Source organism: Chiloscyllium punctatum, chromosome 18 (genome assembly GCF_047496795.1).
Source record: "Chiloscyllium punctatum isolate Juve2018m chromosome 18, sChiPun1.3, whole genome shotgun sequence".
NCBI lineage: Eukaryota > Metazoa > Chordata > Chondrichthyes > Orectolobiformes > Hemiscylliidae > Chiloscyllium > Chiloscyllium punctatum.
This window is the reverse complement of record NC_092756.1, coordinates 76,697,334-76,749,833: the sequence shown is the minus strand read 5'-3', so window position 1 is coordinate 76,749,833 and position 52,500 is coordinate 76,697,334. Positions and strand designations below refer to the sequence as shown.

General features: G+C 45.2%; 2 non-coding genes across 2 annotated transcripts; both read right to left on the bottom strand.

Moving 5' to 3' along the window:
* Positions 1-9,705: 9,705 nt before the first annotated feature.
* Positions 9,706-9,778, bottom strand: trnar-ucu (transfer RNA arginine (anticodon UCU)). Its single transcript has one exon. It is a non-coding gene; the product is annotated as a tRNA-Arg (tRNA).
* Positions 9,779-29,560: 19,782 nt separating this feature from the next.
* On the bottom strand, positions 29,561-29,633 carry trnar-ucu (transfer RNA arginine (anticodon UCU)). Its single transcript has one exon. It is a non-coding gene; the product is annotated as a tRNA-Arg (tRNA).
* Positions 29,634-52,500: the final 22,867 nt, after the last annotated feature.

Below are 52,500 nucleotides of genomic sequence, written 5' to 3'. Positions count from 1 at the left end.
TGTATGTGTGTGTGTGTGTATGTGTGTGTGTATGTGTGTATGTGTGTGTGTGTGTGTGAAGTTGAATGGGGTCACCTGTAATGTCCCAGTTGAGGCCATTTTCCATTGTTACCAAACTTGGTGATCAGCCTCTGCTCGGCCACTTTTCATTGTTGCCTGTCCCGAAGTCCCCCTTGGAGGAAGGTCCGAGGTCGAATGTCCCGAATTGCTGAAGTGTTCTCTGACTGGGAGGGAACACTGCTGTCTGTTGACACTCAGAACAGCACCACACCCCCCACCCCATACACACACATGCACGCGCGCGCACACACACGCACATACACATGCACAAACACACGCACACACGCACACACGCACGCACGCACACACACACACGCACACACACACACGCACACATACACGCACGCGCACACACACGCACACACACAGACGCGCACACACACATATATACACTCACACACACACACGCACGCACGCGTGCACATGCACGCACCCGCGCACACACACACACACACACACACACACACAAGCACATATAAATTTGTGGGGTGAATTTGTATTTGCAGAACTACATTTTACTTTGCTCAAAAACTGCATGAACTACAGAGCTAAGGAGAGAATTGTGGCAGCTCCCAGAATCAGGTGACTCAGTGGTTAGCACTGCGACCTCACAATACCACGGTCCCAGGTTCGATTCCAGCCTTAGATAACTGCCTGTGTGGAGTTTGCACATTGCTCTGGTTTCCTCCCACAGTACAAAGGTGAATTGACCATGTTAAATTGCCCATAGTGTTACCTGTTTCCACACTGTCGGTAGTCTAATCCAGGGGAAGGATCTGAAGGCCCTAATTTACGAGGGCTCTAAGCTCATGCCTTTCCAGGACTTCTCAGCGGTGGTAAACCAGAAAAGAAAACCTTACGATGATGAGCCTAAGACATAGGAATGGAAGTAAGGCCATTCAGCCCATCGGGTCCACCCCTCCATTCAATCGTGAATGATGGGCATTTCAACGCCACTTGGTGGCACTCTCATCGTTCACCCTTAATTCCTTGCGCAATCAAGAATTTATCAATCTCTGCCCTGAAGACAATTAACGTCCTGGCCTCTGCTGTGCTCCACGGCAATGAATTCCACAGGCCCACCACTCTCTGCCTGAAGAAATGTCTCCTCATTTCCGTTCTAAATTGACCCCCCTCTAATTCTCAGGCTGTGCCCATGGGTCCTGATGGAAACACATTCCCAGCATCCACCCTTTCTAAGCCATGCATTATCTAGTAAATTTGCATTAGATCTCCCCTCAACCTTCTAAACTCTAATCAATACAATCCCAGGATCCTCAGCTGTTCATTGTATGTTAAGCCTCCCATTCCAGGGATCATCTGTGTGAATCTCCGCTGGACATGCTCCAGTGCCAGTATGTCCCTCCTGAGGTGTGGAGCCCAAAATTGGATACAGTATTTCAAATGGGGCCTAACCAGAGCTTTATAAAGTCTCAGAAGGACATCGCTGCTTTTACATTCCAACCCTCTTGAGATAAATTGTAACATTACATTTGTTTTCTTAACCACGGACTCAACCTGCAAGTCAACCTTTAGAGATTCCTGGACTATCATTCCCAGATCCCTTTGTACTTTGGCTTTATGAATTTTCTCACTGTTTAAAAAATAGTCCATGCCTGTATTCCTTTTTCCAAAGTGCAAGTCCGAGCATTTGCTCAGGTTGAATTTCATCAGCCATTTCCTGGACCACTCTTCTAAACTGTCTAAATCTTTCTGCAGCCTCCCCACCTCCTCAGAACGACCTGCTTGTCTGCTGAACTTTGCATCATCGGTGAACTTCGCCAGAATGTCCCCCAGTCCCTTCATCCAGATCATTAATATATAAAGTGAACAGCTGTTGCCCCAACACTGAACCCTACGGGACACCACTTGTCACCAGCTGCCATTCCAAGAAAGAACCCTTTATCCCAACTCTCTGCCTTCTGTCAGATAGCCAATTCCCAATCCATGCCTGTAGCTCACATCGAACACCATGGACCCTCACCTTACTCAGCAGTCTCCCATGAGGCACATTATCAAAGGCCTTTTGGAAATCTAGGTAGATTACATCCACTGGGTTTCCCTGGTCTAACCTACTTGTTACCTCTTCAAACAATTCTAACAGGTTTGTCAGGCATGACCTCCCCTTACTAAATCCATGCTGACATTTTCTAATCCAACCCTGCACTTCCAAGAATTTAGAAATCTCATCCTTAATGATGGATCCTAGAATTTAACCTACAACCGAGGTTAGGCTAACCAGCCTATAATTTTTCATCATTTATCTTGATCTTTCCTTGAACAAGGGGTTTACAACAGTGATTTTCCAATCATCTGGGAATTTCCCTGACTACAGTGATTTTTGAAAGATTAAAGATAGCCTCTACTATTTCCTCAGCCACCTCCCACAGAACTCTAGGATGGAGACCATTGGGGCCGGGAGATTTATCAATTTTTAGACCTTTTAACTTTTCTAGCACTTCCTCTTTTGTAATGGCTACCGTACTCAAATCTGCCCCCTGACTCTCCTTAATTGTTAGGATAATGCTCATGTCTTCCACTGTGAAGACTGACACAAAGTATTTACCAAGTTCTTCAGCCATTTCCTTATCTCCCTTCACGAACCTTCCTGCATCAATTTGGAATGGCCCAATTTCTACTTTTGCCTCTCATTTGTTTCTTATGTATTGAAAGAAACTTTAACAATCATTTCTAATATTACTGGCTAGCTTACCTTCATATTTGATCCTCTCCTTCCTATTTCTATGTCTTTGTTATCCTCTGTTTGTTTTTGTCGTCTTCCCAATCTTCTGATTTCCCAGTGCTCTTGGCCACTTTGTAGACTCTCTCTTTCCCTATGATACATTTCCTGACTTCCTTTGTCAGCCCTGGCTGTTTAATTCCCACCCCCTGACGGATAATGTTTCTGCCAAGAGAAGACTGAGGGAGTTTGGGATCCAGTACTCTCTGAGGTATCCGGCGGTGCTCCGATAACCTTACATGGATCCGTACATCTCTTTGATACATCGGAGAAGGCAAGAGACTTTGTGGACAAATTAACCGAATCTGAACAATTTAGTATCTACAAATAGTGTTGTTTGTTTATGTCTTTGTTGTTTTTTAAAAAAATCGAAGAAGTCCAGTTGGAGCTTTCTTTTCCTTGTTTTCCCGATTGGTAATAATCTGGTTTAAACTGTGTTTGGTGGCGGTTGAGATGTGTACTTTCAATTTCTAAGTGAAGTTATACCAGAGGATGGGTGGGGTATTTACCCCATCGATCTTAAATGGTTTTTTACATATTCTTATAGCCTTGATAAATGGGGAAGAATATGGTGTTTTAAATGTTTATTGCCCTCCAGCTCATCCCTCAACATTTTCCTCGATGTGTTTTCTAAATTGATCAGTCTGGAGTCCTGGCATATCATTGAAAGGGGAGATTTTAACTGTCTCATGGATCCCACAGTACTGAGGTTCCCCAAAGCCCCCACCCCCGATATCCTCTGTACAAACTAAACAATGAGTGGATCTGTGTGTGGAGTGAGAGTTGGTGGACATCTGGAGGTGTCTCCACCCTACAGGCAGGGATTTTACGGTTTTCTTTTCCAATCCACACAGATGTCACACCAGGATTGATTTTTTTCCAATCCACACAGATGTCACACCAGGATTGATTTTTTTCCAATCCCCGTGGCAACCCTGGACTTGGTGGCACCTTGTACGATCGGAAATATTACCATCTCTGATCACACTCCAGTGTACCTGTTGGTTAAGATTAAGGACGTTACAGTGGGTCCAAGGCACTGGCAAATGGATCCCTTTATCCTCAAGGATAATACGTTTGTGGAGCATTTCTCTCGGGAATTTTGGGCTTTCCTAGACATTAACTCACACTCGGTTAGTAGCCAATCCTTCCTTTCGGAAATTGCCAAAGCCTATGACAGTGGGTCAGTTATTTCCTACACTGCCAGTAGGAGGCGGCAGAAGGGTGAGCAGCAACGTCTCCTCAAAGCACGGTTGAAGGCAGCTGAGAAGGCCTACTTTGACAGGCCCTCGTTGGTCAAGTTACAGAGGATTACGGCGCTGCGGTCTGCATTGAATTCCGTGCTCACTCAGACAGCAAAGAACAAGCTTTCTTTTGCAAAGCAGAGGTTATATGATCATGGTGACAGGTCTGGCAAATACTTAGCATATCTCGCTAGGAAAAGGAGCACCCCTCAAGCCATTACGGTGATTAGGAAAGCGTCTGGGAACCGAACGGGTGACTCCAAAAAGATTAATGTGTCATTCCAGAGATTTTACACTAAGTTACACGAATCTGAGGTTTGTGAGGAGGGTCGGGCCAAAATGGAGGCTTTATTCAAGGATCTGGAGCTCCTGGGTGTGACCCCCGAACAAGAGTCTTTTCTCAATGTCCCCTTATCAGAGCAAGAGGTGCAGGAGGCTGTGAAGCAGCTTCAGAGTGGAAAGGCACCCGGTCCTGATGGACTTCCCAGTGAATTCTAGAAGGAGTTTATAAACATATTGTCAGGCCCGATGTTCAACATGTTTAATGACTCATACAGCCATGTTTGTCTCCCGCCATCTCTGAGAGAGGCCAATATTTCGCTTATTCTTAAAAAAGGGAAGGTCCCGGGGGACTGTGCTTTGTACAGGCCAATTTCACTCTTAAATGTGGACTTTAAAATCCTCGCTAATACTCTTGTGTTAAGGCTGGAGACTGTGTTACCTTCTATTGTTAAAGAGGACCAGACGGGCTTCATAAAGGGCCGCAGATCCTCCAATAATGTTAGGAGGCTGCTTAATGTAATTCAAGTGTGTCAACAACAGTCAATATAGGGATTGGTGATTTCTCCAGATACAGAGAAGGCGCTTGACCGAGTTGAGAGGCCGTACCTTTTCTATACTCTGGAGCGGTTTGTTTTGGGCGAAGTTTTTATAAATGGGTAAAGGTTCTCCACAATGACCCTCTCACTGCAATCATCACCAACAGGGTGTGATCAAGCAATTTTAACATTTTTTGGGTCATTCATAGGGATCCCAATATATCAGCTCCAGACGTGGGGTCAAATTTACATCAGAGTTTATTGTATGTGGACGATGACCTAATTCTTTCGTCAAATCCAGCAGTTTCAGTACCTCACCTATTCGCATGCATCTGTGTGTTTGGCACCTTTTTGGGGGACAAGATTAATCTTGCAAAATCAGAGACTATGCCTATGGGTGGTCTTATGAAAGTGTTAAGTCTTGAGGGTGAATATCGATTCCCATTTAAATGGTCACAGGGGGGTTTTGTGTATTTGAGCATGTTCTTTACTCCAGTTCTGAATCGGCTGTTCAAAGCCAATTTTGTTCAATTATTTGACAAAATCAAACAAGACCTTCAAAGATGGAGGTGCTTCTGGTCTCGTGGTTGGGTCGGATAGTGTTTATTAAGATGAATATTCTCCCTCGTTTACTATCCCCTATATGGATGCTCCCCCTGATTTTCGATAAGCAAACATTCAGGAGACTGAACGGCTGGTTCAGCCCCTTTATTTGACATCATCAGTGGCCCCTCATTAAATGAGCTAAACTGTGATTGTCTCACAGACTGGGGGGAGTGGATCACCCAGACGTTAAAAGCTACCAACGAAGCTCACTTTTATCCTACATGAGTGACTGGGCTTGTGTGGACCCTCTTTCAATATGGTTAGATATTGAAACCTCCCAGACTAAGGTGACCCCTTACTCACTTGCTGTGTTTGGACAAAATGAGGACAGTTAGGGAATATTGCCTTAACCCAATAGTTATCGATACAGTTAAAGCACGGAGGGCAATTCGGCAGAGGGAAGGCAATATTGGCAAGACATCGTTTCTTACACCGGGTATGCCGGGCTTTCAACCGGGGATGATAGATTCAGGATCCAAACATTGGGCAGTTAGGGGTGTGTCTTGCGTGGGTGATTTGTTTGAGGGAGACACAATGATGTCCTTCGATCAGATAGCACAGAAACACAAGCTACCGAACAGGGACCTATATGGTTTATTTCAAGTTAGAGATTTTATTCAAAAAAAGACGACACTTTTGACTGATCCCTCCAAATCCGACATAGAGAGAGGGGTGATTTAGCCCCATATCCTTCAGACTATACATAGTTCTGTATTTTTCTGACACAACATCCCAGCAAACCCAACACAGACCTGGGGACGTTTCCAGGGGAGATGAGAAATCGATCTGACATCAGACAAAGAAGATCAGTCGTGAAGACAAGGCTTAAACGTTAGCCATCCCAGAGGGGACTTGAACCCACAATTCCAAGCTGAGGAGGCCAGTGCCTTATCCATTTGACCAATAGGGCCTCATGTGCATAGTTAAAATGGCAGCCTGTGAACACTGCACCCTGAAGCTCTCACATTGTGTTCCTCTCTGAGTTTTATAAGAGTTGTTCCCCCTTCCATCTCACGCTAAATCATTGGCTGCTTGATAAAATTGATCTTACCTCCCATTTCTCCCCATACGGACAGACCAGAAATCCACCAAACTCCAACTTTGCACAACTCAAGTCTGAGAAAAATGGAGCAGACAGGAAAATAGCAAAGGGCTCAATGTTATTTTGTGCAGCACTTTCAAGATATTTGCAGTTAGTGGGGAAGGAGGAAGTGGAGATGTTGCAAAAAGCTGCATTGAGGACAAATCAACAGGATCTTAGCAGGCATTCAGCCCATTGTGGCTGTGCTGTCTCTTTCAGACAATTCACCCCAAGATCTCCCAAACCCTGGAATTACCTTGTGCAAGTTTCTACTAAAGAGCATTTTCCATAATCTCGAAGCAGGCAAGTGATTTTTAACGGAGTGGTTGAAAAATCCAGTCAATTTGGATTGAGATGGAGTTGATATGGGATGAAAATCAGCCACCACAAAGACCAGGCTTTAAAAGTCAACACCCCAAAAGGGATGTGAACCACCAATCCACTACATCAGAAGCTACAGTCTTACCCATTAAGCCACAAAAGCTCAGGGACAATACGCTGCTGGGAATAGTTGATCTTAAATGAGTGCTACAGCCGAGCAGATTCCAAGATCTGTCACGACACACTGAGGGATGCACTAAAGTTTCGGGCAGATGCTGCCAAGGTGTAACAGGGAAACAACACAGTCTCAGGTCTTTCTGACAAATGATCACATCGTCCTTTCAGTTCTCAGACTCTCTTGGTGCCTGACAATGAACAGAGATCGGTTCCTGCCCAAGTACAAAATGCCGTTTTTTTTTCACGACACTGAACTTTGAGAAATGTCAAAATTCCAGTGTTTTGTTGGTTCTTTTCTCTCTGCATAGTCTATACACAAATGACTTAGAACCTTTGAATGCATTTCTATTTGATTTTTTATGGATAAAGTATATTTAAAAAAGAAGCAAAATCTGGAGAGAGAGAAGATCTGCCCGAACTTGCGAGACCCCCCTTTGTGGAAGAGAGCCAGCCCTATATCGGGACAGGAAGGAGATTCCAATGGCCCAACATGGATTGTTCCAGTTAATACCCTCGCCTCCTTGACCACAAAGTGGGGAGGGAAGAGGGGGTTGGCACGGGGCAGGGTGACACTAGGTACACGGACACACAAGATGGCTGCTGAGCCATAGGTTGGCCACTTGGCACACAAGATGGCCGCCAGACCACAATATGGAGAGAGACAGCAGAGCAAACACAGACACTGCCTGGGGCCACCAGAATGCCAGCACAATGCACTCACAACCGAGTTGATTAGTTTAAGACGGATGGGAGAGACAATACACATGAAGAACATACACTGCCCGCCGAAGGGTCTGGGTCAGACAACACCTTTGATAGAAATGCTAACTGTTAGATACAGCCTCAATACAGAGTGATAATAGCCAGGGCTGCAGTAATCGGCCTTCTCAGGAAGAGCGATTACCGCCCATTACTACAGCAATGGACTTCCGCGCAGACGCTGAAACTGACAACAACTGCACTGAAATTAACAAAGGCCACACTGGAACTGACAATAACTGCACCGAAACGATCAAGGATTCTGCAATGTTTACAATAAACAAGCCATGTTACAGAGACAATAACCTCATCACTGACCTATTATATCACAAAATGTATAACAGTATCTTGACCATGTGCTCCGGGTTGAGAGAAGAATCACAGCTGACCACTGTGCTGTTGGTGCTGCTCTCTCCCCGGAGCTCCGGGATTTCCTTGGACAATAAACTCTGTTGGTGAACCCCGACTCTGACTCAGGGGCTGGTGATTTTCAGCAGTTGCCTTCCCACAAATGTTTGTCCAATCTGTGGATGTGACACTCCAAGTTCTCCAACGATGGCCTAACTACCTCACATCTCCATCATAGCCTCCTTGCAATTGTATTCAATACCTTGACTAAGAAAGGTAAGGACCCAAATGCATAGTCACAGCCCCATCAGTTCCAACCTTGAACCCCCAGATTTCAATCATTTCCATTGACATATTGGACATCGTCATAAATACCAAACATGCAGGTAATCTGGGGTTCAGCTGGTAATGTTGACAGAATATAGCTTAGACTGACACCAACACAACCAAAACAGAAGTTACTTTGTCCATCAGTTGGTAGCGCTATCTGTTGGAGCCCCAGTGATCTCATGGGTAAGGCACTAACTTCCTAAACCAGAGATTATGGGCTCACATCTTATTTGGGGTTTTGATTTTGTTGAAACCTTCACTGTGCAGGTGATCTCAATCCTGTGTGGTCACGTGTCCATGGCAACAAAATCAGGCATTTTCAATTGATCCTCAGCAGGAGAAATTTGACCTGATAGAAAATTGGCCAAACTAAATTAAAGAGCAGCTATCAGCTCCAGAGAACAGTGCAACTAAGATCAAAGAGCTACAAAGATTCAAGAAGAACCAGTTCCAACCAGACTGAGGGTTGTATATTGGAGAAGTGTCAGCCTGAGACAATCCACTTTATAGCTCCTGGCATGACAACAGTTAAGTGTATTGGTGTGACCCCATTGGATGTTGTGAACCCTGCTGATTATTGTACTGGCCAAAGCCACAGAAGATTCTGGAAGATCAGAGAAATGTAGGGTAGGAACACACACCTGGATGCCAGTCCCTTTGCGAAGCCTTGACTGGGCCTTGCAGTGGAGCTCTGACGATCTGCTCCAAACCTGTTCAGAGAAGCCCTAGAGTGGGGTGGGAGGAGGCCATTCAGACCATCACATCCACACTGACCCTCTGAAGAGCATCCCATCCAGGCCCAACCCCTATCCTCTCACCCTGCATTCCCCAAAGCCAATCCACCGAACCTGCACATCTTTGGGCTGTGGGAGGAAACCAAAGCACCCGGAGTACCCCATGGAGAGAATGTGCAAACTCGACACAAACAGACACCCAAGGGAGGAATCAAAGCCAGGTCCCTGACGCTGTGAGGCAGCAGTGCTACCCACTGAGCTGCCATGCCATCCTCAGGAGAATCTCAGCAGGTTTTCAGCCATTGTGACTGTGCGGTCTCTTTCTGACGGTTTACCCCACTATCCTGCATATCCTCAACATTCTGTATTTTTCTGACACAAGGTACCACCAACCCAATTCAGACCTAGGGACTTATCCAGATGACATGAAAAATTGACTTGACCTCAGACAAAGATCAGCCATGAAGACAAGGGTTAAAATGTCAGACACCCCAGATGGGACTTGAACCCACAATCCCTGGCTTAGAAGGCCAGTGCCTTATCCATTAGGCCACTGAGGCCACACGTGTGATGTTAAAATGGCAGCTTTTAAGTTTTGTTTTGCAAGAACACACTGTCTGTGGCTCAGCCAGCACAGAGTCAGTGCCCTGGACTGAGGGGATTCTAAATCTCCTGGTTAGATATGGTTTTCTCTTTACCCCCGCACTGCTGCCTAACTGTGGTAGTGCTTATGTTTTCCCCAGCACCCATGTTGTGTGTGTGCAGGTGTGAGACACAGTGAAAGACAACAGATGGACAAATCTTTCTTCAATTCCCATCACCAGGAAGAAAGGAAACAGCCGAGTGGCCAGTGACAAGCATCAAAGGGCAATGCTGTGTGACCAAACAGTGAGGGGGAGGGCACTCTCTGAACAGCTCAAGGATGTTGGTAGACACTGCGTGCTCCTTCTCCAGGGACACCCGGGCTCGAACGTAACCATGGAAGAGGGTCAGGCAATCGGCCCTAACAACCAGTTTGGCCAGGCCCAGGAGCAGACCCACGAGGAGATCCTCTGACCAACCCTCCCCCCTCGGCACTGGGTGCCCAATGATGGGGAGTGTGGGGCTGAGGTCCAACCAGAAACGGAGGAGAAGGTTTCCCAGAAAGCTAAAAAGGGAGTGCAAGCGCCCTGTTCCATGGTCTCCACAGCACCACAGAACAAGCAGTTGGGCTGGGAGTCCGTGAACCACCACAATCTGCGGACTGCCGCGTGCAATACCCTCCACCCCAGATCCCCGTGAGAAAGGGGAAGGACTCCCATGTAGAGAGCCCTTCACTGGGGATGATCCCCACCGCCCGGTGGTAAATGGGCACGCCAGGGTGTGTCCGGGAGGTGGATGAGGGTGTGCAGCAGCAGTCTGTACAGGGCCCTGTGTGATACACCCCTGAAAGGGACAAAACTAAAACTCCGGAGACAGCTCAGGTTGTGGGGCACAGTCTCCCGCAGGAAGTACAGGACCCTGGGGCCAATGTGAAATTCCGTCCGGGCAGGAGTGAGTGCAGACGGGATCCCACCGCACACCTGAGCATCCTCCAACTGGGGCACTACGTGGGGTCTGAGCACCGTCGTTTTAAGGTGTCGGATGGTGGTGGCCACGTACCGGACGTCTACCGCTGCCCTGCTCGCTATATCCTGCGGCAGCGTCCAGCCCAGGGCCCCACCATCCAGCACGTCCCCGACCCTGGTCACCCTCACAGTCACGGCCCTCCCCTCCGACAGTCACTCGAACCCACGAGTACGGAGGTGCGGATTCCTGAGCAACGTCTCCCTGACGACAGTCGCTACTCCTGCCGGAGGGTAGGCGTGACGCGATTCGACCATGTTCCAGACCGTGAGCAGGTCCTGGTAAAAGACAGGCAGTGTCCTGAGAGTGACCTCCAAACCATCACGGTCCCTGAACAGGAGCTGAGTCTCGTAGTTGAGGTTACGCACCTGGTGGAAAAAATACGTCGCCAGGGCCCCCCGCCGAGGGGGAGGCTCAATGTAAAGGTATCGCTGCAAGGTCTGAAGGTGGAACGTCGCTACCTGGGTGTGAACGCACACCAGCGACTGACCGCCCACCTCAATATGGAGACTCAGGACCTGCGCAGTGACCCAGTGCATCTTTTTGTCCCAGAAGAAGTGAACCAACATTCTCTGGATGTCAGTGACAAAACCAGGAGGAGGGACCAAAGTGACCAGCCGGTACCACAGCATGGCAGGCACCAGCTGGTTTATGACCAACACTCGACTCCTGTGAGACAGCACTCGGAGCAGTCCTGTCCAGAGGCCTGGGCGAGGTGAGACTTTGGCCTCCAGCTCCTGCCAGTTCCCCGGCCAGGATTCCTCAGCCGGGCTGAGGTAGACCCCCAGGTCGAGGAGATGGGTGGTACTCCAGCTGAACCCCCGTAACTCCTCCGGCAGAGACTCCACCCGTCACGGACTGACCAGTCGTCTGGAATATTGGGCCCAGTTGATCCTGGTGGAAGAGACCGATGAGTACAAGGATGAGTACACATCCTCCCCAGGTCAGCAGGGTCGGTGAAAGGGAGGAGCACGTGGTCAGCGTAGGCCGAGATGACCACCCCTGTGCCCGCACCGCGCAGAACCAGCCCCGACAACCTCCTCCACAAGAGGCACAGGAAAGGCTCCACGCACAGGGAATCCAGCTGGACGGACAGGGGGCAGCCTTGGCGTACTCCTCTCCCAAAGTGAAGGGGCAGTGTCATGGAGCCATTAACTTTAAAACTAATTGTACCTGCCTCCACTTGGTCCACATCCACACAAGCATTTCTTGTCACGAACCTGTCCAAATATCTTTCTCATAGATTCCATACAATGTGGAAAAAGGCCATTTGGCCCAACAAGTCCACCCAGACTCACTCACCTACATGTCCTCCTGACAAATGTACCCAACCTTCACATCCCTGAACAGTCTGGGCAATTGTGCATGGCTAATTTACTTGTGGGAAGAAACTGGAGCACCTGGAGTAAACCCACACAGACACGGGGAGAAAGTTCAAAATCCACACAAACTGTCACCAGAGGCTGAAATTGAACCTTGGCCCCTCGTGCTATGAGACAGCAGTGCTAACCACGGAGCCAACTTGGAAACTCTACACACAGTCACCCAAGGGAGGAATCAAAGCCAGGTCCCTGATGCTGTGAGGCAGCAGTGCTACCCACTGAGCCACCATGCCATCCCCAGGAGAATCTCAGCAGGTTTTCAGCCATTGTGACTGTGCTGTCTCTTTCAGACGATTCACCCCCCCATCCTGCAGATCCCCGAAAATCTTGAGCAAGAACATGTTGGGCACCACTTCCCATCAGCTGAAAGCAGACAAGGGGGATTTCTCCAAAGTCAATTAGAAATAACGTTGACAGTGAACAAGCCATAAATAATCAGATACCCCAGATGGGACACGAACCCAAAAACCCCTGGTTTAGGAGACCAGTGCCTTATCCATTAGGCCGTTGGGGATACACCCGTCAAGGTCAAATGGCAACCTTTAAATACTGAACCCTGCCCTGTCATATTGTTTTTTTCTGAGTTTTCTACTCTTACTGATTGTTTTTTGCCCCTTCCATTTCATGCTAAATTGTCGGCTGCTTGATAAATTGATCTCGCCTCCCATTTTGCCCCAGACGGACATTTGAGAAATCACAGCCGGTCAGACAGCGTCCGAGGACCAGGAGAGTCGACGTTTCGAGCATAGGCCTGAAGAGCTTATACTCGAAACATTGACTCCCCTGCTCCTCGGATGCCGCCTGACCAGCTGTACTTTTCCAGCACCACACAGTTTGACTCTGATCTCTCACATCTGCAGTGCTCACTTTCTCCCAGTCGAGAAATCAACTCAACTCCAACTTTGCAGACCCAGAGTTTGAGGCAAATGGAGCAGAAGGAAAAGGGCTCAATGTTATTGTGTGCAGCACTTTCAAGATATTTGCAGTTAGTGGGGAAGGAGGAAGTGGAGATGTTGCAAAAAGTTGCATTAAGGACAAATCAACAGAATCTTAGCGGGCATTCAGCCCATTGTGGCTGTGCTGTCTCTTTCAGACAATTCACCCCAAGATCTCCCAAATCCTGGAATTACCTTGTGCAAGTTTCTATGTCACCTCATCTGCCATAATCTCAACGTAGGCTCAGTGATTTTTAACAGTACTGTCGATGAAAAATTCAGTCAGCCTGGATTGAGATGAAGTTGACATGGAATGAAAATCAGCAACAAAGCCCAGGATTAAAACCCAAGCAACCCAGATGGGACTTGAACCAACAATTGCCAGCTTAGGGAAGCCAGGGCCTTATCCATTCGGCCCTGCAGGCTCCCACCTTGCACTCTCTGTGGAAAGTGTTGACCTCAAATGAGTGCGACAGCTGAGCATGTTCCAAGATCGACAATGACATGTTGAGGGGCACACTAAAGTATGGAGCAGCTGCTGTCAAGGTGTAACAGTTAAAGAACACTGTCTAAGGCCTTTCTGACCAGTTATGACATCATCCCTTCATTTCTCAGACCCTCTTGGTGCCTCAGATTGAAGAGAAATTGTTTCCTGCCTCAGTAGAAAGATCTGCCCGATCTTTGTGCGAGACCCCCCTTTGTGGAAGAGAACCAGCCCTATATCGGGACATTATGTTACTAACGTTCATCTGGTTGATCAGTGGAAATTAAAAGCCATGTCACACAACAGGCGGAGTCAATCTTTAGCTGAGTAGAAGTTCAGCAGAGAGAAACAGACTTACTTTGTGATATAATAGGTAATTCCTGTCCCATTGATCTATTAACTGCAGGGAACTTTCAGATACGTGGTATCTTTAGAGCAATTAAATATCCTCCCAAGATATATGCTTTCACTCTCAACTGAAGATGTTATAACTTCAATGGCTAAGAGTACTAACCAATAAATCAATGCCAAGCCAGTTGAAGTATTACACTTGGCACATCATCATCGCTGTAATTGCAGAATGCAGCATAACCTATTCCGTCTTCTAACCTACTGACAGCCAACTTTTCAAAAGTCTCCTTACACGACTCTGAAAACGAATTAAAAGAAACCAATTAAACCAAATAAGCACAAATTAAAATGTCCCAGTCATTTAAAAAGGCTCTGTAACAAAAGTCAAAATCTCCCAAGAAAGCTTACACTTACAGAGTCACAGAGTTGTACAGATCCTCTGCTCCAACTCGTCCATGCCAACCAGATATCCGAAAGTTATCTAGTCCCACAAACCAGCATTTGGTCCATATCCCTCTGAAGCCTTCTTATTCATGTCCCCATCCAGCTGCCTTTTAAATGTTACAGAGTCTTTGAGTTATACAGCACGGAAACAGACCCTTTGGTCCAACTCGTCTATGCTGACCAGATATCCTGAATTAATCTAGTCCGACTTGCCAGCATTTGGCCCATATCCCTCTAAACCCACCCTGTTCATATACCCCCATCCAGATGCCTTTTAAATGTTTTGGAGGAGCCGGTGTTAGACTGGGGTGGACAAAGTTAAAAATCACACAACACCAGGTTATAGCCCAGCGGGTTTATTTGGAAGCACTAGCTTTCGAAGCGATGCTCCTTCACTGGGTGGTTGTCTTCACCTGATGAAGGAGCAGCGCTCTGAAAGCTAGTGCTTCCAAATAAACCTGTGGGATTATAACCTGGTGTTGTGTGACTTTTAACTTCTAAATGTTGTTATTGTACCAGCCTCCACCACTTCCTCTTGCAGCATGTTCCATATAAGCACCACCCTCTGCATGAAAAGGTTGCCCCTTAGGTTCCTTTTAAATTATTATTCCTCTCACCGTAAACCTTTTCCCCTCTGTTTTTGTACTCCCCCACCCTGGGGAAAAGACTGAAGCTATTCACCCTATCCATGTCCCTCATGATTTTATAAACCTCTAAAAGGCTACCCTTCCACCTCCAACACTCCAGTGAAAATAGCCTCAGTCTATTCCTCCTCCCCCGATAGCACAAACCCTGTGACCATTGCAACACCCTTGTAAATCTTTTCTGAACGCTTGCAAGTTTTACAACATCTTTCTATGGCAGGGCAATCAGAATTGAACGCAGTATTCCAAAAGGTGGCCTAACCAATATCCTGTACAGCCACAACTCAACATCCCAATTCCTATACTCAATGCACTGACTAATAAAGGTAAGTGGATCAAATGCCTTCTTCACTATGCTATCTACTTGCAACTCCTTCTCTTCCTAATCTGTGTGTATGTGAGTTACAATAATCTTTTTGCATTCTGATATGAATAGATTCACTCTTTTTTTCATTCAACATATCCAGGTTTAATTGGCTACTTTTAAACGCCAATTCAATTGGTTTGGGAGGAAGACATCCACAAGAAAGGGTCCCTTTTTAAATTAACCTGTTAGTGACCAACCAAGGATCCAGGTAAATGAAGAAAGGAAACCATTTCGTCCCTGCTCACCTCGGAGCTTAACAATTTGGGGTATCTGTCTGGAACTGTAATAACGTGGGGAACAATTCTCACACCAGCCTCTCTTTGTAAGTGCTCCATGTATTTACGAAACAATGCCCTTCACCAGCACATCTCAGTGATATATTTAACATTTCATTCACATTAATCACTCCAAGGGCATGATCTACATTAAGAATATAAACAGTAATTACTGAAACACTCAGGTTTGGAGCATCTGCTGAAAAAAACAAAATGAATATTGCAAATTGATAATTGTATTTCTCTCCACAGATGCTACCTGAGCTGCATTTCAATATTTCCTGATTTTATTGCAGATTTCCAGCACTTGTGGTATTTAACTTTTGTATATATTTTTTTACGTAAGGAGAATGGAGACTTGAAAACATTGAATGGGACTTTTGCTCATTAACCTCTTGGGAATTGTCTGCTATTGAATGATTTGATTCAGACTTTAGACAAGGTGCAATCATGACAAAGTCTGTGGGATTATACTTATTATATATCAAGGAACAGCTCATCAAATAAGGCAATCCTCTAAAACATATGAATTCTCACCTCAAGTTTGGGGGGAAAGGTATAAAGGATCAGTATTAGATGGGGTGAGATCTGATCAACTTCAGAAAAACTTTGATCTTAAAACTACAATTCTACAGTGAAAGTGAAATATTGCAAAGTGTATGGTTAATTGTCGATGATATTTGTTCCTCCTTATTTAATTTCTATAAGTATCTGTAGAGTAATTTATAAACATATATTTAAGAACCATTGTCATGCATTATTTTGGTAATTTTATAATTTGCCATTACTTTCTCTTCACCTTATTCAAGGAGAGTGTTTATTACAGTGAGTGATACCACACAGTATTTCAATTGCACTGAATTGGTTTTGAAAGATAACTCAATAAATGCAGGTTGATGCTGTCGACGGTTCCTGTCGATATATTTCGTTGACCTGTTCAGACGTGTTATGATGTTAAGTCTTAGGCAGAAAGAGGAAGAAGGTATAAGTAAGGTTCAAGAAACTGAAGACAGACAGATCCCTGGAGATAACAGGAATGAACTCAAACTAGGAAATAGAGAATTGGAAGGGACCATGCAATTTTTATGGAAAACAGGATGAAGGAACCTCCAAGGCATTTTACAGAGGGATAACAAGCAACAGGTCGCCAGGGAAAGAGTATGTCTTCTCAGAGCAAAGGAGGGAATTTACACATGGAGCCGGAGGAAGTGGGTGAGGTTCTTAATGAATAAACTGCATTGGTATTTCCAAAGGATTCTGGGTAGTCCAAGATGGAGGACGGGAAAAAGTTGTGACTGTAAGAGCTGCTCCTTTATTGAGGCATTTTAAGTTTTGAGGGTGATTTCCTCAAATTCCAGGAGCAGCAATTACTGTTTTATTTTGCAACTTTGGAGAAAAATAAACTCAAAACATCGGCACTTTTAAAAAGAAGAAAGGCAGACAAAGAAAGCGAGTACTTGGTCAGGAGGGCAGGAGGGAAGAAACCTACACTGCTCACTGATATGGATAGGAAGGGTCAAGAGGGATATGGGCCCAGGGCGGGCGAATGGGACGAGATTAGATTAGGATATGTGGTCGGCATGGACGAGTTGGAGCGAAGGGTCTGTTTCCATGCTGTACATCTCTATGGCTCTATGACATGGTGGATGGTGAGTCTTGTATATTGATATTCTAGAGGATGTTAATATTAAAAATGAGGTGTTGGGTGTTTTGAAAAGCATTAAGGTCGACAAGTCCCCAAGACCTGATGGAATCTTTCATAGAATCCTGAGAGAGGCAGGTGTGGAAATTGCTACGGATTTGTACAAAATATTTGTATCCTTTATGGTCACAGGAGAATTCCCTGAGGACTGGAGAATACTCAATGTTGTTTCTTTCTTTAAGAAGGGCAAAAAGAATAATTCAGGAAATTGAAGGCCAGATTGGCTTCCTGCAACTTCCTGTTATTCATTGCTTGGACATCACTGTCTGTGCCTGGATGGTACCCTCTGGAAGTCACTCTGTAAAGATCTCCACCCCTCTACCTTGGGGTCTCAGGATCTCAAGGTGTTCCTCTCTTTGGCCAAGGTTTCGATCCATGTGTAATGGTTTCCTGAATGTGGTTCCTGTGAAGTGCCTTGTGCCATGAAAAGGGATCACTACATGCAGGCTGTAGTTGGGTTGAAGTGTTATGGAGAGCAGGCAGGAAAGTGGAGTTGAGGCCGAGATGAGATCAGCCATGATCGTGTGGAATGACAAGGCAGGCTCGAGGAGCTGAATTGCCGAATTTTTAAGATCTTCGGAGCACAACCAAAGACAGAGCTATCAATTGCCGTGGGTGTCTAACATGGTATCTCACCTCAGATGCATCATGAAGAGGGTGTCCATGTTCAAAGTCAAGGGTTGTAAGTTCATATCCCATTTGGGCTGTTATGTTTTTAAACATGAACTCTGATCAGCACCCTGTGTCTGTTTGATCTCAATTCCAGTTAATAAGGGGAGATGGTGGTGCAGTGCTAGACCTGGAGTAGGAATCCAGAACACCAAGTTCATGGTGTGGGGGAGATGGACTGTAATCCCACCATACAAGGTGGTGAAATCTCAGCTCAGGAGGAGCTTTGTCTGATGGGAACCATATATTGCTATTGAGGTTTGTTAGGAAGCTAACTGGTTCCATATTCTCCTTTCAGGAAGAAAACCTGGTGAGACTACAGACCCACAGCAATGTGGTTGACTCACCCTCTGGGCAATAAACACTGGCCTAGTCAGAAACATATCGCATTCCTTCCCTGTAGCTCGGTCACAATCCTGGAACACCCTCCATTGATTCATTGTAGGTTTACCTCCAACAAATGGTCAAAAATCACACCACACCAGGTTTTAGTCCAACAGGTTTATTTGAAAACACGAGCTTTCGGAGCATTGCTCCTTCATCAGGTGTAATGAGAGAGGAGGCATCAGACACAGAATGTATAAGTAAAATATCAAAGGGTCATACAAGTGATGTGAATGTATTGAACAAATCCAAAATGGCCGACTCCCTCCTGTTAAATCTTCAATCAGTTCGAAAGGAGATACAGGCAGCACATGGATTGCAGTGGTTCACAAAGATAGCTCCCCATCACCATTCAGGGGAAACTAGGGAGAGGCAATAAATGTTGATCTGGCCAGCAATGTTCACGCCCTAGAAATGAATAAAAACAATCCCACAATGGAATAAACCGCCAGGGGAAAAGTCATAGTGTAATGACTTGAAAACATCAAGCCCCAACTTTGGATGGTTTCTATTGTTATGTTTTACATTATCATCCAAAACGCACCAGTCATTGACATAAAGGTTATGATTTGGAGGAGCCGGTGTTAGACTGGAGCGGACAACGTTACAAATCACACAGCACCAGGTTATAGTCTAACAGGTTTATTGGGAAACACTAGCTTTCGAAGAGCTGCTTCTTCATCAGGTGGTTGTGGAGCAGGATCGTAAAACACTGAGGTTTTAGCAACAGGATTGCAGTGTAATGGCATGTAATATTAAACAAATTGAGCTGAAGTCTTTCATCTTTTAGAATGATCATGTTTGTTTCAGTTCCTTGTTATGTACATCCCAGACCTTTGTTAAAGTTACATTCTCAAGAGAGTTTTAACAATCGGTGCCATCTCAGCTCAGATAATGCATTGAAGATGTGAGGTTAAAATCTGTCTGTGTCCCAATGTTCGGTCAGACTGATTCTATTTCTAAAGTGGCATTTACAGAATCTTACATGGTTTTATGCAGGTTTTGAGCAAAACAAAACATAATTCTGAACGTACAAATTCACCCCTCAAATGTATATGTGTGTGCGTGCAGGGGAGACCGAGTGAGTGTGTGTCTTTGGGTGTGCGTGGGAGGGGGCGATGGTGTGAGTGTCTGTGAGAGTGTGTGTATGTGTATGTGTTTGAGTGTAATGGGGTATATATCTGTTTTTTGTGTGTGTGTTTGTGCGTGTATATGTGTGTGTATATGTGTGTATGTGTGCATTTATTTGTGTGTGTGTATGTGCATGTATGTGTGTGCACGTGTGTGTGTATGTGTGTGTAGGTATGTTTATATATATGTGTGTATGCGTATGTCTGTGTGCGTGTATGTGTGTGTATGTGTGTGTATGTGTAAGTGTGTGTGTATGTGTGTGTATGGGTGTGTGGTTATGTGTGCATGTATATGTGTGTCGATGTATGTGCGTATGTGTGTTTATGTGTATGCGTGTTTGAGTATGTGTGTATGTGTGTGTATATGTCTGTGTGTATGTGTATGTTTGTATGTGTGTATGTATATGTGTATGCGTATGTGTGTGTTTGTCTGTGTGTGTATGTGTGTGCTCGCGTGTGTGTGTGTATGTGGGTGTGTGTGTGTATGTGGATGTGTATGTGTGTATGTGTATGTGTGTGTTTGTTTGTGTTTATGTGTGTGTATGTGTGTATGTGTGTGTGTGTGTATATGTGTGCGTGTGGGTGTGTGTATGTGTAGGGGTGTGTGTATGTGTGTGAATGTGGGTGTGCATGTGTATGTGTGTGTGTGTTTATGTGTATGTGTATATGTGTGTTTATGTGCATGTGTGTGTATGTGTGTGTGCATGCGTGTGTGTTTATGTGTATGTGTATATGTGTGTGTATGTGTGTGTGTATGTGTGTGTGTATGTGTGTGTGTGTATGTGTGTGTATGTATATGTGTGTATGTGTATGCGTATGTTTGTGTATGTAAGTGTGTGTGAGCATGTGTGTATGCGTGTGTGTTTGTGTGTGTGTGTGTGTATGTGTGTGTGGGTGTGTGTAGTTGAATGGGGTCACCTGTAATGTCCCAGTTGAGGCCATCTCCATTGTTACCAAACTTGGTGATCGGCCTCTGCTCGGCCACTTTTCATTGTTGCCTGTCCCGAAGTCCCCCTTGGAGGAAGGTCCGAGGTCGAATGTCCCGAATTGCTGAAGTGTTCTCTGACTGGGAGGGAACACTCCTGTCTGTTGACACTCAGAACAGCCTGACCCCCCCACCCCATACACACACACACACACATACATGCACAAACACACACGCACATACAAACACACATGACCACACGTGCACACACACGCACACACGCACGCACGCATGCACACACACACGCACACACATACGCACACACATGCACGCACACACGCACGCACAAACACACGCACACACACATACGCACACACACACGTATATGCACAAACACACGCACACACACGCACGCACGCACACACATACGCGCACGCACACGCGCGCGAACACACACATACACACGCACATACACACACACACACAGGCACGTATAAGTTTGTGGGTGAATTTGTATTTGCGGATCTACATTTTACTTTGCTCAAAACCTGCATTAACTGCAGAGCTTAGGAGAGAATTGTGGCAGGTCCCAGAATCAGGTGACTCAGTGATTAGCACTACTGCCTCACAATACCAGGGTCCCAGGTTCAATTCCCGCCTTAGATAACAGCCTGTGTGGAGTTTGCACATTGCTCTGGTTTCCTCCCACAGTACAAAGGTGAATTGGCCATGTTAAATTGCCCATAGTGTTACCTGTTTCCACACTGTCGGTAGTCTAATCCAGGGGAAGGATCTGAAGGCCCTAATTTACGAGGGCTCGAAGCTCATGCCTTTGCCAGGACTTCTCAGCGGTGGGAAACCAGAAAAGAAAACCTTACGACGATGAGCCTAAGACATAGGAATGGAAGTAAGGCCATTCAGCCCATCGGGTCCACCCCGCCATTCAATTGTGAATGATGGGCATTTCAACGCCACTTTGTGGCACTCTCATCGTCACCCTTAATTCCTTGCGTGATCAAGAATTTATCAATCTCTGCCCTGAAGACAATGAACGTCCTGGCCTCTGCTGCGCTCCACGGCAATGAATTCCACAGGCCCACCACTCTCTGCCTGAAGAAATGTCTCCTCATTTCCGTTCTAAATTGACCCCCCTCTAATTCTCAGGCTGTGCCCATGGGTCCTGATGGAAACACATTCCCAGCATCCACCCTTTCTAAGCCATGCATTATCTAGTAAATTTGTATTAGATTTCCCCTCAACCTTCGAAACTCTAATCAATACAATCCCAGGATCCTCAGCTGTTCATTGTATGTTAAGCCTCCCATTCCAGGGATCATCTGTGTGAATCTCCGCTGGACATGCTCCAGTGCCAGTATGTCCTTCCTGAGGTGTGGAGCCCAAAATTGGATACAGTATTTCAAATGGGGCCTAACCAGAGCTTTATAAAGTCTCAGAAGGACATCGCTGCTTTTACATTCCAACCCTCTTGAGATAAATGGCAACATTACATTTGTTTTCTTAACCACGGACTCAACCTGCAAGTCAACCTTTAGAGATTCCTGGACTATCATTCCCAGATCTCCTTGTACTTTGGCTTTATGAATTTTCTCACTGTTTAAAAAATAGTCCATGCCTGTATTCCTTTTTCCAAAGTGCAAGTCCAAGCATTTGCTCAGGTTGAGTTTCATCAGCCATTTCCTGGACCACTCTCCTAAACTGTCTGAATCTTTCTGCAGCCTCCCATCTCCTCAGAACGACCTGCTTGTCTGCCTAACTTTGCATCATCGGTGAACTTCGCCAGAATGTCCCACAGTCCCTTCATCCAGATCATTAATATATAAAGTCAACAGCTGCGGCCCCAACACTGGACCCTCTGTTTGTTTTTGTCGTCTTCCCAATCTTCTGATTTCCCAGGGCTCTTGGCCACTTTGTAGACTCTCTCTTTCCCTATGATACATTTCCTGACTTCCTTTGTCAGCCCTGGCTGTTTAATTCCCGCCCCCTGACGGATAATGTTTCTGCCAAGAGAAGACTGAGGGAGTTTGGGATCCAGTACTCTCTGAGGTATCCGGCGGTGCTCCGATAACCTTACATGGATCCGTACATCTCTTTGATACATCGGAGAAGGCAAGAGACTTTGTGGACAAATTAACCGAATCTGAACAATTTAGTATCTACAAATAGTGTTGTTTGATTAGATTACTTACAGTGTGGAAACAGGCCCTTCAGCCCAACATGTCCACACCGGCCTGCCGAAGCATATACCAACCAGACCCATACTCCTACATTTACCCCTTCATCTAACACTACGGATAATTTAGCATGGCCAATTCACCTAACCTGCACATTTTTGAATTGTGGGAGGAAACCAGAGCACCCGAAGGAAACCCACGCAGACACGGGGAGAATATGCAAACTCCACACAGAGTCGCCTGAGGTGGGAATTGAACCCGGGTCTCTAGTGCTGTGTGGCAGTAGTGCTAAGCACTGTGTCGCCCCCGCGGTTTGGTTCCATCTTTGTTGTTTTTTAAAAAAACCGAGGAAGTCCAGTTGGAGCGTTCTTTTCCTTGTTTTCCCGATTGGTAATAATCCGGTTTAAACTGTGTTTGGTGGCAGTTGAGATGTGTACTTTCAATTTCTAAGTGAAGTTATACCAGAGGATGGGTGGGGTATTTACCCCATCGATCTTAAATGTTTTTTTTCTTCATATTGCTATTCTATGGTATATTTACTTTCTATTCTGCTTGTGTTTGTGGTACAGCTCTATTTAGAAGGAGGGAAAATGGTTGGGATGGCTAGATGCCCACTTATGGGTAGTTTGGGATGGGTAGTTGCCCCCTTTGGGCAGTAGGTGAATTTCCCTATTCAGCGCCATTGGCGTTTTATCTGTTGGTTTGTATTGCTTTTAATCTTTGATAGTTTTGTAGGTTTGTTAAATGTCGTGGTTTCAGTTTATATAGTTTTTATTTTTGATGGATCATATGACACTATGACTCAATGATTTGTGGTTCGAGTTCCTCCTCTCTGGAATTTAAATGTTACTGCAGAAGGTTATGGCTAATGACTTGATTAAATGGTGAACCTGGAATATCAAGGGAAGTCACTCACCAATTAAGAGGAAGAAGGGACTTTTGAGTCTTAGAAAGGAGAAAGTGGATATTCCTTTGTTACAGGAGACACACTTGGATGACAGGGAGCATTTGAAACTACAGCAGAATGGCCTTAATCGGGTTTACTTCACATCATTTAATACCAGAAGTAGGGGAGTGGCTGTATTGGTGAGGAGGAATCTCTCATTTAAGTTACTAGAGTGTGTTAAAGACACACACACAGGAGGTTTGTAATTCTTATAGCCTAGAGAAATGGGGAAAAATATGGTGTTTTAAATGTTTATTGCCCTCCAGCTTATCCCAAAAATATTTTGCTAGATGAGTTTTCTAAATTGATCAGTCTAGAGTCCTGGCATATCTTTAAAGGGGGAGATTTTAACGGTCTCATTGATCCCACAGTACAGAGGTTGGCCAAAGGCCCCCCGATACCCTCTGTACAAACTAAACAATTAGTGGATCTGTGTGTGGAGTGAGGGTTGGTGGACATCTGGACGTGTCTCCACCCTACAGGCAGGGATTTTACGTCTTTTCCCAATCCACACAGATGTCACACCAGGATTGATTTTTTTCCAATCCCCGTGGCAACCCTGGACTTGGTGGCCCCTTGTACGATCGGTAATATTACCATCTCTGATCACACTCCAGTGTACCTGTTGGTTAAGATAAAGGACGTTACAGTGGGTCCAAGGCACTGGGAAATGGATCCCTTTATCCTCAAGGATAATACATTTGTGGAGCATTTGTCTCGGGAATTTTGGTCTTTCCTAGACATTAACTCACGCTCGATTAGTAGCCCATCCTTCCTTTCGGAAATTGCCAAAGCCTATGCCAGTGGGTCAGTTATTTCCTACACTGCCAGTAGGAGGCGGAAGAAGGGTGAGCAGCAACGTCTCCTCGAAGCACGGTTGAAGGCAGCTGAGAAGGCCTACTTTGACAGGCTCTCGTTGGTCAAGTTACAGAGGATTACGGCGCTGTGGTCTGCATTGAATTCCGTGCTCATGCAGACAGCAAAGAACAAGCTTAGTTTTGCAAATCAAAGGTGATATGATCATGGTGACAGGCCTGGCAAATACTTAGCATATCTCGCTAGGAAAAGGAGAGCCCCTCAAGCCATTACGGTGATTAGGGAAGGTGTCTGGGAACCGAACATGTGACTTCAAAAAGATTAATGTGTCATTCCAGAGATTTTAGTCTCAGTTATATCAATCTGAGATTTGTGTGGAGGGGTGGGCCAAAATGGAGGCTTTATTCAAGGATCTGGAGCTCCTGGGTGTGACCCCTTTTCTCAATGTCCCCTTATCAGAGCAAGAGGTGCAGGAGGCTGTGAAACCGCTTCAGGGTGGAAAGGCACCCAGTCCTGATGGACGTCCCAGCGAATTCTAGAAGGAATTTATAAACATATTGTCAGGCCCGATGTTCAACATGTTTAATGACTCATACAGCCATGATTGTCTCCCGCCATCTCTGAGAGAGGCCAATATTTCGCTTATTCTTAAAAAAGGGAATGTCCCGGGGGACTGTGCTTTGTACAGGCCCATTTTAATCTTAAATGTGGACTTTAAAATCATCTCCAAGACCCTTGTGTTAAGGCTGGAGACTGTGTTACCTTCTATTGTTAAAGAGGACCAGACGGGCTTCATAAAGGGCCGCAGATCCTCCAATAATGTTAGGAGGCTGCTTAATGTAATTCAAGTGTGTCAACAACAGTCAATATAGGGATTGGTGATTTCTCTAGATACAGAGAAGGCGCTTGACCGAGTTGAGAGGGCGTACCTTTTCTATACTCTAGAGCGGTTTGTTTTGGGCAAAGTTTTTATAAGATGGGTAAAGGTTCTCCACAATGACCCTCTCACTGCAATCATCACCAACAGGGTGTGATCAAGCAATTTTAACATTTTTTGGGTCACCCGGCAGATCTGTTCCCTTTCGCCACTGCTTTTTACAGTGTGGATTGAATCATTGGTGGAGGGCATTCATAGGGATCCCAATATATCAGCTCCAGACGTGGGGTCAAATTTACATCAGAGTTTATTGTATGTGGACGATGTCCTCATTCTTTCGTCAAATCCAGCAGTTTCCGTACCTCGCCTGTTAGCATGCATCTGTGTGTTTGGCTCCTTTTTGGGGGACAAGATTAATCTTTCAAAATCAGAGGCTATGCCTATGGGTGGTCTTATGAAAGTGTTAAGTCTTGAGGGTGAATATCGATTCCCATTTAAATGGTCACAGGGGGCTTTTGTGTTTTTGAGCATGTTCATTACTCCAGTTCTGAATCGGTTGTTCAAAGCCAATTTTGTTCAATTATTTGAGAAAATCAAACAAGATCTTCAAAGATGGAGGCGCTTCTGGTCTCGTGGTTGGGTTGGATAGTGTTTATTAAGATGAATATTCTCCCTCGTTTACTATACCCTATATGGATGCTCCCCCTGATTTTCGATAAGCAAACATTCAGGAGACTGAACGGCTGATTCAGCCCCTTTATTTGGCATCGTCAGTGGCCCCTCATTAAATGAACTAAACTGCGATTGTCTCACAGACTGGGGGGAGTGGATCTCCCAGACATTAAAAGTGACCAACGAAGCTCCCTTTTATCCTACATGAGTGATTGGGCTTGTGGGGACCCTCTTTCAATATGGTTAGATATTGAAACCTCCCAGACTAAGGTGACCCCTTACTCACTTGCTGTGTTTGGACAAAATGAGGACAGTTAGGGAATATTGGCATAACCCAATAGTTATCAATACTGTTAAAGCACGGAGGGCAATTCGGCAGAGGGAAGGCAATCTTGGCAAGACATCTTTTCGTACACCGTGTATGCCGGGTTTTCAACTGGGAATGATAGATTCAGGATCCAAACATTGGGAGTTAGGGGTGTGTCTTGCGCAAGTGATTTGTTTGAGGGAGACACAATGATGTCCTTCGATCAGTTAGCACGGAAACACGAGCTATCTAACAAGGACCTCTTTCATTTTTCTCAAGTTAGGGATTTTATTAAAAAAAAGACAACACATTTGACTGATCCCGACACATCCGACATAGAGAGGACGTTGCTCAGTGCTAAGAGTACACTTTCTGTCAGCACTTTATATCATCAATTGGAGGGGGGGTACTCCCTCAGATGAATTCGATCGACTCTGTTGGGTTTGGGAGAGAGTGCTCGGTGTTGAAGTCTCCCCATGCTTTACAGTTGAAGATTCTCCACAGGTCCCACTTGGCCCCAGACTGTTTGTCAAAATATAAACCACTGGATTTTCAACATGTTTCAAGTGCAAGGTCGGTACAGGCACTCTTACCCATTGTCTCTGTTCCTGTGGGAAGCTTCAAACATACTGGAGTGCTGTGGTGGGTGCCTTGGAGTGGTCTTTGGGTGTAAGGGTGGAGAAGGACACGATCTCTCTTCTTCTGGGCCTGCCCAGTGTGCTCCCTGCAGATGAGCAGACGAAAAACATCTCAATATCCTCATATTTTGTGCAAGAAAGAATATTTTGTTAGGTTGGTTATATGAAAACCCCCCTGGGCCTGTTGTGTTGGCGGAAGATTGTTATGGAGCATATCCCCTTGGATTTTCTCACAAGTATGGTACACAACAAAACTGAGGGCGGGTTGGAATTGTTTTTCCATTTTTCTTGTGTTTTTTTAAAATTATTTTTATTTGTATTGTTTTGTATTTGTTGTAATATTAAAAAATACATTTTTTCAATAAAAATATATTTAAAAAATTGTGATAGTCATTTAAAAAGGCTCTGTATCACGAGTGAAAATCTTCAAGAAAGCTTACACTTACAGAGTCATAGACTTGTCCAGACCCTTCAGTCCAACTCGACCATGCCAACCAGATAGACTCAATTAATCTAGTCCCAGAAGGCAGCATTTGGCCCATATCCCTCATTTGTTCTTGTCTTTCTGGGACCATTCCTTCAATGATGGCTGTACAAACATTGAGCTTACTAGACTTCCATACTGTCCTGTTGGCATTGAACAGAAAAAAGTGCAGGTGAAATAAATTCATTCCACACTCAATAATTTATATTTTAAATGGTATGAGTCAGACCAAGGTAATAGTGACCCTAAAGGTGGAAGATGCATGAAAATATTTGCTTTGCAAGTAATGATGAAGCAGTTATGAAGGGGCTCTGACATCACCACGGTCTGCAAATCATAATCGGCTTAACCAGACTCAAGAACTAAAGAGAAACCAAGAACATCTCACCGATATTACCATGACGGTTGGTCACAGCGAAGGGTGAATAGTGAGACCGCAAAAACACATTTCATATCTCTCTGTGCTGTAACATTCTGCTGTCTTTCTCCATTGAAACTTGGCCGAAGGGCCTGTTTACACATTGTACGGAGTCTATCTCAATCTAATCTAATCGAAAAAATAATATCCACTGCTTTATTCTTTCTGCCAAAGTGTATGACCTCACACATTCTCACATTGTATTTCAATTTGCTAAGTTTTTGGCCAATCCCTAAACCCTCTGTAAGCTCTGTGAGTCAGCCTCAGCAGTTGCCTTCCCACAAATGTTTGTCCAATCTGTGGATGTGGCACTCCAAGTACTCCAACGATGGCCTAACTACCTCACATCTCCATCATAGCCTCCTTGCAATTGTATTCAATACCTTGACTAAGAAAGGTAAGGACCCAAATGCATAGCCACAGCCCCATCAGTTCCCACCTTGAACACCCAGATTTCAATCATTTCCATTGACATATTGGACCTTATCATAAATACCAAACATGCAGGTAATCTGGGGTTCAGCTGGTAATGTTGACAGAATATAGCTTAGACTGACACCAACATAACCAAAAGAGAAGGAGCTTTATCCACAGACAGGTACGTGTATCTGTTGGTAACCAGTGACCTCATAGAAGTTGCTTTGTCCATAGATTGGTAGCTCTATCTGTTGGAGACCTAGTGACCTCATGGGTAAGGCACTAACTTCCTAAACCAGAGATTGTGGGCTCAAATTGTATTTGGGGTTTTGATTTTGTTGAAACCTTCACTGTGCGGCTGATCTTAATCCTGTGTGGTCACATGACCATGACAACAAAATCAGGCATTCTCAATTGATCCTCAGCTGGAGAAATTTGACCGGATAGAAAATTGGCCAAACTAAATGAAACAGCAGCGATCAGCTCCAGAGAACAGTGCAACTAAGATCAAAGACCTACAAAGATTCAAGAAGAACCAGTTCCAACCAGACTGAGGGTTGTATATTGTAGAAGTGTCAGCCTGAGTCAATCCACTTTATAGCTCCTGGCACGACAACAGTGAAGTGTATTGGTGTGACCCCACTGGATGATGTGATCTTAGATCATGACCCTATTGGCCAAAGCCACAGAAGATTCTGGAAGATGAGGGACAGGAGAGGAGGAAAACACACCTGAACGCCAAGCCCTTAGCAAAGCCTTGACTGGGTCCTGCAGTGGAGCTCTGACTATCTGCTCCAAACCTGTTCAGAAAAGCCCTCGCGTGAGAAGGGCAGGCCATTCAGCCCATCACATCCACACAGACCCTCTGAAGACCATGCCATCCAGGCCCAACCCCTATCCTCTCACCCTGCATTCCCCAAAGCCAATCCACCCAACCTGCACATCTTTGGGCTGTGGGAGGAAACCAAAGCACCCGGAGTACCCCATGGAGAGAATGTGCAAACTCGACACAAACAGAAACCCAAGGGAGGGATCAAGGCCAGGTCCCTGACACTGTGAGGCAGCAGTGCTACCCACTGAGCCACCATGCCATTCCCCAGGAGAATCTCAGCAGGTTTTCAGCCATTGTGACTGTGCTTTCTCTTTCAGACAATTCACCTCAATCCTGCAAAACTTGTGCAAGAAGATGTTGGGCACCACTTCCCATAAACTGAATGCAGACAAAGAGATTTTCCCAAAATAGATTAGAAATCAAGTTGACAAAGGGCAAGGGACTGACACCCCAGATGGGACTCGAACCCACAATCCCTGGCTTAGAAGGCCAGTGCCATATCCATTAGGCCACTGGGGCCACACAACAAGCTCAAAATGACAGACTATATGTACTGCACCCGACCTCTCATACTGTGTGTTTCTGAGTGTGAAACTCTCACGAATTGTTTTTTACTCCTACCATCTCATGCTGAATTGTTGGCTGCTTGATAAATCAATCTCGCTTCCCATTTGTCCCCAAACGGAGAGATGAGAAATTAACCAAACTCCAATGTTGCACAACTCAAGTCTGAGGAATATGGAGCAGATGAGAAAATAGCAAAGGGCTCAATGTTATTTTGTGCAGCACCTTGAAGATATTTGCAGTTAGTGGGGAAGGAGTTACTGGAGATATTGCAAACAGCTGCATTGAGGACAAATCAACAGAATCATAGCAGGCATTCAGCCTATTGTGGCTGTGCTGTCTCTTTCAGACAATTCTCCCCAAGTTCTCCCAAATCCTGGAGTTACCTTGTGCCAGTTTCTAATAATCAGCGTTAAAAATCAGACAACACCAGGTTGTAGTCCAACAGGTTTATCTCAAAGTACTAGCTTTCGGAGCGCTGCTGCTTCGTCAGGTGGTTGTGGAGCATAAGATTGTAAGACACAGAATTTATGGCAAAAGTTTACAGTGTGATGTCACTGAAATTATATATTGAAAAAAATGTGGATTGTGTGTGAAGTGTCTCATCTTTTAGAATGACCAGGTTGGTTTCAGTTCTTTCATGTGTAAATCACAAAACGTTTTTCATTGCCAAGTGAAATGGCAAGCTGTCCAATAAAAGCTAAATGCTGTGAATGCTGGAAATCTGAAGCAGAGAAAATGCTGGAGAAATCATGACTCAAAAACATGATTGTGACTTTTTCAGAAAACTCAAAGAGGATTGATGAGGGCAGAGCGGTGGATGTGATCTATATGGACTTCAGTAAGGAGTTCGACAAGGTTCCCCATGGGAGGCTGATCAGCAAGGTTCAAACTCATGGAATACAAGGAGAACTAGCTATTTGGATACAGAACTGGCTCAAAGGTAGGAGACAGAGGATGGTGGTGGAGGGTTGTTTTTCAGACTGGAGCCCTGTGACCAATGGAGTGCCACAAGAATCAGTGCTGGGTCCACTGCTTTCCGTCATTTATATATATGTTAGTATCATTATGAGGTCTCATTAGTAAGTTTGCAGATGACAACAAAATTGGAGGTGTCGTGGACAGCAAAGAAGGTTCCCTCAGATTACAACAGGATCTTGATTAGAAGGGCCGATGAGCTGAGGAGTGATGGGTGGAGTTTAATTTAGATCAATGTGTGGTGCTGCATTTTGGGAAAGCAAATCTTAGCTGGGCTTATAGACTTAATGGGAATGTCCCAGGGAGTGTTGGTGAACAAAGAGACCTTAGAGTGCAGGTTCATAGCTCCTTGAAAGTAGAGTCGGAGATTGATAGGATAGTGAAGAAGGCGTTTGGTATGCTTTCCTTTATTCTAAATCAGTTGTGTACAGTCTATGCAGAGAGATAAGAACCAACAAAACATTGGAATGTTGACATTTCTCAAAGCTCCTGTATTGTTGTGAACAAAAAGGCATTTTCTACTTGAGCAGGAACTGATCTCTGTTCATTGTCAGGCAACAAGAGGGTCTGTGAATTGAAAGAATGATGTGATAATTTGTCAGAAAGACCTGAGACTGTGTTGTTTCCCTGTTACACCTTGGCAGCAGCTGCCCGAAACTTTAGTGTATCCCTCAACATGTCATCTGAGACATTTTAACATGCTGGGCTGTAACGCTCGATTGATGCCAAGACTTTACACTGGCAAATGGCTATGTGTGCCCTCGTAGCATATTGGGTAAACCACTGTCCTCCTAAGTGTGGGATTGTGGGTTTAATTTCCCTCTGGGCTGCTTACGTTTTAAGCTTAGTCTTTGTAGCTGACTTTTGTCCCATGCCAACTTCATCACGATCCAAATTGACTGCATTGTTCAAACTACTCAGTTCAAAATAACTGTGCCTGTGTTGAGATTATGGTGAATGATGTGTAATAGAAACTTGCAAAACACAATTCCAGGATTTGGGAGATCTTGGGGAGAATTGTCTGAAAGAGACAGCATAGCCACAATGGGCTGAATGCCCGCTAAGATTCTGTTGATTTAGAACATAAAACATAGAACGTAGAACAGTACAGCACCGAACAGGCCCTTCAGCCCACGATGTTGTGCCGTCCATTGATCCTCATGTATGCACCCTCAAATGTCTGTGACCATATGCATGTCCAGCAGTTTCTTAAATGTCCCCAATGACCTTGCTTCCAGAACTGCTGCTGGCAACGCATTCCATGCTCTCAAAACTCTCTGTGTAAAGAACCCGGCTCTGACATCCCCTCTATAATTTTCCTCCAACCAGCATCTTTCCTATAATAGGGCAACCAGAACTGGACGCAGTATTCCAAGTGCAGTCTAACCAAAGAAAGCATTTGTCCTCAATGCAACTTTTTGCAACATCTCCACCTACTTCCTCCCCACTAACTGCAAATATCTTGAAAGCGTTGCACAAAATAACATTGAGCCCTTTGCTATTTCCCTGTCTGCTCCATTTTCCTCAGACTTGAGTTGTGCAATGTTGGAGTTTGGTTGGTTTCTTGTCTGTCCGTTTGGGGACAAATGGGAAGTGAGATTGATTTATCAAGCAGCTAATTTTTTTAGCATAAGATGGAAGTTGTAAAAAACAATTAGTGAGAGTATAAAACTGAGAAAAACACAATATGAGCCATCAGGGTGCAGTATTTGAAGGCTGCCAGTTTGATAACAGACATGTAGACCCAGTGGCCTAATGGATAAGATATTGGGCTCCTAAGCCAGGGACTGTGTGCTCAAATCCCATCATAAGTGGATAACTTCCATAGGTTGCCCTCTTTGAACTTTAATGTTAATCTACATTATAAAAATCCCCATGTCTGCATTCAGTTGATGGGAAGTGCTGTCCAAAATGAACTTGCACAAAGTTGTCGGGGATCTGCAGGATTGGGTCGAAATTGCCTGAAAGAGACAGCAGAGCCACAACGGGGAAAGAACTGCTGAGATTCTCCTGGGGCTGGCATGGTGACTCACAGTGTCAGGGACCTGGCTTTGATTCCTCCCTTGGGTGTCTCTTTGTGTCGAGTTTGCACATTCTCTCCATGGGGTACTCGGAGTGCATTGTGTTTTTCCCACAGCCCAAAGATGTGCAGGTTCGGTGGATTGGTTTTGGGGAATGCAGGGTGAGAGGATAGGGATTGGGCCTGGATGGGATGCTCTTCAGAGGGTGAGTGTGGACTTGCTGGGGTGAATGGCTTGTCCCCCTCACTCGAGGGCTTTTATGAACATGTTTGGAGCAGATGGTCAGAGCTCTGCTGCAGATCCCAGTCAAGGCTTTTCTAAGGGACTGGCATCCAGGTGTGTGTTCATATCCTTCTTTTCACTGACCTTCCAGAATGTTCTGTAGCTTTGGCCAAAGGGGTCATGAGCCGGGTTCACATCATCCAATGGGGTCACATTGCCAGGAGCTAGACAACGGATTTACTCAGACTGACACTTCCAGTCATTGAGTCATAGAGATGTACAGCACAGAAACACACCCTCGGTCCAACCCGTCCATGCCGAACAGATATCCCAACCCAATCTAGTCCCACCTTCCAGCACTCGGCCCATCTCCCTCCAAACTCTTCCTATTCATATACCATCCAGATGCCTTTTAAATGATGTAATTGTACCATCCTCCACCACTTCCTCTGGCAGCTCATTCCACACACACACACCACCCTCTGCCTGAAAAAGTTGCCCCTCAGGTCTCTTTTATATCTTTTCCCTCTCACCCTAAACCTAAGCCCTCTAGTTCGGGAGTCCCCCACCCCAGGGTAAAGACCTTGGCTGTTTACCCTATTCATGCTGCTCATGCTCCAGAATTGTTTATAAAAGCCCAAGGGTGAGGAGGGCAGGCCATTCAGCCCATCACGTCCACACTGACCCTCTGAAGAGCATCCCAGCCAGGCCTAACCCCTATCCTCTCACCCTGCATTCCCCAAAACCAATCCACCGAACCTGCACATCTTTCGGATGTGGGAGGAAACCAAAGCACCCGGAGTACCCCATGGAGAGAATGTGCAAACTCGACACAAACAGACACCCAAGGGAGGAATCAAAGCCAGGTCCCTGACACTGTGAGGCAGCAGTGCTACCCACTGAGCCACCATGCCATCCCCAGGAGAATCTCAGCAGGTTTTCAGCCATTGTGACTGTCCTGTCTCTTTCAGGGAATTCTGCAGATCCCCAAAATATCTGTGTAAGATCACACAGGGAACCACATCCCGTCAACTGAAAGCAGACGTCGGGACGTTGTCAAAGAGGATTAAAGACTCGGGACACATGTATCAAGAGTCAAACACCCCAGACAGGACTTGAAACCACAATCCCTGGCTTCGGAGGCCAGTGCATTATCCATTAGGCCACTGAGGCCCCACACCCACACTAGCAATGGCAGCGTTTAAATACTGCACCCTGACCTCTCATCGTGTGTGTTTCTGTGTGTTGCACTCTCACTATTTGGTTCTTACCCCTTCCATCTCATGCTAAATCGTTGGCTGCTTCATAAATTGATCCTGCCTCCCATTTCTCCCCAAATGGACAGATGAGAAATCAACCAAACTCCAACTTTGCACAACTCAAGTCTGAGGAAAATGGAGCAGACAGGAAAATAGCAAAGGGCTCAATGTTATTTTGTGCAGCACTTTCAAGATATTTGCAGTTACTGGGGAAGATGGAAGTGGAGATGTTGCAAAAAGCTGCATTGAGGACAAATCAACCCAATCTTGTTGGGCATTCAGCCCATTGTGGCTGTGCTGTCTCTTTCAGACAATTCATCCCAGGATCTCCCAAATCCCGGAATTATCTTGTATAAGTTTCTACTAAACAGCATTTGCCATAATCTCAACATAGGCACAATGATTTTTAACAGAGTAGTTAAAAAATCCAGTCAATTTGGATTGAGGTGAAGTTGACACGGGATGAAAATCAGCCACTGCAAAGACCAGGCTTAAAAATGAAATCCCTGAAATCCCAGATTTCAGAGGCCAGTGCCATAGCCATTAGGCCACGAGGGCACTATATTGGCAGACCACTGGAAACAGTTGGCCTCAAATGAGTGCGACAGACAAGCACACTCCCAGATCTGTGACAACACACTGAGGGACGCACTAAAGGTTCGGGCAGCTGCTGCCAAGGTGTAACAGGGAAACAACACAGTCTCAGGTCTTTCTGACAAATGATCACATTGTCCTTTCAGTTCTCAGACCCTCTTGGTGCCTGACACTGAACAGAGATTGTATCCCTGCGGAGGGCCGCTGTCCTGGCCTTGAGATGTATGCTCAACCGTCAGGAGATGGGTGAATGCCAGATTTAAAAATCACACAACACCAGGTTATAGTCGAACATGTGGAAGCACTAGGTTTCGGAGCACTGCTCCTTCATCAGGTGGTTGTGGAGAATAAGATTGCAGGACACAGAATTTATAGCAAATGTTTACAGTGTGATGCAACTGAAATTGTATCTTGAGAAAGACCTGGATTGTTTGTTAAGTCTCTCATCTTTTAGAATGGCCAGGTTGGTTTTCGTTCTTTCATATGTAAATTGCAAAACTTTTATCAAAAGTTACATTCTCAAGTGAACTTTAACAATTGGTGTCATGTCGGCTCAGATGATGTATTGAAGGTGTGAGCTCCCCTGTGTGAGGCTGTCTGTGCCACAATGGTCAGACTTTTTCTAATCTAATAAACAGATTTACAGCATCTTACATGGATTCATACAGTTTTTGAGCAAAGTAAAATGTAATTCTGTAAGTACAAGTTCATCACACAAACTTATATGTGTGTGTATATGTGTGTGTGCATGTGTGTGTGTGTATATGTGAGTGTGTGTATGTGTGTGTGTATATGTGTGTCTGTGGGTGTGTATGTGTGTGTGTATATGTGTGTGGGTATTTATGTGTGTGTATACATGTATGTGTGTGTATATAGGTGTGTGTGTATGTGTGTGTATGTGTGTATGTACGTGTGTGTGTATGTATGTGTGTGTGTGTATATGTATGTGTGTGTATGTGCGTGTATGTGCGTCTGTTGTATGTGCATGTGTGTGTATGTGTATGTTTGTGTTTGTGTCTGTATGTGCATGTGTATATGTGTGCGCGTGTATGTGTGTGTTTGTGTGTATGTGTGTGTATTGTGTGTGTATATGTATGTGTGTGGGTGTGTGTGTGGGTGTGTATGTATGTGTATGTGTGTGTGTATGTATGTGTGTGTATGTGTATGTGTGTGTATGTGTGTGTGTGCATTTGTATGTGTGTATGTGTATGTGTGTGTTTATGTGTATGTGTGTGTGTTATGTGTATGTGCGTGTGTATACATATGCGAGGTCTTGCACTTTGGCAAAAAGAATAAAAGCACAGACTACTTTCTAAACGGTGAGAAATTTCGTAAAGCCAAAGTACAAAGTGACCTGGGAGTGCTAGTCGAGGATTCTCTAAAGGTCAACATGCAGGTTGAGTCTGTGGTTAAGAAAGCGAATGCAATGTTGTCACTTATCTCAAGAGGGTTGGAATATAAAAACACCGTTGTGCTACTGAGACTTTATAAAGCTCTGGTTCGGCCCCATTTGGAGTACTGTGTCCAGTTTTGGTCCCCACACCTCAGGAAGGACATACTGGCACTGGAACGTGTCCAGCGGAGATTCACACGGATGATCCCTGGAATGGTAGGTCTAACATATGAGGAACGGCTGAGGATCCTGGGATTGTATTCATTGGAGTTCAGAAGATTAAGGGGAGACTTAATAGAGACGTACAAGATAATACATGGCTTGGAAAGGGTGGACTCTAGGAAATTATTTCCGTTAGGTGAGGAGACTAGGACCCGTGGACACAGACTTAGAATTAGAGGGGGTAAATTCAGAACAGAAATGTGGAGACATTTCTTCAGCCAGAGAGTGGTGGGCCTGTGGAATTCATTGCCGCGGAGTGCAGTGGAGGCCGGGACGCTAAATGTCTTCAAGGCAGAGATTGATAGATTCTTGTTGTCTCGGGGAATTAAGGGCTACGGGGAGAATGCGGGTAAGTGGAGTTGAAATGCCCAGCAGCCATGATTGAATGGCGGAGTGGACTCGATGGGCCGAATGGCATTACTTCCACTCCTCTGTCTTATGGTCTTATGGTCTTATGGTATGTGTATGTGTATGTGTGTGTATGTGTATCTATGTATGTGTATGTGTGTGTATGTGCATGTGCGTATGTGTGTGTGTATGTGTGTGTCTGTTTAGGTATGTGTGTGTTTGTGTGTTTGTGTCTGTATGTGTGTGTGTGTTTGTGTGTGTATGTGTGTGTGTATTTGTATGTGCATGTGTGTGTGTTTGTGTGTGTGTATGTGTTTGTTTATGTGTGTGTGTATGTGTGTGTATGTGTATGTGTGTGTGCATGTGTGTGTATGTGTATGTGTGTGTGTGTGTGTGTATGTGCGTGTGTATTTGTGTGTGTATGTGTGTGTGTATGTGTGTGTGTATTTGTATATGTGTGTGTATGTATGTGTGTGTGTATGTGTATGTGCATGTGTACGTGTATGTGTGTGTGTATGTGTGTATGTGTGTGAGTGTATGTGCGTGTGTATTTGTGTGTGTATGTGCGTGTGTATGTGTGTATACGCGTGTGTGAGTGTATGTGTGTGTGTATTTGTGTGTGTGTATGTGTGTGTGTATGTGTCTGTGTGTGTGTATGTGTGTGTGTGTGTATGTGTGTGTGTGTGTGTGTGTGTGTGTGTGTGTAGTTGAATGGGGTCACCTGTAATGTCCCAGTTGAGGCCATCTCCATTGTTCCCAAACTTGGTGATCAGCCTCTGCTCGGCCACTTTTCATTGTTGCCTGTCCCGAAGTCCCCCTTGGAGGAAGGTCCGAGGGCGAATGTCCCGAATTGCTGAAGTGTTCTCTGACTGGGAGGGAACACTCCTGTCTGTTGACACTCATAACAGCCACACCCACCACCCTCCCCACCCTATATACACACACACAGACGCACGCGCACACACATGCACACACACACACGCGCACACACACACGCGCGCACACACACATACAAGCACACACACAGACGCACGCGCACACACACACACAAACACACGTACACACACGCACACAGACGCGCACACGCCCGCACTCACACTCACACATGCACACACGCTCACAACCACGAACACATACACACGCACACACACACACACACACGCACATACAAGCGCACACACATAGACATACAAACACACACACACACACACAAGCACATATAAGTTTGTGGGGTGAGTTTGTATTTGCGGAACTACATTTTACTTTGCTCAAAAACTGTATGAACTACAGAGCTAAGGAGAGAATTGTGGCAGCTCCCAGAATCAGGTGGCTCAGTGGTTAGCCCTACTGCCTCACAATAGCAGGGTCCCATGTCCAATTCCGACTTTGGACAAATGCCTGTGTGGAATTTGCACATTGCTCTGGTTTCCTCCCACAGTACAAAGGTGAATTGGCCATGTTAAATTGCCCATAGTGTTACCTGTTTCCACACTGTAGGTAGTCTAATCCAAGGGAAGGATCTGAAGGCCCTAATTTACGAGGGCTCTAAGCTCATGCCTTTCCAGGACTTCTCAGCGGTGGGAAACCAGAAAAGAAAACCTTACGATGATGAGCCTAAGACATAGGAATGGAAGTAAGGCCATTCAGCCCATCGGGTCCACCCTCCCATTCAATGGTGAATGATGGGCATTTCAACGCCACTTCGTGGCACTCTCATCGTCACCCTTAATTCCTTGTGCGATCAAGAATTTATCAATCTCTGCCCTGAAGACAATTAACGTCCTGGCCTCTGCTGTGCTCCACGGCAATGAATTCCACAGGCCCACCACTCTCTGCCTGAAGAAATGTCTCCTCATTTCCGTTCTAAATTGACCCCCTTCTAATTCTCAGGCTGTGCCCATGGGTCCTGATGGAAACACATTCCCACCATCCACCCTTTCTAATCCATGCATTAACTAGTAAATTTGTATTAGATCTCCCCTCAACCTTCGAAACTCTAATCAATACAATCCCAGGATCCTCAGCTGTTCATTATATGTTAAGCCTCCCGTTCCAGGGATCATCTGTGTGAATCCCCGCTGGACATGCTCCAGTGCCAGTATGTCCTTCCTGAGGTGTGGAGCCCAAAATTGGATACAGTATTTCAAATGGGGCCTAACCAGAGCTTTATAAAGTCTCAGAAGGACATTGCTGCTTTTACATTCCAACCCTCTTGAGATAAATGGCAACATTACATTTGTTTTCTTAACCATGGACTCAACCTGCAAGTCAACCTTTAGAGATTCCTGGACTATCATTCCCAGATCCCTTTGTACTTTGGCTTTAAGAATTTTCTCACTGTTTAAAAAATAGTCCATGCCTGTATTCCTTTTTCCAAAGTGCAAGTCCTAGCATTTGCTCAGGTTGAATTTCATCAGCCATTTCCTGGACCACTCTCCTAAACTGTCTAAATCTTTCTGCAGCCTCCCATCTCCTCAGAACAACCTGCTTGTCTGCCTAACTTTGCATCATCGGTGAACTTCGCCAGAATGTCCCACAGTCCCTTCATCCAGATCATTAATATATAAAGTGAACAGCTGTGGCCCCAACACTGAACCCTACGGGACACCACTTGTCACCAGCTGTCATTCCAAGAAAGAACCTTTTATCCCAACTCTCTGCCTTCTGTCAGACAGCCAATTCCCAATCCATGCCAGTAGCTCACCTCGAACACCATGGACCTTCACCGTACTCAGCAGTCTCCCGTGAGGCACCTTATCAAAGGCCTTTTGGAAATCTAGGTAGATAACATCCACTGGGTTTCCCTGGTCTAACCTACTTGTTACCTCTTCAAAGAATTCTAACAGGTTTGTCAGGCATGACCTCCTCTTACTAAATCCATGGTGACTTGTTCTAATCCAACCGTGCACTTCCAAGAATTTAGAAATCTCATCCTTAATGATGGATCCTAAAATTTAACCTACAACCGAGGTTATACAAACTGGCCTATAATTTTCCATCTTTTATCTTGATCTTTTCTTGAACAAGGTGTTTACAACAGTGATTTTCCAATCATCTGGGAATTTCCCTGACTCCAGTGATTTACGAAAGATTAAAAATAGCCTCTACTATTTCCTCAGCCACCTCCCTCAGAACTCTAGGATGTAGACCACCAGGGCCGGGAGATTTATCAATTTTAAGACCTTTTAGCTTTTCGAGCACTTCCTCTTTTGTAATGGCTACCATACTCAAATCTGCCCCCTGACTCTGCTTAATTGTTAGGATAATGCTCATGTCTTCCACTGTGAAGACTGACACAAAGTATTTACCAAGTTCTTCAGCCATTACCTTATCTCCCTTCACGAGCCTTCCTGCATCAATTTGAAACGGCCCAATTTCTAATAATGCCTCTCGCTTGTTTCTTATGTATTGACAGAAACTTTAAGAATCATTTCTAATATTACTGGCTAGCTTACCTTCATATTTGATCCTCTCCTTCATATTTCTATGTCTTTGTTATCCTCTGTTTGTTTTTGTCGTCTTCCCAATCTTCTGATTTCCCAGTGCTCTTGGCCACTTTGGAGGCTCTCTCTTTCCCTATGATACATTTCCTGACTTCCTTTGTCAGCCCTGGCTGTTTACTTCCCGCCCCCTGACGGATAATGTTTCTGCCAAGAGAAGACTGAGGGAGTTTGGGATCCAGTACTCTCTGAGGTATCCGGCGGTGCTCCGATAACCTTACATGGATCCGTACATCTCTTTGATACATCGGAGAAGGCAAGAGACTTTGTGGACAAATTAACTGAATCTGAACAATTTAGTATCTACAAATAGTGTTGTTTGGTTATGTCTTTGCTGTTTTTTAAAAAAACCGAGGAAGTCCAGTTGGAGCTTTCTTTTCCTTGTTTTCCCGATTGGTAATAATCCGGTTTAAACTGTGTTTGGTGGCGGTTGAGATGTGTACTTTCAATTTCTAAGTGAAGTTATACCAGAGGATGGGTGGGGTATTTACCCCATCGATCTTAAATGTTTTTTTTTCTTTATTCATATTGCTATTCTATGGTATATTTACTTTCTATTCTGCTTGTGTTTGTGGTACGGCTCTAGCTAGAAGGAGGGAAAATGGTTGGGATGGCGAGATGCCTACTTATGGGCAGTTTGGGATGAGTAGTTGACCCTTTGGGCAGGAGGTGAGTTCCCCTATTCAGCGCCATTGGCACTTGAAATGGTGGTTTGTATTGCTTTTAATCTTTGATAGTTTTGTAGGTTTGTTAAATGTAGTGGTTTCAGTTTATGTAGTTTTCATATTTGATGGATCATATGACACTAAGGCTCAGTGATTTGTGGTTTGAGTTCCTCCTCTCTGGAATTTAAATGTTACTGCAGAATGTTATGGCTAATGACTTGATTAAATGTGAACCTGGAATATCAAGGGAAGTCACTCACCAATTAAGAGGAAGAAGGTACTTTTGAGTCTTAGAAAGGAGAAAGGGGATATTCCTTTGTTACAGGAGACGCACTTGGATGACAGGGAGCATTTGAAACTACAGCAGAATGGATTTGATCGGGTTTACTTCACATCATTTAATACCAGAAATAGGGGAGTGGCTGTATTGGTGAGGAGGAATCTCCCATTTAAGATACAAGAGTGTGTTAAAGACACTCACACAGGAGGTTTGCAATTCTTATAGCGTTGTTAAATGGGGAAGAATATGGTGTTTAAATGTTTATTGCCCTCCAGCTCAGCCCCTCACCTTTTTGCGAGATACATTTTCTAAATTGATCAGTCTGGAGTACTGGCATATCATTATAAGGGGAGATTTTAACTGTCTCATGGATCCCACAGTACAGAGGTTGCCCAAAGCCCCCCCCCCCCCCACCCGCCAACCACGATACCCTCTGTACAAACTAAACAATGAGTCGATCTGTGTGTGGAGTGAGGGTTGGTGGACATCTGGAGGTGTCTCCACCCTACAGGCAGGGATTTTACGGGTTTTCTTTTCTAATCCACACAGTTGTCACACCAGGATTGATTTTTTTTCCAATCCCCGTGGCAACCCTGGACTTGGTGGCACCTTGTACGATCGGTAATATTACCATCTACACTCCAGTGTACCTGTTGGTTAAGATTAAGGACATTACAGTGGGTCCAAGGCATTGGCAAATGGATCCCTTTATCCTCAAGGATAATACGTTTGTGGAGCATTACTCTCGGGCATTTTGGGCTTTCCTAGACATTAACTCATGCTCGGATGGTAGCCAATCCTTCCTTTTGGAAATTGCCAAAGCCTATGCCAGTGGGTCAGTTATTTCCTACACTGCCAGTAGGAGGCGGAAGAAGGGTGAGCAGCAACGTCTCCTCGAAGCACGGTTGAAGGCAGCTGAGAAGGTCGACTTTGACAGACCCTTATTGGTCAAGTTACAGAGGATTACGGCGCTGTGGTCTGCATTGAATTCCATGCTCACGCAGACAGCAAAGAATGAGCTTAATTTTGCAAAGCAAAGGTTATATGATCATGGAGACAGGTCTGGTAAATACTTAGCATATCTCGCTAGGAAAAGGAGCGCCCCTCAAGCCATTACAGTGATTAGGGAAGGGTCTGGGAACCGAACGTGTGACTCCAAAAAGATTAATGTGTCATTCCAGAGATTCTACTCTAAGTTATACCAATCTGAGGGTTGTGAGGAGGGGTGGGCCAAAATGGAGGCTTTATTCAAGGATCTGGAGCTCCTGGGTGTGACCCCCGAACAAGAGTCTTTTCTCAATGTCCCCTTATCAGAGCAAGAGGTGCAGGAGGCTGTGAAGCAGCTTCAGGGTGGAAAGGCACCCGGTCCTGATGGACTTCCCAGCGAATTCTAGAAGGAATTTATGAACATATTGTCAGGCCCGATGTTCAACATGTTTAATGACTCATACAGCCATGATTGTCTCCCGCCATCTCTGAGAGAGGCCAATATTTCACTTATTCTTATAAAAGGGAAGGTCCCGGGGGACTGAGCTTAGTTCAGACCCATTTCACTCTTAAATGTGGAATTGAAAATCCTCTATAATACTCTTGTGTTAAGGCTGGAGACTGTGTTACCTTCTATTGTTAAAGAGGACCAGACGGGCTTCATAAAGGGCCGCAGATCCTCCAATAATGTTAGGAGGCTGCTTAATGTAATTCAAGTGTGTCAACAACAGTCAATATAGGGATTGGTGATTTCTCTAGATACAGAGAAGGTGCTTGACCGAGTTGAGAGGGTGTACCTTTTCCATACTCTGGAGCGGTTTGTTTTGGGCGAAGTTTTTATAAGTTGGGTAAAGGTTCTCCACAATGACCCTCTCGCTGAGGTCATCACCAACAGGGTGTGATCAATCAATTTTAACATTTTTTGGGGTCAGCCGGCAGGTCTGTTCCCTTTCCCCACTGCTTTTTACAGTGGGGATTGAATCATTGGTGGAGGCCATTTATAGGGATCCCAATATATCAGCTCCAGACGTGGGGTCAAATTTACATCAGAGTTTACTGTATGTGGACGATGTCCTCATTCTTTCATCAAATCCAGCAGTTTCAGTCCCTCGCCTGTTAGCATGCATCTGTGTGTTTGGCACCTTTTTGGGGGACAAGATTAATCTTGCAAAATCAGAGTCTATGCCTATGGGTGGTCTTATGAAAGTGTTAAGTCTTGAGGGTGAATATCGATTCCCATTTAAATGGTCACGGGGGTGGGGTTTTGTGTATTTGAGCATGTTCATTACTCCAGTTCTGAATCGGCTGTTCAAAGCCAATTTTGTTCAATTATTTGACAAAATCAAACAAGACCTTCAAAGATGGAGGCGCTTCTGGTCTCGTGGTTGGGTCGGATAGTGTTTATTAAGATGAATATTCTCCCTCGTTTACTATACCCTATATGGATGCTCCCCCTGATTTTCGATAAGCGAACATTCAGGAGACTGAACGGCTGGTTCAGCCCCTTTATTTGACATCGTCAGTGGCCCCTCATTAAATGAGCTAAACTGCGAGTGTCTCACAGACTGCGGGGAGTGGATCTCCCCGACATTAAAAGCTACCAACTAAGCTCCCTTTTATCCTACATGAGTGATTGGGCTTGTGGGGACCCTCTTTCAATAGGGTTAGATATTGAAACCTCCCAGACTAAGGTGACCCCTTACTCACTTGCTGTGTTTGGACAAAATGAGGACAGTTAGGGAATATTGCCATAACCCAATAGTTATCGATACTGTTAAAGCACGGAGGGCAATTCGGCAGAGGGAAGGCAATCTTGGCAAAACATCTTCTCTTACACCGGGTATGCCGGGTTTTCAACCGGCGATGATAGATTCAGGATTCAAACATTGGGCAGCTAGGGGTGTGTCTTGCGTGGGCGATTTGTTTGAGGGAGACAGAACGCCCCTGGTGCACACCTTCCACCCTACCAACCTTTGCATAAACCAAATCATCCGCCGACATTTCCGCCTCCTCCAAACAGACCCCACCACCAGGGATATATTTCCCTCCCCACCCCTTTCCGCCTTCCGCAAAGACCGTTCCCTCCGCGACTACCTGGTTAGGTCCATGCCCCCAAACAACCCACCCTCCAATCCTGGCACTTTCCCCTGCCACCGCAGGAACTGTAAAACCTGCGCCCACACCTCCTCCCTCACCTCTATCCAAGGCCCTAAAGGAGCCTTCCACATCCATCAAAGTTTTACTCGCACATCCACTAATATCATTTATTGTATCCGTTGCTCCTGATGCGGTCTCCTCTACATTGGGGAGACTGGGCGCCTCCTAGCAGAGCGCTTTAGGGAACATCTCCGGGACACCCGCACCAATCAACCACACTGCCCCGTGGCCCAACATTTCAACTCCCCCTCCCACTCTGCCGAGGACATGTAGGTCCTGGACCTCCTTCACCGCTGCTCCCTCACCACCAGACACCTGGAGGAAGAACGCCTCATCTTCCGCCTCGGAACACTTCAACCCCAGGGCATCAATGTGGATTTCAACATTTCCTCATTTCCCCTTCCCCCACCTCACCCTAGTTCCAAACTTCCAGCTCAGTTACTGTCCCCATGACTTGTCCAGACTTGTCCTACCTGCCTATCTCCTTTTCCACCTATCCACTCCACCCTCTCCTCATTGACCTATCACCTTCATCCCCTCCCCCACTCACCCATTGTATTCCATGGTACTTTCTCCCCATCCCCACCCTCCTCTAGCTTATCTCTCCACGCTTCAGGCTCACTGCCTTTATTCCTGATGAAGGGCTTTTGCCCGAACATCGATTTCGAAGCTACTTGGATGCTGCCTGAACTGCTGTGCTCTTCCAGCGCCACTAATCCAGAATCTCTTCTTCTGGGCCTGCCCAGTGTGCTCCCTGCAGATGAGCAGACAAAAAACATCTCAATATCCTCATATTTTGTGCAAGAAAGAATATCTTGTTAGGTTGGTTATATGAAAACCCCCCTGGGCCTGTTGGGTTGGCGGGAGATTGCTATGGAGCACATCCCCTTGGATTTTCTCACAAGTATGGTACACAACAAAACTGAGGGCGGGTGGCAATTGTTTTACATTTTTCTTGTGTTTTTTTTAATTGTTTTGATTTGTATTGCTTTGTATTTCTTGTAATATTAAAAAATACATTTTTTCAATAAAAATATATTTTAAAATATTGTGATAGTCATTTAAAAAGGCTCTGTAACACGAGTGAAAATCTTCAAGAAAGCTAACACATACAGAGTCATAGACTTGGACAGACCCTTCAGTCCAACTCGACCATGCCAACCAGATCGCCTCAATTAATCTAGTCCCAGAAGGCAGCATTTGGCCCATATCCCTCATTTGTTCTTGTCTTTCTGGGACCATTCCTTCAATGATGGCTGTGCAAACATTGAGCTTGTTAGACTTCCATACTGTCCTGTTGGCATTGAACAGAAAAAAGTACAGGTGAAATAAATTCATTCCACACTCAATAATTTATATTTTAAATGGTATGAGTCGGACCAAGGTAATAGTGACCCTAAAGGTGGAAGATGCATGAAAATATTTGCTTTGCAAGTAATGATGAAGCAGTTATGAAGGAGCTCTGACATCACCACGGTCTGCAAATCATAATCGGGCTAACCAGACTCAAGAACTAAAGAGAAACCAAGAACATCTCACCAATATTACCATGAAGGTTGGTCACAGCGAAGGATCAATAGCGAGACCGCAAAAACACATTTCATATCTCTCTGTGCTGTAACTTTGTGCTGTCTTTCTCCATTGAAACTGGGCCGTAGGGCCTGTTTCCATACTGTAGGGAATCTATCTCAATCTAATCTAATCTAAAAAATAATATCCAGCTGCTTTATTCTTTCTGCCAAAGTGTATGACCTCACACATTCCCACATTGTCTTTTATTTGCTAAATTTTCTGCCAAGCCCTTAACCCATCCATCTCCCTCTGTAAACTCTGTGAGTCAGCCTCAGCAGTTGCCTTCCCACAAACGTTGTCCAATCTGTGGATGTGGCACTCCAAGTTCTCCAACGATGGCCTAACTACCTCACATCTCCATCGTAGCCTCCTTGCAATTGTATTCAATACCTTGACTAAGAAAGGTAAGGGCCCAAATGCATAGCCACAGCCCCATCAGTTCCAACCTTGAACACCCAGATTTCAATCATTTCCATTGACATATTGGACCTTATCATAAATACCAAACATGCAGGAAATCTGGGGTTCAGCTGGTAATGTTGACAGAATATAGCTTAGACTGACACCAACACATCCAAAACAGAAGCTGCTTTGTCCATAGATTGGTAGGTCTATCTGTTGGAGCCCCAGTGACCTCATGGGTAAGGCACTAACTTCCTAAACCAGAGATTGTGGGCTCAATTCTTATTTGTGGTTTTGATTTTGTTTAACCCTTCACTGTGCACCTGATCTCAATCCTGTATGGTCACATGACCATGACAACAAAATTAGGCATTCTCAATTGATCCTCAGCTAAAGAAATTTGACTTGACTGAAAATTGGCAAAACTAAAGAAAACAGCAGCTATCGGCTCGAGAGAACAGTGCAGCTCAGATCAAAGAGTTACCAAGATTCAAGAAGAACCAGTTGCAACCAGACTGAGGGTTGTATATTGGAGAAGTGTGAGCCTGAGTCAATCCACTTTCTAGCTCCTGGCATGACAACAGTGAAGGGTATTGGTGTGACCCCATTGGATGATGTGAATCCAGCTCATGACCGTATTGGCCAAAGCCACAGAAGATTCTGGAAGATCAGGGACATGGGAAGAGGAAAACACACCTGAATGCCAAACCCTTAACAAAGCCTTGACTGGGTCCTGCAGTGGAGCTCTGACCATCTGCTCCAAAACTGTTCATAAAAGTCCTCGCGTGAATAGTGCAGGCCATTCAGACCATCACATCCACACTGACCCTCTGAAGAGCATCCCATCCAGGCCCAACCCCTATCCTCTCACCCTGCATTCCCCAAAGTCAATCCACCGAACCTGCACATCTTGGAGCTGTGGGATGAAACCAAAGCACCCGGAGTACCCCATGGAGAGAATGTGCAAACTCAACACAAACAGACACCCAAGGGAGGAATCAAAGCCAGGTCCCTGACACTGTGAGGCAGCAGTGCTACCCACTGAGCCACCATGCCATCCCCAGGAGAATCTCAGTAGGTTTTCAGCCATTGTGACTGTGCTTTCCCTTTCAGACAATTCACCTCAATCCTGCAAAAGATGACGTTGGGCGCCACATCCCATCAACTGAATACAGATGTGGAAATTTTCCCAAAGTAGATTAGAAATCAAGTTAACAAAGGGCATGCGACTGACACCCCAGATGGGTCACGAACCCACAATCTCTGGCTTAGAAGGCCAGTGCCATCTCCTTTTGGCCACTGGGGCCACACCGCAGGCAGAAAATCACAGCCTTTATGTACTGCACCCGACCTCTCATACTGTGTGTTTCTGAGTTTAAAACTCTCACTGATTGTTTTTGACCCCAATCATCTCATGCTAAACTGTTGGCTGCTTGATTAATCAATCTCACTTCCCATTTGTCCCCAAACGGACAGACGAGAAATTAACCAAACTCCAATGTTGCACAACTCAATTCTGAGGAACATGGAGCAGACGAGAAAATAGCAAAGGGCTCAATGTTATTTTGTGCAGCACCTTGAAGATATTTGCAGTTGGTGGGGAAGGAGTTACTGGAGATGTTGCAAACATTGAGGACAGATCAACAGAATCATAGCAGGCATTCAGCCCATTGTGGCTGTGCTGTCTCTTTCAGACAATACACCCCAAGATCTCCCAATTCCTGGAATTATCTTGTGCAAGTTTCTAATAATCATCGTTAAAAATCAGACAACACCAGGTTGTAGTCCAACAGGTTTATCTCAAAGTACTAGCTTTCGGAGCGCTGCTGCTTCGTCAGGTGGTTGTGGAGTATAAGATTGTAAGACACAGAATTTATGGCAAAAGTTTACAGTTTGATGTCACTGAAATTACATATTGAAAAAAATCTGGATTGTGTGTGAAGTCTCTCATCTTTTAGAATGACCAGGTTGGTTCCAGTTCTTTCATGTGTAAATCACAAAATGTTTTTCATTGCCAAGTGAAATGGCAAGCTGTCCAATAAAAGCTAAATGCTGTGAATGCTGGAAATCTGAAACAGAGAAAATGCTGGAGAAATCATGACTCAAAAACATGATTGAGTTTTCTGAAAAAGTCACAAAGAGGATTGATGAGGGCAGAGCGGTGGATGTGATCTACATGGAGTTCAGTAAGGAGTTTGACAAGGTTCCCCATGGGAAGCTGATCAGCAAGGTTAGATCTCATGGAATACAGGGAGAACTAGCTATTTGGATACAGAACTGGCTCAAAGGTAGGAGACAGAGGATGGTGGTGGAGGGTTGTTTTTCAGACTGGAGCCCTGTGACCAGTGGAGTGCCACAAGAATCAGTGCTGGATCCACCACTTTCCGTCATTTATATATATGTTAGTATCATTATGAGGTATCATTAGTAAGTTTGCAGATGACACCAAAATTGGAGGTGTAGTGGACAGCAAAGAAGGTCCCCTCAGATTACAACGGGATCTTGATTAGAAGGGCCGATGAGCTGAGGAGTGATGGGTGGAGTTTAATTTAGATCAATGTGAGGTGCTGCATTTTGGGAAAGCAAATCTTAGCTGGGCTTATAGACTTAATGGGAATGTCCCAGGGAGTGTTGGTGAACAAAGAGACCTTAGAGTGTAGGTTCATAGCTCCTTGAAAGTAGAGTCGGGGATCGATAGGATAGTGAAGAAGGCGTTTGGTATGCTTTCCTTGATTCTAAATCAGTTGTGTACAGTCTATGCAGAGAGATAAGAACCAACAAAACACTGGAATGTTGACATTTCTCAAAGCTTCTGTATCGTTGTGAACAAAAAGGCATTTTGTACTTGGGCAGGAACCGATCTCTGTTCATTGTCAGGCACCAAGAGGGTCTGAGAATTGAAAGAACGATGTGATAATTTGTCAGAAAGACCTGAGACTGTGTAGTTTCCCTGTTACACCTTGGCAGCAGCTGACCGAAACTTTAGTGTATCCCTCAAAATGTCATCTGAGATGTTGGAACATGCTGTGCTGTAACACTCGCTTGATGCCAAGACTTTACACTTGCAAATGGCTATGTGTGCCCTAGTAGCATATTGGGTAAACCACTGTCCTCCTAAGTGTGGGATTGTGGGTTTAATTTCCCTCTGGGCTGCGTACGTTTTAAGCTTGGTCTTTGTAGCTGACTTTTGTCCCATGATTCCTGAAGAAGGGCTGATGCCCGAAACGTCGATTCTACTGTTCCTTGGATGCTGCCTGACCTGCTGCACTTTTCCAGCATCACATTTTCAGCTCTGATCTCCAGCATCTGAAGTCCTCACTTTCTCCTTGAATTTTGCCCCATGCAAACTTTATCACGATCCAAATTGACTGCATTTTTCAAACTACTCTGTTCAAAATCACTGTGCCTGTGTTGAGATTATGGCGAATGATGTGTAATAGAAACTTGCACAAGACAATTCCAGGATTTGGGAGATCTTGGGGAGAATTGTCTGAAAGAGACAGCGCAGCCACAATGGGCTGAATGCCGGCTAAGATCCTGTTGATTTAGAACATAAAACATAGAACATAGAACAGTACAGCATCGAACAGGCCCTTCAGCCCACGTTGTTGTGCCGACCATTGATCCTCATGTACGCACCCTCAAATGTCTGTGACCATATGCATGTCCAGCAGTTTCTTAAATGTCCCCAATGACCTTGCTTCCACAACTGCTGCTGGCAACGTATTCCATGCTCTCAAAACTCTCTGTGTAAAGAACCCGGCTCTGACATCCCCTCTATACTTTCCTCCAACCAGCTTAAAATTATGACCCCTGGTGTTCGCCATTTCTGCCCTGGGAAATAGTCTCTGGCTATCGACTCTATCCATGCCTCTCATTATCTTGTATACCTCAATTAAGTCCCCTCTCCTCCTCCTTTGCTCCAATGAGAAAAGTCTGAGCTCAGTCAACCTCTCTCCATAAGATAAGCCCTCCAGTCCAGGCAGCATCCTGGTAAACCGCCTCTGAACCCTCTCCAAAGCATCCACATCTTTCCTATAATAGGGCGAACAGAACTGGACGCAGTATTCCAAGTGTGGTCTAAGCAAAGAAAGGATTTGTCCTCAATGCAACTTTTTGCAATTTCTCCACCTACCACCTCCCCACTCACTGCAAATATCTTGAAAGCGTTGCACAAAATAACTTTGAACCCTTTGCTATTTTCCTGTCTGCTCCATTTTCCTCAGATGTAAGTTGTGCAATGTTGGAGTTTGGTTGGTTTCTTGTCTGTCCGTTTGGGGACAAATGGGAAGCGAGATTGATTTATCAAGCAGCTAATTTTTTAGCATGAGATGGAAGTTGTAAAAAACAATCAGTGAGAGTATAAAACTGAGAAAAACACAATATGAGCCATCAGGGTGCAGTATTTAAAGGCTGCCAGTTTAACAGCAGACATGTAGCCCCAGTGGCCTAATGGATAAAATATTGGCCTCCTAAGCCAGGGATTGTGGGTTCAAACCCTATCCTGAGTGGCTAACTTTCATAGGTTGCCCTCTTTGAGCTTTACTTCTAATCTACATTCTAAACATCCTCATGTCTGCATTCAGTTGATGGGAAGTGCTGTCCAACATGAACTTGCACAAAGTTGTCGGGGATCTGCAGGATTGGGTCGAAATTGCCTGAAAGAGACAGCAGAGCCACAATGGGGAAAGAACTACTGAGAGTCTCCTAGGGCTGGCATGGTGACTCACAGTGTCAAGGACCTGGCTTTGATTCCTCCCTTGGGTGTCTGTTTGTATCGAGTTTGCACATTCTCTCCATGGGGTTCTCGGAGTGCATTGTGTTCCTCCCACAGCCCAAAGATGTGCAGGTTTGGTGGATTGGCTTTGGGGAATGCAGGGTGAGAGGATAGGGGTAGGGCCTGGCTGGGATGCTCTTCAGAGGGTCAGTGTGGATGTGATGGGCTGAATGGCCTCCTCCCATCCCACTCTAGAGCTTCTCTGTCCAAGTTTGGAGCAATTGGTCCCTTCCCGTCCCTTCGCGAAGCCTTGACTGGGCCTTGCAGTGGAGCTCTGACCATCTGCTCCAAACTTGGAGGACGGGAAAAAGTTGTGACTGTAAGAGCTGCCCCATTTTTGAGGCATTTTAGGTGTCGGGGGTGATTTCCTCAAATTCCAGGAGCAGCAATTACTGTTTTATTATGCAACTTTGGAGGAAAAATAACTCAAAACAACGGCACTTTTAAAAGGAAGAAAATCAGACAAAGAAAGTGAGTACATGGTCAGGAGGGCGGGAGGGAAGAAACCTACACTGCTCACTGATATGGATAGGAAGGGTCGAGAGGGATATGGGCCCAGTGTGGGCGAATGGGACGGGATTAGATTAGGATATGGGGTCGGCATGGACGGGTTGGAGCGAAGGGTCTGTTTCCATGCTGTACATCTCTATGGCTCTATGACATGGTGGATGGTGAGTCTTGTATATTGATATTCTAGAGCATGTCAATATTAAAAAGGAGGTGTTGGGTGTTTTGAAAAGCATTAAGGTAGACAAGTCCCCAAGACCTGATGGAATCTTTCATAGAATCCTGAGAGAGGCAGGTGTGGAAATTGCTACGGATTTGTACAAAATATTTGTATCCTTTATAGTCACAGGAGAATTCCCAGAGGACTGGAGAATACCCAATGTTGTTTCTTTCTTTAAGAATGGCAAAAAGAATAATCCAGGAAATTAAAAGCCAGATTGGCTTCCTGCAACTTCCTGTTATTCATTGCTTGGACATCACTGTCTGTGCCTGGATGGTACCCTCTGGAAGTCACTCTGTAAAGATCTCCACCCCTCTACCTTGGGGTCTCAGGATCTCAAGGTGTTCCTCTCTTCGGCCAAGGTTTCGGTCCATGTGTAATGGTTTCCTGAATGTGGTTCCTGTGAAGTGCCTTGTGCCATGAAAAGGGATCCCTGCATGCAGGCTGTAGTTGGGTTGAAGTGTTATGGAGAGCAGGCAGGAAAGTGGAGTTGAGACCGAGATGAGATCAGCCATGATCGTGTGGAATGACAAAGCAGGCTCGAGGAGCTGAATTGCTGAATTTTTAAGATCTTCGGAACACAACCAAAGACTGAGCTATCAATTGCCGTGGGTGTCTAACATGGTATCTCACCTCAGATGCATCATGAAGAGGGTGTCCATGTTCAAAGCCAGGGGTTGTGAGTTGATATCCCATTTGGGCTGTTATGTTTTTAAAC